The following is a 59,607-nucleotide window of genomic DNA, read 5'->3' as shown; positions in this document are numbered from 1 at the left end:
GAGAGGAGCAGGAACCCAGAGATTCCCTCCGCAGTGACAACAGTGGACTAATTGCCCTAAATTTCCCACTGTTGAGAGGAGCAGGAACCCAGAGATTCCTCCGCAGTGACAACAGTGGACTAATTGCCCTAAATTTCCCACTGTTGAGAGAAGCAGGAACACAGAGATTCCCTCCGCAGTGACAACAGTGGACTAATTGCCCTAAATTTCCCACTGTTGAGAGGAGCAGGAGCCCAGAGATTCCCTCCGCAGTGACAACAGTGAACTAATTGCCCTAAATTTGCCCACTGTTGAGAGGAGCAGGAACCCAGAGATTCCCTCCGCAGTGACAACAGTGGACTAATTGCCCTAAATTTCCCACTGTTGAGAGGAGCAGGAACCCAGAGATTCCCTCGGCAGTGACAACAGTGAACTAATTGCCCTAAATTTCCCACTGTTGAGAGGAGCACGAACCCAGAGATTCCCTCCACAGTGACAACAGTGGACTAATTGCCCTAAATTTCCCACTGTTGAGAGGAGCAGGAACCTAGAGATTCCATCCGCAGTGACAACAGTGTACTAATTGCCGTAAGTTTTCCACTGTTGAGAGGAGCAGGAACCCAGGGATTCCCTCCGCAGTGACAACAGTGCACTAATTGCCCTAAATTTCCCACTGTTGAGAGGAGCAGGAACACAGAGATTCCCTCCGCAGTGACAACAGTGGACTAATTGCCCTAAATTTCCCACTGTTGAGAGGAGCAGGAACCCAGAGATTCCCTCCGCAGTGACAACAGTGGACTAATTGCCCTAAATTTCCCACTGTTGAGAGGAGCAGGAACCCAGAGATTCCCTCAGCAGTGACAACAGGGGACTAATTTGCCCTAGATTTCCCACTGTTGAGAGGAGCAGGAACCCAGAGATTCCCTCCGCAGTGACAACAGTGGAGTAATTGCCCTAAATTTCCCACTGTTGAGAGGACCAGGAACCCAGAGATTCCCTGCACAGTGACAACAGTGGACTAATTGCCCTAAATTTCCCACTGTTGAGAGGAGCAGGAGCCCAGAGATTCCCTCCGCAGTGTCAACAGTGGACTAATTGCCCTAAATTTCCCACTGTTGAGAGGAGCAGGAACCCAGAGATTCCCTCCGCAGTGACAACAGGGGACTAATTTGCCGTAGATTTCCCACTGTTGAGAGGAGCAGGAACCCAGAGATTCCCTCCGCAGTGACAACAGTGTACTAATTGCCGTAAATTTTCCACTGTTGAGAGGAGCAGGAACCCAGGGATTCCCTCCGCAGTGACAACAGTGCACTAATTGCCCTAAATTTCCCACTGTTGAGAGGAGCAGGAACACAGAGATTCCCTCCGCAGTGACAACAGTGGACTAATTGCCCTAAATATTCCACTGTTGAGACGAGCAGGAACCCAGAGATTCCCTCCGTAGTGACAACATTGGACTAATTGCCCTAAATTTCCCACTGTTGAGAGGAGCAGGAAACCAGAGATTCCCTCCGCAGTGACAACAGTGGACTAATTGCCCTAAATTTCCCACTGTTGAGAGGAGCAGGAACCCAGAGATTCCCTCCGCAGTGACAACAGTGTACTAATTGCCGTAAATTTTCCACTGTTGAGAGGAGCAGGAACCCAGAGATTCCCTCCGCAGTGTCAACAGTGGACTAATTGCCCTAAATTTCCCACTGTTGAGAGGAGCAGGAACCCAGAGATTCCCTCCGCAGTGACAAAAGGGGACTAGTTTGCCGTAGATTTCCCTCTGTTGAGAGGAGCAGGAACCCAGAGATTCCCTCGGGAGTGACAACAGTGAACTAATTGCCCTAAATTTCCCACTGTTGAGAGGAGCAGGAACCCAGAGATTCCCTCCGCAGTGACAGCAGTGGACTAATTGCCTTAACTTTCCCACTGTTGAGAGGAGCATGAACCCATACATTCCCTCCGCAGTGTCAACAGTGGACTAATTGCCCTAAATTTCCCACTGTTGAGAGGAGCAGGAACCCAGAGATTCCCTCCGCAGTGACAACAGGGGACTAATTTGCCGTAGATTTCCCACTGTTGAGAGGAGCAGGAACCCAGAGATTCCTCCGCAGTGACAACAGTGGACTAATTGCCCTAAATTTCCCACTGTTGAGAGAAGCAGGAACACAGAGATTCCCTCCGCAGTGACAACAGTGGACTAATTGCCCTAAATTTCCCACTGTTGAGAGGAGCAGGAGCCCAGAGATTCCCTCCGCAGTGACAACAGTGAACTAATTGCCCTAAATTTGCCCACTGTTGAGAGGAGCAGGAACCCAGAGATTCCCTCCGCAGTGACAACAGTGGACTAATTGCCCTAAATTTCCCACTGTTGAGAGGAGCAGGAACCCAGAGATTCCCTCGGCAGTGACAACAGTGAACTAATTGCCCTAAATTTCCCACTGTTGAGAGGAGCACGAACCCAGAGATTCCCTCCACAGTGACAACAGTGGACTAATTGCCCTAAATTTTCCACTGTTGAGAGGAGCAGGAACCTAGAGATTCCATCCGCAGTGACAACAGTGTACTAATTGCCGTAAGTTTTCCACTGTTGAGAGGAGCAGGAACCCAGGGATTCCCTCCGCAGTGACAACAGTGCACTAATTGCCCTAAATTTCCCACTGTTGAGAGGAGCAGGAACACAGAGATTCCCTCCGCAGTGACAACAGTGGACTAATTGCCCTAAATTTCCCACTGTTGAGAGGAGCAAGAACCCAGAGATTCCCTCCGCAGTGACAACAGTGGACTAATTGCCCTAAATTTCCCACTGTTGAGAGGAGCAGGAACCCAGAGATTCCCTCAGCAGTGACAACAGGGGACTAATTTGCCCTAGATTTCCCACTGTTGAGAGGAGCAGGAACCCAGAGATTCCCTCCGCAGTGACAACAGTGGAGTAATTGCCCTAAATTTCCCACTGTTGAGAGGACCAGGAACCCAGAGATTCCCTGCACAGTGACAACAGTGGACTAATTGCCCTAAATTTCCCACTGTTGAGAGGAGCAGGAGCCCAGAGATTCCCTCCGCAGTGTCAACAGTGGACTAATTGCCCTAAATTTCCCACTGTTGAGAGGAGCAGGAACCCAGAGATTCCCTCCGCAGTGACAACAGGGGACTAATTTGCCGTAGATTTCCCACTGTTGAGAGGAGCAGGAACCCAGAGATTCCCTCCGCAGTGACAACAGTGTACTAATTGCCGTAAATTTTCCACTGTTGAGAGGAGCAGGAACCCAGGGATTCCCTCCGCAGTGACAACAGTGCACTAATTGCCCTAAATTTCCCACTGTTGAGAGGAGCAGGAACACAGAGATTCCCTCCGCAGTGACAACAGTGGACTAATTGCCCTAAATATTCCACTGTTGAGACGAGCAGGAACCCAGAGATTCCCTCCGTAGTGACAACATTGGACTAATTGCCCTAAATTTCCCACTGTTGAGAGGAGCAGGAAACCAGAGATTCCCTCCGCAGTGACAACAGTGGACTAATTGCCCTAAATTTCCCACTGTTGAGAGGAGCAGGAACCCAGAGATTCCCTCCGCAGTGACAACAGTGTACTAATTGCCGTAAATTTTCCACTGTTGAGAGGAGCAGGAACCCAGGGATTCCCTCCGCAGTGACAACAGTGCACTAATTGCCCTAAATTTCCCACTGTTGAGAGGAGCAGGAACACAGAGATTCCCTCCGCAGTGACAACAGTGGACTAATTGCCCTAAATATTCCACTGTTGAGACGAGCAGGAACCCAGAGATTCCCTCCGTAGTGACAACATTGGACTAATTGCCCTAAATTTCCCACTGTTGAGAGGAGCAGGAACCCAGAGATTCCCTCCGCAGTGACAACAGTGGACTAATTGCCCTAAATTTCCCACTGTTGAGAGGAGCAGGAACCCAGAGATTCCCTGCACAGTGACAACAGTGGACTAATTGCCCTAAATTTCCCACTGTTGAGAGGAGCAGGAACCCAGAGATTCCCTCCGCAGTGTCAACAGTGGACTAATTGCCCTAAATTTCCCACTGTTGAGAGGAGCAGGAACCCAGAGATTCCCTCCGCAGTGACAAAAGGGGACTAGTTTGCCGTAGATTTCCCTCTGTTGAGAGGAGCAGGAACCCAGAGATTCCCTCGGGAGTGACAACAGTGAACTAATTGCCCTAAATTTCCCACTGTTGAGAGGAGCAGGAACCCAGAGATTCCCTCCGCAGTGACAGCAGTGGACTAATTGCCCTAAATTTCCCATTGTTGAGAGGAGCATGAACCCATACATTCCCTCCGCAGTGTCAACAGTGGACTAATTGCCCTAAATTTCCCACTGTTGAGAGGAGCAGGAACCCAGAGATTCCCTCCGCAGTGACAACAGGGGACTAATTTGCCGTAGATTTCCCACTGTTGAGAGGAGCAGGAAACCAGAGATTCCCTCCGCAGTAACAACAGTGGAGTAATTGCCCTAAATTTCCCACTGTTGAGAGGAGCAGGAACCCAGAGATTCCGTCCGCAGTGACAACAGTGGACTAATTTCCCCTAGATTTCCCACTGTTGATAGGAGCAGGAACCCAGAGATTCCCTTCACAGTGACAACAGTGGCCTAATTGCCCTAAATTTCCCACTGTTGAGAGGAGCAAGAACCCAGAGATTCCCTCCGCAGTGACAACAATGCACTAATTGCCCTAAATTTCCCACTGTTGAGAGGAGCAGGAACCCAGAGATTCCCTCCGCAGTGACAACAGTGGACTAATTGGCCTAAATTTCCCACTGTTGAGAGGAGCAGGAACCCAGAGATTCCCTCCGCAGTGACAACAGTGGAGTAATTGCCCTAAATTTCCCACTGTTGAGAGGAGCAGGAACCCAGAGATTCCCTCCGCAGTGACAACAGGGGACTAATTTGCCCTAGATTTCCCACTGTTGAGAGGAGCAGGAACCCAGAGATTCCCTCCGCAGTGACAACAGTGGAGTAATTGCCCTAAATTTCCCACCGTTGAGAGGAGCAGGAACCCAGAGATTCCCTCCGCAGTGACAACAGTGGACTAATTGCCTTAAATTTCCCACTGTTGAGAGGAGCAGGAACTCAGAGATTCCCTCCGCAGTGACAACAGTGGACTAATTGCCTTAAATTTCCCACTGTTGAGAGGAGCAGGAACCCAGAGATTCCCTCCGCAGTGACAACAGTGGACTAATTGCCCTAAATTTCCCACTGTTGAGAGGAGCAGGAGCCCAGAGATTCCCTCCGCAGTGACAACAGTGAACTAATTGCCCTAAATTTGCCCACTGTTGAGAGGAGCAGGAACCCAGAGATTCCCTCCGCAGTGACAACAGTGGACTAATTGCCCTAAATTTCCCACTGTTGAGAGGAGCAGGAACCCAGAGATTCCCTCGGCAGTGACAACGGTGAACTAATTGCCCTAAATTTCCCACTGTTGAGAGGAGCACGAACCCAGAGATTCCCTCCACAGTGACAACAGTGGACTAATTGCCCTAAATTTCCCACTGTTGAGAGGAGCAGGAACCTAGAGATTCCATCCGCAGTGACAACAGTGTACTAATTGCCGTAAGTTTTCCACTGTTGAGAGGAGCAGGAACCCAGGGATTCCCTCCGCAGTGACAACAGTGCACTAATTGCCCTAAATTTCCCACTGTTGAGAGGAGCAGGAACACAGAGATTCCCTCCGCAGTGACAACAGTGGACTAATTGCCCTAAATTTCCCACTGTTGAGAGGAGCAGGAACCCAGAGATTCCCTCCGCAGTGACAACAGTGGACTAATTGCCCTAAATTTCCCACTGTTGAGAGGAGCAGGAACCCAGAGATTCCCTCAGCAGTGACAACAGGGGACTAATTTGCCCTAGATTTCCCACTGTTGAGAGGAGCAGGAACCCAGAGATTCCCTCCGCAGTGACAACAGTGGAGTAATTGCCCTAAATTTCCCACTGTTGAGAGGACCAGGAACCCAGAGATTCCCTGCACAGTGACAACAGTGGACTAATTGCCCTAAATTTCCCACTGTTGAGAGGAGCAGGAGCCCAGAGATTCCCTCCGCAGTGTCAACAGTGGACTAATTGCCCTAAATTTCCCACTGTTGAGAGGAGCAGGAACCCAGAGATTCCCTCCGCAGTGACAACAGGGGACTAATTTGCCGTAGATTTCCCACTGTTGAGAGGAGCAGGAACCCAGAGATTCCCTCCGCAGTGACAACAGTGTACTAATTGCCGTAAATTTTCCACTGTTGAGAGGAGCAGGAACCCAGGGATTCCCTCCGCAGTGACAACAGTGCACTAATTGCCCTAAATTTCCCACTGTTGAGAGGAGCAGGAACACAGAGATTCCCTCCGCAGTGACAACAGTGGACTAATTGCCCTAAATATTCCACTGTTGAGACGAGCAGGAACACAGATATTCCCTCCGTAGTGACAACATTGGACTAATTGCCCTAAATTTCCCACTGTTGAGAGGAGCAGGAACCCAGAGATTCCCTCCGCAGTGACAACAGTGGACTAATTGCCCTAAATTTCCCACTGTTGAGAGGAGCAGGAACCCAGAGATTCCCTGCACAGTGACAACAGTGGACTAATTGCTCTAAATTTCCCACTGTTGAGAGGAGCAGGAACCCAGAGATTCCCTCCGCAGTGTCAACAGTGGACTAATTGCCCTAAATTTCCCACTGTTGAGAGGAGCAGGAACCCAGAGATTCCCTCCGCAGTGACAAAAGGGGACTAATTTGCCGTAGATTTCCCTCTGTTGAGAGGAGCAGGAACCCAGAGATTCCCTCCGCAGTGACAACAGTGGAGTAATTGCCCTAAATTTCCCACTGTTGAGAGGAGCAAGAACCCAGAGATTCCCTCCGCAGTGTCAACAGTGGACTAATAGCCCTAAATTTCCCACTGTTGAGAGGAGCAGGAACCCAGAGATTCCCTGCACAGTGACAACAGTGGACTAATTGCCCTAAATTTCCCACTGTTGAGAGGAGCAGGAACCCAGAGATTCCCTCCGCAGTGTCAACAGTGGACTAATTGCCGTAAATTTCCCACTGTTGAGAGGAGCAGGAACCCAGAGATTCCCTCCGCAGTGACAACAGGGGACTAATTTGCCGTAGATTTCCCTCTGTTGAGAGGAGCAGGAACCCAGAGATTCCCTCCGCAGTGACAACAGTGGAGTAATTGCCCTAAATTTCCCACTGTTGAGAGGAGCAGGAACCCAGAGATTCCCTCCGCGGTGACAACAGTGGACTAATTTGCCCTAGATATCCCACTGTTGAGAGGAGCAGGAACCCAGAGATTCCCTCCGCAGTGACAACAGTGGACTAATTGCCTTAAATTTCCCACTGTTGAGAGGAGCAAGAACCCAGAGATTCCCTCCGCGGTGACAACAGTGCACTAATTGCCCCAGATTTCCCACTGTTGAGAGGAGCAGGAACCCAGAGATTCCCTCCGCAGTGACAACAGGGGACTAATTTGCCGTAGATTTCCCACTGTTGAGAGGAGCAGGAACCCAGAGATTCCCTCCGCAGTGACAACAGTGGAGTAATTGCCCTAAATTTCCCATTGTTGAGAGGAGCAGGAACCCAGAGATTCCCTCTGCAGTGACAACAGGGGACTAATTTGCCGTAGATTTCCCACTGTTGAGAGGAGCAGGAACCCAGAGATTCCCTCCGCAGTGACAACAGTGGCCTAATTGCCCTAAATTTTCCACTGTTGAGAGGAGCAGGAACCCAGAGATTCCCTCCGCAGTGACAACAGTGGACTAATTGCCCTAAATTTCCCACTGTTGAGACGAGCAGGAACCCAGAGATTCCCTCCGCAGTGACAACATTGGACTAATTGCCCTAAATTTCCCTCTGTTGAGAGGAGCAGGAACCCAGAGATTCCCTCCGCAATGACAACAGCGGACTAATTGCCCTAAATTTCCCACTGTTGAGAGGAGCAGGAACCCAGAGATTCCCTCCGCAGTGACAACAGGGGACTAATTTGCCCTAGATTTCCCACTGTTGAGAGGAGCAGGAACCCAGAGGTTCCCTCCGCAGTGACAACAGTGGACTAATTGCCCTAAATTTTCCACTGTTGAGAGGAGCAGGAACCCAGAGATTCTCTGCACAGTGACAACAGTGGAGTAATTGCCCCAAATTTCCCACTGTTGAGAGGAGCAAGAACCCAGAGATTCCCTCCGCAGTGACAACAGTGCACTAATTGCCCTAGATTTCCTACTGTTGAGAGGAGCAGGAACCCAGAGATTCCCTGCACAGTGACAACAGTGCACTAATTGCCCTAAATTTCCCACTGTTGAGAGGAGCAGGAACCCAGAGATTCCCTCCGCAGTGATAACAGTGGACTAATTGCCCTAAATTTCCCACTCTTGAGAGGAGCAGGAACACAGAGATTCCCTCCGCAGTGACAACAGTAGACTAATTGCCCTAAATTTCCCACTGTTGAGACGAGCAGGAACCCAGAGATTCCCTCCGCAGTGACCACAGTGGACTAATTGCCCTAAATTTCCCACCGTTGAGAGGAGCAGGAACCCAGAGATTCCCTCCGCAGTGACAACAGTGGACTAATTGCCCTAAATTTCCCACTGTTGAGAGGAGCAGGAACCCAGAGATTCCCTCCGCAGTGACAACAGTGCACTAACTGCCCTAAATTTCCCACTGTTGAGAGGAGCAGGAACCCAGAGATTCCCTCCGCAGTGACAACAGTGCACTAATTGCCCTAAATTTCCCGCTGTTGAGAGGAGCAGGAACCCAGAGATTCCCTCCGCAGTGACAACAGTGGACTAATTGCCCTAAATTTCCCACTGTTGAGAGGAGCAGGAACACACAGATTCCCTCGGCAGTGACAACAGTGGACTAATTGCCCTAAATTTCCCACTGTTGAGAGGAGCAGGAACCCAGAGGTCCCCTCCGCAGTCGCAAGAGCGCAGTAGCATAGCGGTATGGCATGCAGCTGGTAAGGCATATACATTAAGGCATGTAGCTGTGAGACGTGTGGCGGTAAGGCATGCCGCTGTGAGGCATGTAGCTGTAAGACCTTTCTTAAGGCAGTAAGTCTCCATGTCCTCATTGTAAGTCGGCATGTCCTTATCGTAAGTCCCCACGTCCTCAGTGTAAGTCTCCATGTCCTTACTGTAATCCTCTACGTCCTTACTATGCCAGTCTGCCACTAACATCTCCCTAACTATTTTGCCCTAGATTTCCCACTGTTGAGAGGAGCAGGAACCCAGAGATTCCCTCCGCAGTGACAACAGTGGACTAACTGCCCTAAATTTCCCACTGTTGAGAGGAGCAGGAACCCAGAGATTCCCTCCGCAGTGACAACAGTGGACTAATTGCCCTAAATTTCCCACTGTTGAGAGGAGCAGGAACCCAGAGATTCCCTCCGCAGTGACAACAGTGGACTAATTGCCCTAAATTTCCCACTGTTGAGAGAAGCAGGAACACAGAGATTCCCTCCGCAGTGACAACAGTGGACTAATTGCCCTAAATTTCCCACTGTTGAGAGGAGCAGGAGCCCAGAGATTCCCTCCGCAGTGACAACAGTGAACTAATTGCCCTAAATTTGCCCACTGTTGAGAGGAGCAGGAACCCAGAGATTCCCTCCGCAGTGACAACAGTGGACTAATTGCCCTAAATTTCCCACTGTTGAGAGGAGCAGGAACCCAGAGATTCCCTCGGCAGTGACAACAGTGAACTAATTGCCCTAAATTTTCCACTGTTGAGAGGAGCACGAACCCAGAGATTCCCTCCACAGTGACAACAGTGGACTAATTGCCCTAAATTTCCCACTGTTGAGAGGAGCAGGAACCTAGAGATTCCATCCGCAGTGACAACAGTGTACTAATTGCCGTAAGTTTTCCACTGTTGAGAGGAGCAGGAACCCAGGGATTCCCTCCGCAGTGACAACAGTGCACTAATTGCCCTAAATTTCCCACTGTTGAGAGGAGCAGGAACACAGAGATTCCCTCCGCAGTGACAACAGTGGACTAATTGCCCTAAATTTCCCACTGTTGAGAGGAGCAGGAACCCAGAGATTCCCTCCGCAGTGACAACAGTGGACTAATTGCCCTAAATTTCCCACTGTTGAGAGGAGCAGGAACCCAGAGATTCCCTCAGCAGTGACAACAGGGGACTAATTTGCCCTAGATTTCCCACTGTTGAGAGGAGCAGGAACCCAGAGATTCCCTCCGCAGTGACAACAGTGGAGTAATTGCCCTAAATTTCCCACTGTTGAGAGGACCAGGAACCCAGAGATTCCCTGCACAGTGACAACAGTGGACTAATTGCCCTAAATTTCCCACTGTTGAGAGGAGCAGGAGCCCAGAGATTCCCTCCGCAGTGTCAACAGTGGACTAATTGCCCTAAATTTCCCACTGTTGAGAGGAGCAGGAACCCAGAGATTCCCTCCGCAGTGACAACAGGGGACTAATTTGCCGTAGATTTCCCACTGTTGAGAGGAGCAGGAACCCAGAGATTCCCTCCGCAGTGACAACAGTGTACTAATTGCCGTAAATTTTCCACTGTTGAGAGGAGCAGGAACCCAGGGATTCCCTCCGCAGTGACAACAGTGCACTAATTGCCCTAAATTTCCCACTGTTGAGAGGAGCAGGAACACAGAGATTCCCTCCGCAGTGACAACAGTGGACTAATTGCCCTAAATATTCCACTGTTGAGACGAGCAGGAACCCAGAGATTCCCTCCGTAGTGACAACATTGGACTAATTGCCCTAAATTTCCCACTGTTGAGAGGAGCAGGAAACCAGAGATTCCCTCCGCAGTGACAACAGTGGACTAATTGCCCTAAATTTCCCACTGTTGAGAGGAGCAGGAACCCAGAGATTCCCTGCACAGTGACAACAGTGGACTAATTGCCCTAAATTTCCCACTGTTGAGAGGAGCAGGAACCCAGAGATTCCCTCCGCAGTGTCAACAGTGGACTAATTGCCCTAAATTTCCCACTGTTGAGAGGAGCAGGAACCCAGAGATTCCCTCCGCAGTGACAACAGGGGACTAATTTGCCGTAGATTTCCCTCTGTTGAGAGGAGCAGGAACCCAGAGATTCCCTCCGCAGTGACAACAGTGGAGTAATTGCCCTAAATTTCCCACTGCTGAGAGGAGCAAGAACCCAGAGATTCCCTCCGCAGTGACAACAGTGGACTAATTTGCCCTAGATTTCCCACTGTTGAGAGGAGCAGGAACCCAGAGATTCCCTGCACAGCGACAACAGTGGACTAATTGCCCTAAATTTCCCACTGTTGAGAGGAGCAGGAACCCAGAGATTCCCTCCGCACTGACAACAGTGGACTAATTGCCCTAAATTTCCCACTGTTGAGAGGAGCAGGAACCCAGAGATTCCCTGCACAGTGACAACAGTGGACTAATTGCCCTAAATTTCCCACTGTTGAGAGGAGCAGGAACCCAGAGATTCCCTCCGCAGTGTCAACAGTGGACTAATTGCCCTAAATTTCCCACTGTTGAGAGGAGCAGGAACCCAGAGATTCCCTCCGCAGTGACAACAGTGGACTAATTGCCCTAAATTTCCCACTGTTGAGAGGAGCAGGAACCCAGAGATTCCCTCCGCAGTGACAACAGTGGACTAATTGCCCTAAATTTCCCACTGTTGAGAGGAGCAGGAACCCAGAGATTCCCTCCGCAGTGACAACAGTGGACTAATATCCCTAAATTTCCCACTGTTGAGAGGAGCAGGAACCCAGAGATTCCCTCCGCAGTGACAACAGGGGACTAATTTGCCCTAGATTTCCCACTGTTGAGAGGAGCAGGAACCCAGAGATGCCCTCCGCAGTGACAACAGTGGACTAATTGCCCTAAATTTCCCACTGTTGAGAGGAGCAGGAACCCAGAGATTCCCTGCACAGTGACAACAGTGGAGTAATTGCCCCAAATTTCCCACTGTTGAGAGGAGCAAGAACCCAGAGATTCCCTCCGCAGTGACAACAGTGCACTAATTGCCCTGGATTTCCTACTGTTGAGAGGAGCAGGAACCCAGAGATTCCCTGCACAGTGACAACAGTGCACTAATTGTCCTAAATTTCCCACTGTTGAGAGGAGCAGGAACCCAGAGATTCCCTCCGCAGTGATAACAGTGGACTAATTGCCCTAAATTTCCCACTCTTGAGAGGAGCAGGAACACAGAGATTCCCTCCGCAGTGACAACAGTAGACTAATTGCCCTAAATTTCCCACTGTTGAGACGAGCAGGAACCCAGAGATTCCCTCCGCAGTGACCACAGTGGACTAATTGCCCTAAATTTCCGACCGTTGAGAGGAGCAGGAACCCAGAGATTCCCTCCGCAGTGACAACAGTGGACTAATTGCCCTAAATTTCCCACTGTTGAGAGGAGCAGGAACCCAGAGATTCCCTCCGCAGTGACAACAGTGCACTAACTGCCCTAAATTTCCCACTGTTGAGAGGAGCAGGAACCCAGAGATTCCCTCCGCAGTGACAACAGTGGACTAATTGCCCTAAATTTCCCGCTGTTGAGAGGAGCAGGAACCCAGAGATTCCCTCCGCAGTGACAACAGTGGACTAATTGCCCTAAATTTCCCACTGTTGAGAGGAGCAGGAACACAGAGATTCCCTCGGCAGTGACAACAGTGGACTAATTGCCCTAAATTTCCCACTGTTGAGAGGAGCAGGAACCCAGAGGTCCCCTCCGCAGTCGCAAGAGCGCAGTAGCATAGCGGTATGGCATGCAGCTGGTAAGGCATATACATTAAGGCATGTAGCTGTGAGACGTGTGGCGGTAAGGCATGCCGCTGTGAGGCATGTAGCTGTAAGACCTTTCTTAAGGCAGTAAGTCTCCATGTCCTCATTGTAAGTCGGCATGTCCTTATCGTAAGTCCCCACGTCCTCAGTGTAAGTCTCCATGTCCTTACTGTAATCCTCTACGTCCTTACTATGCCAGTCTGCCACTAACATCTCCCTAACTATTTTGCCCTAGATTTCCCACTGTTGAGAGGAGCAGGAACCCAGAGATTCCCTCCGCAGTGACAACAGTGGACTAATTGCCCTAAATTTCCCACTGTTGAGAGGAGCAGGAACCCAGAGATTCCCTCCGCAGTGACAACAGTGGACTAATTGCCCTAAATTTCCCACTGTTGAGAGGAGCAGGAACCCAGAGATTCCCTCCGCAGTGACAACAGTGGACTAATTGCCCTAAATTTCCCACTGTTGAGAGGAGCAGGAACCCAGAGATTCCCTCCGCAGTGACAACAGTGGACAATTTGCCCTAGATTTTTCATTGTTGAGAGGAGCAGGAACGCAGAGATTCCCTGCACAGTGACAACAGTGGACTAATTGCCCTAAATTTCCCACTGTTGAGAGGAGCAGGAACCCAGAGATTCCCTCCGCAGTGACAACAGTGGATGCGCGCGCGCTCCTAGCGCCCTCTGCGCCGCCCGCCCGCCCGCGGGTGTTTTCGGTTTCGGCTCTCCGCTGCGCGCGCGCTCCTAGCGGCGACGGGTGGCTTCTGAGTTTCGGTTTCGCTCTCCTTTCTTTGCGCGCGCGCGTTTATCTGTATAAAGGCAGCGCGCACCGCGCTCGCGTCATCACTACGTGAAGATGTTCAGCTACCACTCTTTACAAAATTGTTCCCACACCCACGCTTCTTGGGAAGAAGTGGAGAAGGAATGTTTCAGCAGCGAAAGTCCCCGTAACGAGGTCGTCATCACTGCTTTTCGCTACGTGATAGACATGGTAGGCTTTGGCAATGTAGGAGAGATCTCGCCGGGGCCGCTGCAGGAGATGGTGCGTCAGATTTACGCCCGTTACAAGAACGTCTGCATAACGGTTCCAGACGGACCCCTGGGACTGATGAGCGAATTTGTGAGTCTGGCCAACGCAGAATTCAACTTCATCGCTGCAGACATCGTGGACCTTCTCGCTCGTGCCATCGCTCATATTAAGCACGCCCTGCAGAAGCAGCGACATTTGCAAGCAGTCTACATCACCAATTTTGTCATTGATTTATTGAAATACCGATTGGTTATTGACATGCAACGTATTAAACAGTCCGAATAACTTTGACGAGACTCTGTGTTTTCTTCCACTGAAACATCTTTATTGAATGCATACAAAAGACTTGGTCGATAGATGACTGCACCCTCCCTGTCTTGTCTGATCTCACGAACGGAGCATTACGAGATGATCAGACGTGCCAGAAAATGAACAGGGAATCTTCATCGCAGCGTCGTCATTGCACCAGCACGATGACGGAATGGTCATTCTTTTCTTACACCCATTCCGCTACCACACTGCCACAACAACCCGTGACTCTCCTGTCTGCGAGAGAGAGAGAGAGAAGCGTGTCTCGACTAGAACTTTTATTCTCGATTATATGCGCGTGCAGCTCTTTGTTCCACGGTTACTCGATGCCTGACGTCGACGGTCTCGGACTCTCTTCCGGGTTTTCCATTGCTGTACAAAGAGGGAGTACTATCGTAAGGCGATACGCGTCAAAACACCAACAAAGCTTACCGTATTCGCAGCTTCCATAAGGGAAGGAGTGTACGGCATCCACGAGATAGCGCTTGTCGTCGTATGGGACCAAGCTCTTCTTGAGTCTCGAAATGGTGTACATCATTTGCTTTATACTCTGGATGGTTCACTGCTTCTGAGAGACTGTCTTTTCATTGAACAGAGAATCTCGGTACACTTCGTGCAATAAATGTTTCCTCACCACGTCTTTCTTAACTCCTTTCGCTCTCGCGATCTGTTTGTGTGTCCCAGCCAAGAGAATGCTGTACATTTTGGCTCGGATGGCTACGACTTCCTGAATAACACCACCTCCCGTCTCGTCTTTGAAGTACCCCATCTGGTTCGCATGCTCGTCGTTGAAAAGCGGGTGGTCCGACGGATAGGAAGACAGATCTAACTCACTCTCAATCTTCATCAGCTGCTCTTCCAGGCTTTCACACGTGAGAGAAAAAATTATGCTGTCCGTATCGCTATAGATCAATTGCACTGGACACGTCAAGCGAGAAAAGAGCGACTCGTAGATGAAGCTGTACATTCGAACTTTGGATATTTCTAGAATGGCAAAGCCCACGTAAAGGGGGTGCGTGCATTTGATGCGACGCTGTTTCATCTCGTATAAACTGCACTTGTCACTCAGAATGAGGAAATGCTGACTGTCGACGGAGCTAGCTTTTCGGAGCGCGCTTTCTTTGTCGTAGGCTATAACGTACCTTTTCATGTGTCTCACATTTTGTATCGACTTACCGAACGTACTGTTCGACATGGTTTTGTACAGAAGTCGCTCGAATTTCGTGGTCACAGCATTCCTCAACGCGACGTTCCTCTGCACGAAGGTTCGCAAAAAGTTATCTTGGCGGAACGACAGGATGCTGTGAACACGTTTTATTTTCATGCCCAACCTCACGTACAGTGCGAGCAATGCATAATGAACGACGTAGCGTTCTTTGTCGTAGCACGTCAGCAAGAGTTTCTTTGTGGGAGAGGCGTTCAGCGACAACGCATCTTTCAGGTGTCGCTGGTAGGGGGAGAGTTCGTTGTCGTCCACGCACCTGTGTTCGGGTGCAAGGGGAAAATCTCTGGTGAGCGCGTGCAGTTCTTCGGGATACGACAAGTCTACCACGTACACGTAACCCACTTCCGAATCTTGAGGAATGCTGAGAAAATCGATCTCGCTCCACCTCGAAGGATCGACCCACTCAAAACCACCTGTCGGGAGATGGAAAGTCATCGCGTACGGGTACAAATTGTTCACGTCGAGGTACTGGATAAAAGTCTTTTCTTGCTGGGAATCGTAATCGTCGCACCCCTAGTGATTAGCCCGACAGTACCTATGGAAGCTGTTACAAATACCTCCCCTGATCCCCTTCTCGATCATTTCGTACATCTCGGGATCGCTCATGAGCTCGAGTTTGACTTCGGTGAGCTTCAGAGCGCTGCTCCACGCGTAACTGGCGAGGGACACGGTACGTAGGATATCTAACCTATCCGTCTCTAGCGCTATCTTCCTGAAATAAGCACGACATCACAGAGCTGACAAGCGTCGAGTGTGACGTAGAGACGCGTGTAACCGCCGAGGTTCTTGCATTCGAACAATTCGAAAATCTCGGGGGCGTACTGATAGTCCTCGTCCGTGATCTCTTGGTCGTTCAGGTCACTTTTGAAAGCTTCCTTTGGCGGTAGTGCGGACAAATTGTACGCTTCAAAACTGTCGACGAAGGTGTACGGATAAATGCCCTTCCTGAGGAGGCGCCGGAAACAGTCACCATACATTTGACGGGTACAGTGAAACGCGCTCTCACCACCGCTTGCGAGCAGGGTTTCCACCAGGTTCGACAAGGACAGGTTGAAAAACTGCGTGGTATCGCCGAATTGGAGATCACCAATGTTGAACCCTCTTATCTTTTCTGAACTCGAAGCTAAAATCCACGGTTCGCCCAGATTTAGAACGTGCATGTGGCGGAGAAGGGAGCTCAAATCGTATTGCAGGTTGTGCACGCGCACGACGAGTTCTTTGGTGTTACGACACGTAAGGTTACACGTATCACACAGCGTCGCAACGAAATTCGAAGAACCGGGCTCTACGAAGCGAGTGTGGTCGTGATGCGACACCTTCCGCGTGTGACGATTAAATTCGATTCCACAAAATTCGCAGTGCGTCGCGCTCTCGTGTCGAAAGTGGTCTTCCATACTCATGCCCAACGGCGCGGGACAACGGTTCAACCTTTCGATTTCATCGCTAAATCGCTTGAGCGAGAGCAAGCATTTCTCTGCCGTGTTGGGTCCCAAATAGCCATCTAGGCCTAGTATTTTTCCGTCCCAACTTCTCACTACAACGATGCAGTAGAGCTCATCCTGTGCACACTCACGGCGTCCTTAACGAGTGCATCCTTTTCCAAGACACTCTCCGTGTCTAATACCGCGAAATAAGGGTAGGGATGCATGTACCGTATCTTGTTGAAAGAGACGCTCTCCCCTGCTTTTGGCATTTCGAGAATCACTTCGTTTACGTCTCGACACAGACGTTCGTGCTGCTCCAACGCCTCTCGCGTCCCGTAACCGCTCGTGCATTTCTCGCAATAAAAGTAGTCACTTCGTCCCATGAAAGTGCTAAATTTTCTGATTCCATAGAAATGCTCCTTAACCTCGAGCAAGTAGACTTTATCTTTATGGAGCGTACAGGGAACCCGTCCTGTTGTTATCGAACTCGTCTGCTCGTCGAACACGTAGATGTACACGGAGATTTTGTTTTTTCTCTCCCAGAGGGAGATGTCCTCTAAGTGACTGGGAAGCAGGGCGGCCAGTACGTTACGCGCGTCTCCGAACTCGAAGGATTCATGTACTTGCGGTATCTAACATAATCGTTTGGGTTGTTTCTCAACGGATGCAAGAGTGCCAGCACGCTATACTTGAAACACTCGTTTTCGTGATTCGGTGGAAGTTTGACGTTTGTGAGAGTCTTTCGTTTTCTTTTTAGCAGCTCGGGAATCTCGATCGCGTACCCAATCCGCTTCGGTTTCAAACGCGTTAGTTTTAAGTCGACACATTGGACGTCGTTCGAGGTGAAGCCAGACCCTTCTCTCGCATAGTTTTCTACGCGTTGCGAGGACTCTGCGATGACAGCATTTATCGCACCTTCGATTTCTTGACGGTTATGAACCACTCTCGTGTGAAGGTTCACGTGAAGGAGATGAGAAGTCAACCCGTCGGCTCCGTCCTTAATCATGAGCGCTTTCGAGCACAGACAAAATTTGAAAGGCATGGGATATGCTTCGAGGACGCGCGTGATTACTGGAGCTATGCTCGGTAGATAGAGTCGCAAATCGTCGACGTTGTCGTCGTGCGGGGAACAGAGAAGCGTGTACCTAGTAGCCGTTCCGTCAAATGCCTCATCTGTGACAAAGAAAGGAAGGAATCGTCTCTCCGTCACGGAGGGATGATTCTCTACGACGTGTTCTCGTAATTCAACGACTCTACGACCCTGGACAGGCTCAGCTTCGTTTCGAAATTCTGGGCTTGCATCTGGTGGTTCATCCCTAGCCCTACCAGACAGAGGAATGAAATCTGCATACGATCCCCCTTGCCACATGAGCAATTCGTCTGCATTGTCGTGCCCATCTAGGGGTTCGTCGTTGTCGTCGTCCGTTTCAGGTATTACGAAAGCCGGACTACTCACTCTGTCGTCGTCGTCATCTGAAAGGACGACTGGGCTGTTACCGAGATTCTCTATTCTAGCTTCGTGCTCTCTTTCTACGGCCACGAGCACGGCATCAATGGGGTCGTACTGACATACGAGACAGCGTGGCATTGCGGTCAAACAAAATCAGTACGAGAATCCCCCTCACGAAACGATGCTCACTTTTCCCTTCAGTTGAGGAACGCTTGAGATTGATGATGATGAGAGAGGATGGGATGAGTCCCTGTGTGTGTTCAGTATCATGCGGTGACAGCGGCTATTGGCAGCTCTCACCAACTCCCCATAGAGCCCATAGTATAGCTAAATTCACACAACACTGGGCACACGACCAATGAGAGTGCAGCGATTGCTCCCTCAATCCTCCAATCAGAAGTCTTTCCGTCCGGCTCGCAGCCCGACCGGTTCTGGCTGTTGCTGGCTTCTGCTTTCCATACTGGCCTACTGGCTACCCCTCACCTCTAAGTCTACTAGCTTTCATGCACGTCGTAAAGTTATTCCGTGATTCCCAAACAACTGTGAAAAGTGTCGTAATGAACAGAAATTTATTTGAGTCATTATACTGACACAATCGGCAGGTTGACACATATACATGCACTGAGTGTACTGAGTCCATTGCGTAGCGCTTCCTAGCACACTGGAACAAAGTTCAAACTTGCAAAACACGCATATCGACACAGCTTATTCCCAGCAACGAACAACTGTCACATACTTGCGCACAATCGCTTGATCATCATGTCCTTGCCTGCTACACGTCAAGCATAAAATGCTGCTTCATGAATCGTATTTTCTTGTCACCGCTATGCAGATCTGACGGCGCTCGAACATGTTCATCGAGCCAGAATTCACGACAACCAGGGTGTCGGAGCGAACCGAAAACCGGAACCGAAAACCGAAAAAAACCGCTATTTTGGTGCGAACCGGAACGGAATCGAAACCGTATACGTTTTTTTCGCTCAGGAGGGAAACCGAAAAGTATATTTAACGGTTTTCGGTCCAAGAAAAAACTTCGCCGGTTTGGACTACGGATAGGCGAATGAAACAGACGTCGTGTGCTCTGAAGTCATGTCATGGATACTGTACGAGGGTTACGGTTACGGTGGAATGTATGTCGGTATACTATGACCCTTAGGCTCCCTTTGTAATGGTTTATCGTTCGCGCACGCACACAGACTTAGAGGTACATGTGACTCTCTAGCAATGTGTCGTAGTGTTCGTTTTAATTTGATCCCCCCAAACTCTCCAACTAAACAGCGACCCAAGGGGGCTGCATAACGGCTTCTTTATCGGTAATGTCGCGCAACGCGTCGCTTGTTTGAGAGCAGCTAAGTTGAATACATTTACGTATACGCGAGGGCAAGCCCATGCGAAGTGGCAACTCTTTTGTGGACAGGACACGAAGAAAACAAAACGGAGCCGTCGAGCGCGTTTGCGAGTGAAGGTGTTCCTCGATTTGCGTCGTACTCGTGAGGTGGTGCTTGCTGGCTAGACAGTAGCAACAGACATTCGGATGGGAGGCCATCGCTCCAACCCAGCAAGAAAGTACTTTACGTATGACATCACGACAAACAAGTCCGTTTGTAGCATGCGCTTCAAGAAGGAAGAAAGCCCATTTGAACAGACAGTAACCTAAAGGAACCAGGAGCTACCAATTTCACAGCTGTTTATTAATGTTAAATAGCATGTATGCGGAATAAATGGGTTTACATTTTGTAACATTCATTTTTTTTTTGTGTGTGGGGATGAATATTCCCAGCAGAAGCAGAACCGGCTAAAAACCGGTATGAACCGTTATTTTCTTGCTCCGGAGCAGAACCGGTACCGGATCGTTTATGATGCAACCGGAACGAAAACCGGAACGAAAAACGTTTCGGTTCGACACCCTGACGACAACACACCAGTTTGAAATCCGATTGGCTGTTCGTAGACCGATGCTTTTGGCGAGAAACAGTACAACACGATCAAAGACACCATAATACACGGATAAAACGGCGATCGGCGAACGCGCTTGCCTCCCAACAAAGGACACCGCCGACGCGGCGTCCACCGTTCAGAGGTTCAGATTTCAAATGAAAGCGCCGAAGGAGGACGCAGCACGCAGGCGAGGAAGCGCGAAGTGCCGTTTTCAAATTCCGGCAACCAATCCGGACACGCTTGTGGCGTCCGACCAATAGAGAGGCACGGATTGCTCCGTGCGCAGTAACACGCAGTTTGATACAGATTTTGCGAGAGCTGTGGGAGGCTGCTATTGGTTCCTGAAAAACAATGTCATACATAGAATACATTCTCACAGCAGAGACGGTCAACTTACATTTTGCTCCACGAAACGACTCACGTCGTGGATGGATGAATGGATGCCCCTCGTGGCTTTCGATCAATCGTCGTAGAACCAGCGCACCTTTTATAGTGGCTACGGCGCTCTCCTCCTCCTCGCATTGCGACGGTGTCGTCTGTACTTCGACCACCCCGCCTTCCGTCTTTCGCGCCTTTTTGCGATGTCGCATATGGCAATGATACCATCGACGTTGAATAAAACACTAATTTCTAGCTAACACTCTAGTCCAACTTGTATATGACGAAGAGAAGACCCAGTGTGGGATTCGAACCCAGGATCCTTCTACACTGGGTGCGACACACTAACCACCAGTCTACTTCGTACTGCCTGACGTTTTTCGTATTGCGGGGTTCGTGTCTACACACGTCACAACATGTTCAAACATGTCCAGACATGTTCAAACATGATCAAAGACGTCATAGAGAGTGAGAGAGGAACTAGTGTGTCCAGGGGCGACTTCGACGGTTTGCCGCCCGTGTCTGAACACGTCCGAACATGTTCAAACACGTCTTAACATGTCCAAACACGTTCAATGACGTCATAGAGAGTGAGAGGAAAAGCTTTACTATAAATGTCGAAGGGAACGTTCGATCGTCAGTCTCGTGCCATCATGATCAGCTTGGTAGATCCTCGTAAGTAATACCCATGACGTCATCATCGTCGAAATGTTTGAAGAGTTTCGTTTCCAGTTTACAACACTTTTGCTGCGCGTGAAGTCGGTTTTTTCCCGCCTCACATATTTTGGGAGATTGGCAGCGCCCGCTTCTTCTGCACCAATTGCGGTGGATTGTGGTCCAAAGGTACGCTTCCTCGTTCTTTTTTAATACGTTCTATAACCGTTCACATTTTTTCAGAGCAAAAGCATTGGACGGACCGATTGATTCGACCGTTTCTCGGCTGTCGGACGGTACCGTTCGACATACGTTGCGAAGGACTTCGACTATTGAAGGAAGATGGAGAAGATGGACCATCAGTGACTGAAGAAGATTGTACATGTGTGTGTTTGAGATAAAAAAACATTGTTTCTCACGCTCCTTTCGTTGCAGATTACGAATGGCTACTTACGGGAGATCTACCCCTGGTCCTAGCCTTCAAGCCTCCTCCGAAGACCTTCTTTTTGCGAATCGGCGATCAGCTGACCACTTGTCGCTGCGGTGGACTCTGGTCGAGAAACCCCAGCCATTGGTTAGACTCGACCCTTCGTCTGTATTTGGGCTGTCTTCCCGGCTACGAAACCAAAGCTGGAGCCTAATTCATGTATAACCTCTCACGAGAAATAAAAAAGGTTGTCTACTCTCATTCCGTCTCAGTCATGACGCCCGAGCAGAGGTTTGCAACCTTTGTGCAAACGCGAATGTATCGGGACTTGCTGCGATTACGCGATTATATTCATGGCGATAGCTGCGAGGGAGACTTTCGCTCGATTCTCAAGACGATACCCTTACGTCTGTTCACCGTCAGTGGGAAGATTGCAAAGAAAATGAAGCGTTCCGTAGATTACAAGCTCGAGCTGTTGGAAAAGTATAGACGAGGAGAGACAGTCGACCCGTGTCTCATCAACGCGGGCTACCAACCGTCGCTACTGGCTTCTCCACACATCCCTCGACGTCATGGTGCAGACCGGCGACGACGAGCGTCGGGTCAGCACGTTGGAAGATCGTCTCGCAATCGTCTTGTGTATGTAGTGAAAAAAATAAATAGACTATTTTACGAAACGAGTTCGCTCACGAGGAGACGTTTTATTGTTTCGTCATTCTCTTCGAGGTTACAGGAAAACATGGATACACAATTTTTCAAGCTGTAGCGTTTCGACATGCGCGTGGCTACGTAGATACAAAAAAGCCCGCAGTAAGGCGAAAAAGGTGATTGAATACACTTGTCGTTATGCTCGTCCACTGCAGGTAAAGTCCTTCGAAGGTTTGCTTCGATGGGGGGAAGTCCGTAGCTGTCGAAAAACACGGCAGACCCGTCGTAGTTTTTCAGGTAGAGCACCCAGTGCTGCCCGCGCTTTCTTCGCTCTTCCGTATTGATGATTAAATAGCCGGGCTTGTGTAAAACGAAGGCTTCGTCGGAAGCGCAAATGTCTCTCAGCATGGAGGAAGCAAGTGGGTTCAGGGACACGAGTTCCAAGATATCGCTCTCATACATCTTTTCTATGGGAAGGTGACCGTACGGTCCTTGTCGCCGCACATGAGCTTGGGACACTCGGAAATCAAGAGGACGGTGACCGCGTGTGGAAGGGCGTTAGCGAAGCGTAATTGCAGGCGAACGTTTCCTTTTCGCCACTCGTTCAAATGCGAAGGAGAAGAACACTTGTCCACGTCCAAGTTGAAGTAAAGAAGGAACCCGTTCGTTTTAAATCGCTCGTAGCTATACTTGAAATGTTTCTCACCCAGTTCTTGCAAGAAGTTAAAGTAGGGAATTTTGACGAGGTTGTTCTTAAAGTCGTACTCGGCTCGCACTTGCTGGCAGTCCAGGGAGAGCATCGAATGAGACAGGTCGTAATGGCGGAATTTGTAGGGGTTCGATTGGATGTCGCCGAGAAAGTCGGACGTGGCGAGCAGGGCGACGCATAATTTGGAAGGTACCCTTTCGGAGTAAACGTTTTCAAAGTGAGCGTCCAAGCTCCCGGCACTCAGCTCCGCACCTTAGTTTCCAATCCGCGTAACACGTAGATGGCCGGCGTGGTCTGAAGCCGCCGCTCGTATTCCAAAAACAGGGAAGGTGCCAGCGTCACCTTTTTCAAGTGTAACGTCATTTCTTTAATGTCCACCTCGTAATTGTACGTTTTCTTGTCGTTGGGGACCGATATGAGTTTAAATTCGTCGTTGTTTAACAGGAAAACGACGCGAATTGCGACGGCAGGTACCATCAGGCGCGGCTGTTGAAACAGGTCGGTATTGATCTGGCCGACCAGGTTAAAGTATTTTCCACCCTTCGTCGCTTCGTAACGTTGTTTCGGACCGCGAGACGAGATGTCGTAATTGACATAGAGTCCAGCCGCGTGCCTGTTTCTTGAGCCATGGGCGTGGAATGAAGCACGACGTCCAAAATACTCCTGTAGGCGTATAACTCGTTGCAACTTCGATTCGAAGCCCGAAAATACGGCCAGGTACTCGGAAAGTCTTAGGGTGGAGGTGCCCTCGGAAAACCGAATTTTACATTTCTGTTCGGTTCCGTCAAAGCTGAAGCGCGCGTTCGCCTACGCGCTGGTTAATCGCATCCAGAAGTGCTTGCGGCGTCGCATAATAGCCGGGAGGCAGATGTACTTGCAAAGATCGAGGAATTTTCGTCTTGATCGTCAAAGAAAATTGGCGTGCTACGGGGAGAGAGACGCGTAGCGTTTCTCCGTGTCCCTCGACGGCTGTGAGATGTAGCAGCTTGACAAAGGGTTCCGGTACGTGCAACCCTTTCGGCGTTTTCAGAGAGTAGACGTTATCCGCGAATTCTAGCGAGGCGTCCAGCTTGTGCGTCTGGAAATACTTGTTGAGTGTGTTCCGTAGGGACGTGATTTCCGAATTCAGAGTGACGTCGCCGAAAGCGACGGGTGCGGCGTGCTCGAATAAGATGGAGGTGGCTTCGCGTTCGCTCAATTTGGGAGGTTTCACCGCACGACCTGCTTCGCGGGACGCTAGCGAGGCGTCGAGCGCCTGTACGAGCCGAGGGTCCAATTCCACGGCTTTCACGTCCACGGGTAAGACGAAGTCGTATCGCGATTTATTGTACGCGAAAGAAACGTTAAATTCCGAAAGGGCTTTTCCCAAATCCCTCTCGAGATCCGAGGTGACACGAAAAGTTCTGCCGGCTTCCACCGTGTCCTCGACGAACCTCCTCGGTGTCCTCGAAAGAAACCTCGATTTTCGCATCTTGCCTTTCGTACCCGATATTTAAAAAACCGTTACTTATGCTGAGATCCACCAGACCGACTTTATACCGATTCGAGAGCTGAAGCGGACTATCGAAAGCTACCATGAAGGCGTTGAGTTTATTCGAGGGAAACTTATCCATGCTGGCGTTGGAGAGCAGGTGGACGTAAATGTCTGACGTCATTTCTAAATCTTGACCACGTCGCTGCTCGGAACCCAACTGTCGTGTTCTTTGTCGAACCAGCGAACCAAGGAGAAGCTCTGACCATTCACTTGCTTCTTTCTCAGCACTTTCGTTACTGGCCAAGGCTGATTGGCGTCTCGGGTTACGACGAGTACCCCCTCCGGGTAGAAAGATCCGGCCACTTCCTTACCCTGGTAATCTTCCAGGTGCACGACGGGAGGGGAGGTGTCTCTCAGGCGGGAGACGGTGAAAATCTGAGGCGACCAACTCCCTTCCGAGCTCTTATGAAAACCTTTTCTGTGTAGTAGGACACTCACTTTATCCCCCACATTAAGCTTCTTTTTCACGGAGGGTACGACGGGCTTCCCATTTATCTTATTGAACAGCTCCAATTCGTTTCCGGGTGTGACTTCGGACGGGCTGATGCCCAAAGTCCTGTGTTTGGTGTTGTTGTAGTCGCTCACGATCTTGGGAAGCGCAGAAACGAAGTGGTATTTTCCGGTTACTCAAAAATAGCGGAATATTCTGTCGCGCAAAGTGCGTATCACGCGTTCAGCCTGCGATGCTTTGATTACTGGAGAGAAGGTGGAGTACATGTGTACCTTCTTTCGTGAGAGATACTCCTTGACGGTCTTGTTGTAGAATTCCCCTCCTCGGTCGCAAAAGATGCGTGTAGGTACGTTACCTCCTCGAAAAAGTCTTATCATTTTCAAGCCCTCATCAAGCCCTTTTCATTTCGGCGCGGCGCTTCGTCTTTAGCGGGAGGGTGCGCAGAAAGCGGGAGAGGGAATCGATTGCCACGAGAATGTAGCAGTAGCCACCGTTGCATCTCTCGTATTTTGAAAAGTCGGCGAGGTCCATTTGCCACACGTCGTTGATCTTGAGCGCGATGATGCGTCTCCTATTAAACTTTCTTCTGACCGGATGGTGGAGCGTGTAGGCATCCAGCTTTCTGAGAATGGCGAGAGCCTTCTTTTTGCTCAAGTGACGCGCTTTTCTATAGGGTCATTCCACGCCAAATGATCCAAAGGTCCTGATCGACCCCCCGCACTTCTGGACCAAAAAATTATCGTGGATACACTATGATGTTAATAGACATTTCCCAAAGTTTTACTGGGGAATGTTGAGCCCCTGTCATTTAACGTGGGGTCAAAGTTTTCGGTAAGCACCAAAACCATAGTACGCTTGAAATAATTGGACGGGTGCATCGCTCGCGTTACACGCATAATTATGGTGCTGAAACAGACGACTGGGTTCGGAAAATGCGCTGAAGGAGGAATTTGGGGGAAATTTCAACTTTTAGTACCCTAAAACGCCCCGACTATCGGCGCTTTTTCTTGCGACTTTGCGATTTTTCAAATATACTTCCCATACCAGCTGGAATTCTTGAAAACCTTGTGGCCGTTCAAGAGGACCCATTCTACAAGCCTGCTGGTTTTCAAAGCCGTCAATGCAGTAGTTTTTGCCATAGTACACCTTAAACCTTTTTTATTTACTCTTTCTGAGTTTCAATGAATTACAAATGGGACTGTGAGGGCGTGCCCTGTGTAACAGTCCCAGCAGTAGATACACAGACGTACATGAATATATAACAAGCCTTGTGGGAAAGAAAGAAGGAAAAAAAAAGACATTGGACAAACAATTGACAAAAATGCATTGACAAGGAAAGTGAAACATTATGGTGCAACCTATAGTAAGCAAAGAGCATTACCGACATAGATAAAACAATATTATAAGTCATATCCTGGCGTCATATCATAAACCTGGCGGTTTTCGCAAAGTTTAACGTGTCTATGGCCAATTTTGAAAAGGAAGCGGTCGTCATACAACAGTCATTTGGTATATATTAGGTAAAGGAAACCCTCGGCCAAAACATATAAAAAAAACTGAAGAGGTACTTTTTGATAAGCGCGAGAAAATATTTTTTTTCGCTGAACATACTACGCGGAGGCGCACGCGCTCTCCGGTGGAGGGAGAGCGTTGGTGTGCATCCCGGGCCAGGCGCGCTACAACGCGACAGCTCAGATACGCCGCTGCTTGTCGCACGGTGCCAAAAACGATAATTTGGACTTGTGGGCACCGGTCTAGTGCATGCACAAGCTACTGCCAATGTCGCAACAGGGAAGGAAACTGCCTCCACCAGTATAGCAACGCGAGATGGATACTTACATTACAAACCCGGCCGAAGCATATAGCCGCGTGAAAGCATTTTTGCTTTCACCTTTATCTTATGATTTTCATGCGAGTTGTACAAAAGCAAAACGTCTGCAACGCAAATAAATGGCCCTGCTCAGTACCCCAGTATGCGCAAGAAACCCAATATGATGTCACATAGTTGCGTGCACCATATACGTAGTGTACAAAGTTGAAAATTTATCAGTGGCAAGGGTTGGCAAGGGGGAACCAGGAAGGTTTCTTTCCCGTCTTACGTTGCAACAAATAATTGACGAGTTTGTAAACGGAGGAGTGCCTGGTGGGCTTGCCCGACACGGAGACACAACTCTCGCGATCCCAGGAAAGAACCTTCTTTAATTCCGAGACGACCCTTTCCGCTTCCTCTTCGTCCACCTCTGGGGAGAGGAGCGAATAGTCAAAGTCATTTGTAGCGTCGGACACCTTGTTTTTATTGTCGTAGGGATCAAATCCGTACTGCTTGAGTATGCGATACAGTGCTTGCAGTATGAGTTTCACTTTGACGTCGTCACTCTCCTTCGAGGAAAGAATGTTTCCGATGGAGGAGGAAGAGGTGGTCACTTCAATTTTCTTGGCCATTGGCGAAAAGGTTCAACACGGCGGAAAGCAGGAGAGGAACCACCGACGAAAGACCGCCCGGTCCTCGCTGCTGAGACAGATAGCGCTTCAAACGTTGCGGATTCTTGTGAATCTTTTTGTAGGCGAGCCGTCGTAAAAAGCGTTTGTGCTTCTTCAAACGCGCGAACGTATCTGGAGCTAGAGCCACCTTTCCGTTCAATACATTGAGGCAAATTTCGGAGAGGTGTTTCATGTCAGACGAGGACGAACGTCTCAAGACGTCGCGACGGCGCGGAGGGGGTAGAGTGGAGAGTACTTTGAGTAAAGTGAGGTGAGGACGGAGATTCATTTCGGAGCGTAGATATATTGACGTTCTCCAGGAAAGATATTGCTACGCAACCTGTGATCCTCGTGCGTATAGTTGTGAAGATCCACGAGTAAATATGTGTGGGGCGACGACATCACTTGTTTATATGCGTCCAGAAAGTACTCCAATCTTTTTCTGCCAAATAGCTGTTGGCCGAAATGTTCCATCTGGTGCACGCTGCGCACGCTGCGCCCCAGGACGACGTAACTGGCGTTGTAGGATATAGTTCTAAAATGGCTACTGTCGAAAAAGATGTTTTGAACGAGTAAGAAGATCGACGCGTTGGCGGGGTGAGAACCCCGAATGAAAAGATCGGTCACCTCCTTCAAGGAACCGGCGTCGGTCATGTGATCGTCGACGACGACCAGCGTAGCGCGCGACGTGTCCCACTCTCGCGGTAGCTCCTTGGTAAATTTTACGGAGTCCCCGAATTCGTCCTGCATGCTCGGCGAAGCATATTTCTGCACGTAGAATATTTCTGACGGAGGCTTGTCCACCACGTCGTTCAGGTTCCTCAGCACGTTAGCAACGAAAGTAGATTTGCCGCACATGGAGGGGCCGCTTAAGATACAGCGAAAAGGATGACGGAAACGAAAAGGTACGGGGGAAGACATGTTGCGTGCATACACGTTGCACGAAGAAAAATAAGAGACTGAGACTCGAAGAGAAATGCATCGCTTTTATTTACACATCGTCGTTGTCGTCCTCTACATCGGAACTGCGTTCCCAATACAGATTATCCACTCTAAAGTTGGACTTCTTTTTCGCCAGTCTGTCCGCCGCTAAGATGCGATCGAGCGTCTTCATCTTGTCCTGACACATTTCTTGACGGGCTTGCAACCATTCCAGGCGGTGGACTTGAAAGGTTTCCTCCACGATGCTGCGAATAAATACACAAAGTTCTTCGTTTTTTGTCTTTTCCTTGCGACGACGAGAAACGCAGGAGAATAAACCAGACATGGCGTTTTCCACGTATCGGTCAGAATGATGACGCGAGCACGGTGCGCGCTGCCTTTATACAGATAAACGCGCGCGCGCAAAGAAAGGAGAGCGAAACCGAAACTCAGAAGCCACCCGTCGCCGCAAGGAGCGCGTGCGCAGTGGAGAGCCGAAACCGAAAACACCCGCGGGCGGGCGGGTGGCGCAGAGGGCGCTGGCAGCGCGCGCGCGAATGTGCGGTCGGAACATGCTACGAATTTGTAGGTACGTGGACGATTACCTTCTGGTTTCGGTGGGGGAAGTGGTTACACGTGCAATGCCTTGATACGCAATGCAATATGCGAATACTGCTCGGGGACATCCCCACGACACGGTTCGTTCAGTGAACACCAGGGGGCGTCACGCAAACTTCTCGGCGCCAATATGCGGCGCTCAGGTTTGGAAGAAGAGGGGGAGGGTATGGATGATAGTCTTGTATTTTGGTCTCATTCTAGTAAACTGGTTGAAAGTTGCGACCTGGTCTTTCCTATAGGCCTGTTCGGCTGCCCAGGGGGCGCCTCCGTTTGTTGCATGCCAGCGCCGCCTGTAGCAGCTACGTAAATCTTCTCGCGCACGGAGTGCAGGCTCCCACTTGTCAGCTGCACGGCCGGCGGGATGTTGAAGCTATATTACGCGTTCAGGAAAGTTAGGAACTTAGAGAATTTCTTTTCCGAAGCTAACCTGACGAAGGGAATGCGTCTTCGGTCCCATGTTTACGGAGTTGAACAGGAGATATCATCGGATAGGTTGGCGGTTCAGGGCAAATGCGTGTCGCTGGTGAAAGACAGCGTGGTGTACGACATACGCATACTAGTAAGTGGCAGATTTTCCTTGCACTATATTTTATAGGTTTGTGTGTAATCTGTAAATTAGTACACTGTATGCACTTTTTGTAGCCTGCTAATGACCTGTTTCTTCCTTTTTTTTCTGTTTGTAGCTGGATACCGCGACACAGGCGATCGCGTCTGCTAACTGCACTTGCAAAGCGGGTACCGCTGGCAAATGTAAACACGTGGCCGCGCTCTGCGTATACGTGAACACTGCAGAAGACATATCGTCCACAGCCCAACCGCAACGATGGGGAAAAGCGTCGGGAAAGCCCCAGCGGCCGCTGGATAGGTCCATCGGCGATCTTTCCCCAGGTAGGCACCCCGCTTCTTGATCGGAACGCTTCTCAAGTTGCATTGATGATCATTAGTGAGGCTACCTGTTTCATTAACTTCAAGGATGCCGTTGTTGCTTCTTAACGCATACTGTTTTCGCTTGCAGCTGGTCCTAGCGCAGGCAACTGCCCGCGACCAAAGCCACTGCAGGTTGTCCTCCGAGGTTATCCCGATTTCAACTGCACAATAGCAGGTGTTCTAAAATCAATGCAGAAGTCGGAAGTGGAGCGAGCTTGCAAGACAGTGCTGACTAATATAGTCAACCAGATACATGAAGGCATTGAAGAGGAGGTCCTGTCTCAAGCCCTGAGTAGAATGGAAACTAGAGCAACTGTGTGGAGGTTCATGAAGAGAAAGGAATTGGCTGGTCCACTGCATACTGTGCTGGTTCACGAAAACTTTGTCGGTGAACTGGATCAGCAGCAGCTGCAATTTTACAACAAAGCAGTTGAACTCCAGGTTTAATCATGCCAGCTGGCACTGGCTACTCGAGGACAGGCACAGAATCCACGGTAAAATTTCGAGCTAATTGCCTTAATTGCTGATCGAATGATGGTGCTTCAAGGCACTAATTGACGAGTACAATATTCTATGTTGCCCCTGATTCTGTGACTTCAGGTGGCACGAGGAACGAAAGCCCAGGGTCTCCAGCACCAGTGATCACCAGATAAAGACAAGACAAGGAAACTTCATGGCACTGGCACTCAGAATGGCACAGAACAAAAAAATTAGCACAGAAGCAACGCGCTATGGTAAGTTCATGTGTGGGCACTACGTTTTCTTGTCCTCTTGTAGCTGTTAATACAGGCATCAAGATGTGTGATAAATCTTAGGTGGTGCAACATAGTGTTTGTTCAGCATTATTCTACTGTGTATAAATAACGCTATCGTCAATAAGGGATCGCCAATGAGGACTGTGCCCGAGAAGCCTTTCAGAGTGAGTATGGTACAACAATTCTTCAGGTGCGTTTCAGAGGTTGCCTGCTTTGGAGGATGCAAGGCCAGTGCTTTGAGGATGTCATGTGCATTTGTGTAGCATAATTTATTTGAGGTGACCTGCTTTCCAGACAGGTCTCGTTGTCATGGGAGAGCAGCCGTGGCTGTGCTGCAGTCCGGATGGTCTGCTGAACCTTGATGGAGACAGCCTCCTCATCGAGATCAAGTGCCCATACCGATGTACAAAGATGCCAATCGTGGACGACGAGACAGGAATGTGCTTCGTGGACTACCTCCATTTCGTAAACGGACAACTTTGTCTTAAGACTACGCACCCCTACTACACACAGCTGCAATTACAACTTTACGTCCTCAATTTGACGAGGGCAATTTTCTTTGTATATAGCTCAAAACAAACTAAGTCAATTCTTGTAACCCGGAACGACGCATTTTTAGCAGAGGTGATCCCAAAGTTGGAGTTTTTCTATTTCACCTACTTCCTTGAGGTACTCTCTGAAATTAGGAAGTGAGATAAGAGAGGCGTCACATTTCAACGTCTGTGATTATTTATTTAAGAGTCGTGCAAGTGCAATAAAATATTTGTGAGAGACTAACAAGCAACTTTTCTATTTTCACATTACTAAGAGAGCCAGTGTGAAATACTGCCACAAAAGAGGTACTTCTATACCATAAATGTAACGTCAAATGTGCAGTGCACAACCCATTCGCTATCCTCCATAAGATAGTTACGAGTTTATAATTGGAGCTTGGAAATTCACCAGGCAGGCACACATATGCATCACCTTTCCCATATGCGGTATAAGTGTGAGTGGCACACGATTGTTGAGAATGTTGAACAATTTCAATCTCTGTATGGTGCGTTCAACATGTACTCCGACCTGAACAATAACAAAAGTGGTCTCCATATCTTCTACTGAACGTTGTCGCCCTCCCGTGTTAAACGGTGACATGACAAGCACGGCACCTTTGTCATCAAATGTGGTCTTAATGGCCGGGAATCCCTTGTCACTAAGTACGACGTCTCCCGGCAGCACATGCGCCAGAAACCCAGAGTCGCGTGTGAAGAAAGAATCAGAATTTCTTCCCCCATACGGCTTAGAAAGAAATGCAACTGCCCCATTTGGTATGATCCCTACAAGCCACTTCAACGTGTAGCCCCCCTTATAGTGCGAATAGAGGTAATGTTGTTGTTCAGGGCCACACTGTAAAAAAGTACTGTGATTTCTACGGGCGTTTAATAGTATCTGACAACGGTGTGTTACCGTAATCACAAATACGGCGAAAACTACGTAAAACGGTGGCGCCATCATGACGCGCCAGACAAAAACTTCAATGCGGAGGCAAGGCTAAGCGAAGTACGGGGCATTGCCGTCATCCGCAACATCGTGCGTGGTCTGTCGTTGAAGGAGGCGGATGATGTTGTTGTAAATCTCGTGAACGCACGTAGTCAGGTAAGCACATTTCTGTTTGCTCATTCTGTTGTGTGCGATTTGAGCGTGGTGCATCGTGCTTTGTTTTTGTTCAACGTATGCGACCCCAGTGAATCGTGGCTCGCGTTTGCTGTGAGGTGTCTCCCTAGTTTCCGATATCCGTGTGTCATGCGTCCCTGCTCGTAGGTTGATAAAGGCGCTCTAATTGTCATGTATCGTTGCGGAAGGTGCCCTTGTGTTTTTAACACTCTGATAGGCTATGTTGACCACTGCAGACATGTACATGAAGCGAGCAGAATACCGTGCTGCCATGCATTATGTGTGTACACGGCGGCGAACTACGCAACACTCAGATGTCACATTTTGAGACGTCACAAGAACACGCCAGGACTGTCGCCTCGAATCGATTTGCTCTCCGAAACTACGAAAGTGTGTCACGTCCTTTCGTGCTCTCGTCAGTTCACTACGACTATAGAGATAGTGTCACATATGAAGCAGCATATACGAGAGGGTCATGAGATCAAATGTCCTTATGAACGCTGCCAGAAGAAGTTCCGTGCCGTCTCTGCGTTTTGTGTGCACCTTAGTAGGCATCATAGGTCAGTGCAAGTGGTCAGAAATTTGGATTCAGCAGACGCAGTCACTGTTGAGAACGTTGAGGACCATAGCATTGGCCATCAAGAGGAAGCATCATCAAGTGAACAACGCTGCCCACCTCAGAGGTGCCCTGCTGATGACATAACTGACCTTAAGAGCAATGTTGAGCACAGCCTTGCACGGTTTTACTTGATGCTGCAGGCCAAGCTTCTGGTACCAGCTTCCACTATACAGTGCATTGCTGAAGAACTAAAGAATGTGCATCAGTTGAATTTGGCCTGCATGTCTGCTACCATCATGCAAACCATTCAGCGCAACGAGGTTGGATTTGAACAGCAGGCTCTCTTGGAAGCAATGAAAAGTGGTGATGTCTTCGGTGATTTACACTCAACGCGGCTTGGCACAATGCACACCCGCACACTATATCTGAAAGAACAGTTTCCTGTAGTCGAACCAGTGGACATTTTCCTTGGCCGTGATAACAGGCAGAAACAGTGCTTTGCACAGTACATCCCCATAAAGTCTACTCTTTGTCACTTGCTTTCAAATCTTACAGTTTTTGAACTTGTCACTCGACCAGCGCACGTATCTCATAACGATCAACTGTTCGACTTAACAGATGGAGCAATCTACCAGGGCAATCCATTTTTTTCCAACAATGAATCGAGGAAGCTCGAAATACTGCTCTATCAAGATGCTTTTGAATTGACCAATCCCCTGGGACCAGAAAAAGAAGCACAAGCTGGTTGGTGTGTATTTCACTCTTGGTAACTTCACAAAGCATCACAGATCCACACGTGATCATCTGCAGCTGGCACTTCTATTCAAAGAAAATCACATGAAGGCCTTTGGACCAGATAAGGTATTTGGCAAGCTTGTGGCTGACATAAAGGATCTCGAAGAAAATGGTATCACTGTTGGAGACACACACCTTAAAGGCACACTCTTCTGTATAATTGGTGATAACTTGGGACAGCACTGCATTGGTGGCTTTGTTGAAAGTTTCAGCAGATCAACACACTTCTGTCGTTTCTGTACTGTTACACGTGAACAGTTCCAGGATCATTCAGAGAAACTTGGTATTCTGCGTACAGTGGATAGCTACAAAAATGCACTTGAGGAAGCAGGTCCTAGCGGCTGCATAGTGGACGGCATCAAGGGTAACAGCTGCTTCAACGATCTGCGCTTCTTTCATGTGTGTGGGCCTGGGCTGCCTCCATGTCTGGGGCATGACCTGTTTGAAGGCATAGTTCCGTGTGATCTTGCACTTTATTTAAAGTATTTTACGAGGTCGAAAAACTGGATTTCCTATGGCAAGCTGAATTACATTATCGAGAATTTCAAGTACAAGGCTTCCGATGCAAACAGCAAACCGTATGAACTGTCTCAGCATGGGAAAAGAATTGGGGGAACGGCTGCATCAACCTGGACATTACTTCGGCTGCTGCCTATCTTCATCGCCCAATACGTGCAGGATTTTGAGGATCCTGTCTGGTGCACACTTCTGAACTTGCGGAGAGTAGTGGACATTGTCTGTTCCCCTTGCATTAACAAGGGTACAGTGGCCTACCTGCAGGTTCTCATCGAAGAGTACCTCTCTGACAGGAAGGAGCTTTTCGAGTCATGTCCGCTTCTACCAAAGCACCACTATTTGGTTCACTATCCCCGTCTCATCCTTCAGTTTGGGCCACTAATCAACATGTGGACCATGCGCTTCGAAAGCAAGCACTCCTATTTCAAGCACTGTGTTCGCAAACTGAAGAATTTCAAATCTGTGTGCAAGACACTGGCGCAGCGACACCAGATGCTGCAGGCGTACCTGTTATCAGACGAATTTTTCCAGCCTAAGCTTGCCACTACAGCTGTAGCACCGCTAACTCTGTTGGCCTATACCGAAGATATCAGATCATCCATCATGTGTTGTGGCATCAACGAACTCAACAGTGTCGTCACAAATGAGATCACTTATAAAGGAACTGCTTACAGCGAAGGGTTGTTTGTTGCGATCCGAGAAAATGAGAGTCTCGCCTTCGGAAGAATACTTCTTCTAATTGTCCAAAACAGCCAGGATATATTCTTAGTATTGGAAGTCCACACTGCAGCATTCCAATCTCATTTGGGCATTTATATGTTGGAGAAATCATCACGTCATTGCTGTGCAAATGTCGAATCTCTCGTTGATTTCTACCCTCTGGCATCATACGATTTGTTGGGGAGCAAATACATTTCCCAGAAGCACTTCCTCACAACAGAATAAGTGGTTCCTTAAAGGCACTTTTGTTGACTATCGTTAGCTCGAGTTCAAATTCTTTGTGCATCCCTCTAAAGAACAGCAATGAAACCGAAAGGATTGTTTCTTTTTATCAACTCTTCAACAAACGCGTGCAATGGCGTGTTTCTATATAAAGTTTGACCACTTACACGTGAGCCATGGAGCTTCAGCTGTGTTAAACAGTGAACTCTCACGAAATGAACTTTGCACTGTGGTGGTTTTTGTGGACATTTTTCTGCCGTCGTTGTGACCGCACCGCTCGGGCATTACCTGAGGTATGTGTCCTGCTGTTTCCCTGTTATGTTATATACGGGCTGAAACGGTGATATCTCAGTGGATATCAGTGTTACTTCATTGCTTGCAGATGGACATTATTGAGCTCCATGTTTCGGTTCGTCTGCCAGGGCTCCCGGAAAGTGAGATTCGTGCTGTAGCCACAAGGCTGCTTGACCTTGGTGTGGAAACACCTGAAGATTTCAAGTTCGTACATGAGCAGGACCTGCAGGGAGTATTACGACCAATACAAGCGCGAAGGTTTTTGTCTGCAGTTAAAACATCAGGTATAGCAGTTATATTTTTTGTAGAAAGCATGCCATTCATTTTACCTTGCAGGACATGCAGGAGTAAGTTTTTCAATTTTTTCATTTCACCTTCGTTGCTTTTCGTTCCTTCTCCCAGTTTTTACGCCGTTTTTGTGTTGAGAAATGCATGATTTGCTCAATGCACCAGCTGACTTCTTTGTCTATTCTGTTCTTTATGGGGAAGGGGAGGTTAGCTATCCTGGAGGAGGCTTGCTATCCAAAATTTACTTCTGGCGGCTTTGGTAATGTTGAAAGTATCGTGGCTATGAAGGCATATTACATAGGATGTAGAACAATGGGATCGACTGTTGTGGAGAGTTACCTGATCATTTTCCTCTCTTGTGCAGATGACAACTCTGTGCATCAGCACGAATCTCCTACCAACAGTACACAGTCATCTCTATCATCGTCTGCTCCTCTTGTTGAGGAGGAGCGACCGCATGTCTTCTCAGTTCCTCCCCAAAGAAGCGAGTCAACGGCTTCATCTTCCAACACTGACCCCAACTGGGCATCCAAATTCCAAGTACCTTGGAAAAGCATGCCTCCAGCTCTGACAAAAGCGTTGAGCAAGAAGGAACGACCCACTAGCAAGCTGAGGCGAGAAATGGTCCGCATAATAATTGACCACGCAATGAAGACCTGTGACCGTCCTTTGCGAAAGCATTTAGCAATAATTTCTCGAGAGATTGTGTCTCAGTACCCGTCCTCCTTCCAAGACTCTTTTGAGGGCACAGTGGTGGGCACCGGGTATGATTCTCTTTTGAATCAACTTGTCTTCAGAACAGAAAACTGTATCCGTTCAAGTCGGAACTGTGGCACTTTTCGAGCAGGAGGACTTCATAGGGATTCCAGTAGGTATGGTTGCACCAGTCGACAGTCAGATGACATCGACGAAGAAGTCATGACAGAGAAGAAAGAATCTTTGAAATCTTTGTTTGTATCAAAAGAAGGCCAACGAGACATTGTAGTTGAGGAAATGAAACTGACCTACCCGTTGCAAAGGAAAATGGTCAATTCCAGTATGACAACACGTGAACTACTGAAAGAGTGGCCATATCTTTTTGAGTCTGATGGGCTGTTCGTTCACTTCAAAGAACTCGTTGGGGTTGATGTCGCCCAAGTCCTCCCAACGGCGTTCAGGGAAAAAGGGAACAACGTTATAAAGTTTGCAAAGCAAGACAGCGAAATAACGGACACAGTCACCGAAATTTTTGAAGCGTTGGAAAAAGCACCAGGATCAGAGCCACAAAATGAGGCAGTTGCAGTGACACTTCTTCTCCTGCACTTCCTGAAAGAACCTCAAGATGCTGTCATTCTGGCTCGTGAGGTAGGCCTTTATACGTTCGGTAGAGGGCCATGATGCAGAGTATAACTTAAGCACTATGACTTTCCAATGCTTGCTGCATAATGTATATAATCGCGGAAAACCAGATTTTATGTTACGTAGCAGCATGTTGTTCACTGATCGGAACATGTAGTACATGTTTTGTGGTACATTCCAGGAATTCTCCACAGTACGTGATATTGAGAACTCGTTGCTTCCAGTCACGCCTCGGATTATTGCGCTCGGTGAGTTGAAACTTTTATGACTTTAGTCACAGCTTGTTGCACTTTTTCTTTTATTTAGTTTCAGGTTTAAAAAAAGGTATAACTGTCTCATAGGCTGGCAGATAGGATCTTTTTTTTTTCTTTTTTTGTGCTTGTGGGGTGGTATGGTATTACACAAGCGCATGTCTGTAGACATTTGCGAGTTGTATACTTGGTTACTTTTTTTCAGCACTGGTCTCTCTTACTAGTAGGAGTGGAGAGAGATTGTGCTCTTGGGGTTTGAAGGGGTGGTCACATCCCCTCCCCACCACCCCTAGATCTGCCTCTAGATCCTCCCTCAGGATAAATTCCTCTTCTTGGAAAGTGGTCATCTGGGTTCGAACATGTGATAAGCTGTAGTGGTCTCAACTATGTGACTGGCTTTCTGACACTGATTTTCTTAGTGGCAGTATCCTGATTGAGTAAACATAGAACGCATACTGCTTTGAGGTAAACAGAATAGCGCAGTGCGTGCAGCCGTTAAAACTACCAGTTTGATGGATCCCATAGTGTTCCCTCATTAAGATGTACTATGGTGTTACAGGTGATTCGCCATGGGCAGACTCCTTCATGATAACTGTAGACCACACAGTTGTTGTAGACCACGTGCCACATTTTATAACTGCAGTTGGTGTCTGGTTCTCACTGCACTATGTTCTTAACCTGGTATATGCTGAGGAGAGCCAAGCATTTGCTGAATTCCTCCAAAGGTATGTCGCAAGTTCTCACAAAGACTGTGTTTGTTTTCTACACTCCCTTTGCTTTTGCTTTGCAGGACATTTCTTGGCATAAATCCCGATAGAGGCTCTAGGGCACAAAAGCGTCAAAAAACACCCGTCAACAAAAAAGTGCTCCGTCTAGTAGACAAGCTTTCAACCTTCGAATGGAACGTATAGGGTTCCAAGATGTACGTGAACTACTACAGCCGACCTTACGTCAACAAGTCATGGGTGCACATGTTCCTTGTTATGATGTTCATTTGGCAAACGAAACAAAACAAAAACGGTGAGCATATTTGCATGGCAATTGCCCTGCTTCCTGTAACAGTTCCTCTCTCTTTGCAGTGTTTTAATGTCAGAGCTTGACTGATGGTTGCACATGGCACCTTCTTACGTTCTTTTGAAAAATAAAACTGTGAGTATAATTACATGTCAATTGCCGTGATCCTGTAACAGTTCCTCTCTCTTTGCAGTGTTTGGATGTCAGAGCTTGACTGATGGTTGCACATGGCACCTTCTTATCTTCTTCTTTTGAAAAATAAAACTGTGAGTATAATTACATGTCAATTGCTCTGGTCCTGTAACAGTTCCTCTCTCTTTGCAGTGTTTGGATGTCAGAGCTTGACTGATGGTTGCACATGGCACCTTCTTATGTTCTTCTTTTGAAAAATAAAACTGTGAGTATAATTACATGTCAATTGCTCTGGTCCTGTAACAGTTCCTCTCTCTTTGCAGTGTTTAGATGTCAGAGCTTGATTGATGGGTGAACATGGCTCCTTCTTGTGCTCTTCTTTTGAAAAATAAAACTGTGAGTATAATTACATGTCAATTGCTCTGGTCCTGTAACAGTTCCTCTCTCTTTGCAGTGTTTAGATGTCAGAGCTTGATTGATGGGTGAACATGGCTCCTCCTTGTGCTCTTCTTTTGAAACATAAAATGGTGAGTATAATTGCATGTCAGTTGCCCTGCTCCCTATAACAGTTCCTCTCTCTTTGCAGGGTTTTGATGCCACAGGTGATTGGCCAGGATTTTGACCACTATGTCCATAGAAAATAAATCTCAATGTGATAAACACCACAATGTGTTGTGCATGGTCATTGCTTAAACTGCGTTCACTGCTACGACTATATGTAGAAAAGAAAAAAAAAAAAAAGAAAACTGGGGCTCCAAGGATGGGTACAGCATGATAAGGGTACACAGCATAGTTGAGATAAAATTACTGGCAAATTCAGTTTTTAACGACCACACTGTAAAAAATTCCACCGTAAAAAAAACGGGCAAATGCAAGGAAAGTTAGCTGCCAAACATTGGCCGTTCTTTGTACGATGGCCCCGTATAAGCTGTGGCCGTGAAAAAATACTGCATTGGCCAGTGATTTTAACAGACATACGCCGTGTAGCATTACTGTGCTGTGCTCGTTAAAAAAACTGCACTGGCCCTTAATTTTAACTGCAGAGCAATGTAACGGTACACGGCATATGCCCGTTAAAATTACTGGCCAGTGCAGTTTTTTTAACGACCACAGCACAGTAATGCTACACAGCGTATGCCTGTTAAAATTACTGGCAAACACAGTATTTTTTCACGGGCACAACTTATACGGGGCCACCGTAAAAAAAACTGCCAATGTTTGGCAGCCAACTTTCCTTGCATTTGCCCGTTTTTTTTACGGTGAAATTTTTTACAGTGCAGAAGGAGTCTCTGTCCTGACCTCTGTACAATCAATTATAAATGTACAGTCTGGATAGTGGCGTTGAAAGCATGGTGGCAGTGTCTCTTTGATTGTCTCACGCGGTGGCACGAAGACCCCCTCTCTGGTCACTGCGCTGAGCTGGTCCAATGTTGTGTGGAAGGCGCGGCATGCTGTCGATTTAGTCACACCAAAGAGTGCTGCTATTGCCGTTAAGCTTACTCCAAGCTTCAGTTTCATGAGAAGTATAGCCAGTCTGTCTTCGCGAGAGACATCAGAGGCCCTCTGGCGTTGTTCGGGAAGGAGGTTCAGAAGAATGGAAAACACTGTCATGGTGACACCGCAGAGATCCTGCAGGACCTTCTCTCAACTGGTGAGCGTTCGAAAGCCTTCAAAGCCGCACTTCCTTTTCCATGATCCAACTGGTGTCACCTTAAAGAAGAAAAATAGGAACATTTTGTATGGCAGTAATTACACAGGTCGCAGAGAAGCACATCTCAGGGCCTGGTCCTTAGCAGAGAGCCGAGGCATGACCTGCAGGCGTAAATTCACTCTGTCACAAACCTGTTCAGCTCCACAGGGATCATTTTCCTCAGTATCACAACGGTCGTGGCTTTCTGAAGTATGTGTGCTTGAAGTTCTGGCAGTATGCTCATCAGCGTGCTCAACCTGGGTTTCACCATGCTGACCGTCACATATCGAGAGAAACAGCTGCAGGACTCCAGGCGTCTCTGTTTCTTTCAACGCTTCTGTCTGTGTTGCCTGCAATTTAAAAAAAAATGCATTAGTCGTCCTTGCCAGAGCTAGTTAGCACTATATTTACGCACTGCACCAGCATGTGTTGGTATATAGCTTTGAAGCCCCAGCTGCAAGGCCAGCAAGGAGAGCAAGTTCAAAATCGTCTTCAGGCATGGGCTGCTCAGTAACATCATCTGCCATTCCCGAGGCACAACTGCTTCTAACACAAGATACACTATCTGGCACTTTGTTCTCCACCGTCATGTTTTCTTTCATCGCCTGGCGCTTTGCCACCTGCGTTGAACGTACAATATTTTAAGTTCCATAAAAAAGTCACGAACAGCAACTCGATCTTGCCACTCATCAATGTAGTACATATGGTATTTACGTATATCAAAACATTGTAGTGGTGGTGGCTAAAGAAAACAAAGAAAAAATTTGAGACTTATATCAAAACGAGCGCTGCCTGTTACCTTAAGTTTCTCGTAGAATCTGGTGTTTCCTTCCTGTACACTTCAGGAAAGATAGTTGGCGTGTACGAGGGGCTCGACTGGACGTTGCTCACATGATTTCCAGCGAAGTGGCGACTGCAAATGAAGGTCCTCTTGGTTCGTTGCCATGGGGTACCGTCCGGACTTGAAAACAAACAAGGAAAATTGACGACGAAAAAATGGCTAGGAAGCAAGCGAGCTGGTGAAGATGATGCATAATGTAAAACCCCGAGACTAGGGAACACGAAAGGACAGACACAGACACGACTGTCTGTCCTTTCGTGTTCCCTAGTCTCGGGGTTTTACATTATGCAATGAAATTGGCAAGTTGTTCACAGTTGTCAAAGCAGTGATGTCTGCTTTCGCAGCCGTACTTACTTTACACGACGAACCACGACTATCCACGCTTGCCTCCTGTCCTTCTCGTACCATTTGCCAGGAAAGGAATGGAATGTCACTGGAGGGCTCAGTCTTACCGTATACTTCAGACTGTTGCTACAGTTTACGACACAGCAGTAAGCCGATCCGGGCCTATGCTGTGATTTCTGAGCTTTCGACATAGGCCAGCGCGTTTGCACATACACGAACAGCCGTAAACGATACGTACCGTCCCGCCAATGTGCTCCAGGGAGGTTTGGACGCCCACCGCCAGGGGAGAAACACGGCGCTGGTATCGCCCCGACAAACTCCAGCCAAACAGGCCTATTCTGTGTCTAACCGAGTGTCCCTATTTTTCGTCGCTAAAAAATGGAACAGGTCTGTTTCATGACAGTAACTGATCGCAGTTGTCTCGCGTCGAAAAGCCTCGAATTATTATTGTGTTTGCGCTTAGGTATGGCTGAAATCTTCTATGCTGATTTTTTTTTTGCTTGCATGAGTTGACACACTAATAATAGTAATTGGGAAATTTACACGTAAGGGGGGTCTGCAGCATGGCTAGCTGCATGCTGCACGTGTAGCCAGGTATAGGGCTGCGGACAATTTTGAGCATCTGGGGTGCTCAGCAAAAGCCTACACGCTACTACCTGAGCCACCGAGACCGGCATTGTACGAAATGGAAAAATCCATATCATGCAGTGTTCCGCATATTGGGCATCTGTCATACTAACAACTCCTATTCCCTACACTAAAATACTGAACAAAAATATTGCTTTGGCACAAGGCTAAGCAAAATGATCAGCACGGAACACATGTGGAATATGTCGCATATGTAGGGCACAAGTGTGACCAGAATTCGGGTATTCCGTATATTTACGTGTATTTACGTATTTTTACATGTCGCATGTGCCGCTTATAGGAGGGAGCGTCACTTGTTGGCAAACGACTTTGCGCGGATTGAGAGCCGACCCCTTGACTTCAGACTCATTTTGGGACCATGGGACACACGAAAGCAGATGCCCGTCCGTTCCTCACACGTCCGACCCTTCATCAAATTCCTGCACACTACCGGCCTGATCGACTCTCTCTAAAACCCTGTCAGCGCCGTCAGCATCATCCTCATCACCATCCTCTCCAATAGCAATGGGGTAGCATTCTGCCCAATGAGCGGAAGTCATCCCCATATCATCGTCATCATGTATATTTCTCTCTCTCTCTCTCTCTCTCTCTCTCTCTCTCTACGTATTTTTATTTATATACGTATTATTACTTGTGATATATGGCACGCCAGGTTCATGTTATCTTCACTAAATTGAGGTGCCCCACTAAGAAGGGTGGCATGACTAACACAGCGTTCATTGAGAGGAGGATGATCGATTCCATGTCTGCCAAAAAAAGAAGCGTGCGCCTACCCCGCCAAGTATAACGGGTTCACGCCATCCGCCTACCAACAGCCCTGCCCCCGAGAAGCATCCCTCGTGGGCGGGAAGCGACTACCCTCCTCTCCCGCCGCGCGATCCTCGAGCTGCCGCTTCAAAGCGCACAGCGGTTAAGCATATCCTGCCTAGACCGAACACGCGGCGATGACGTCGCATCGGTCATATTAAAACTGCTGTTCGCGGCACTTAAGGCCATAGTTACTGCGTGCCCTAACTGTACCGTTCTCCCACATGTTCAATCAATCCTAGGCCTTGAAAACCTCATCGCCCCCATTCTCCTGGCAGATCAGAGCAGGAACTGAGCTCATCCAGCCTCGGTCTCACCGATCAGAACATAACATCGGAATGACAACGCACTTCCAAGAGACAACGGTCTTCCAATGGAATGCGAGAAGACTCCTGTCCAAAGTGTCCGACTTCCATCAGTTCACCTGGCGACACAAGTTTCCTCTTATGTGTATATCGGAATGCGGAATTCCGGTAGAGTTTCGTTTATCGAACTACGTGACATTCACCTCCAATCCCCGTGGCGGGCGATGCCGCTCCGCATTGTTTATTCGGTCCGACATTCGAGCCATCAAGAAGGATATTATTACGGGCGGACAGGGCGAATAACGAATGTTGCATCGTGCGCATAGCCGACCTCGTCCTTACTGTGGTATCACCTTACCTTCCTCCGGCGGTTGCTTACGATACTGGTGACCTGGCCGCAGTACTGGACAACGTCCCGCCTCCATATCTTCTTTGTGGTGACTGCAACACCCACAATGTCATTTGGGGCAGCGCGCTCTCGGACACGCGAGGGGAGCGACTGGCAGCCCTGTTCGAGGAGCGAAACCTCTTAATCCTCCCCTACGTTCCTGAAGACAACGTACCATTCCTCCTGCTTGGACCTCTCTGTTGTGTCAGCTCCTATTGTACATCGCTTCAGATGGCAGGTGGGCGCTGATACCTTTGGAAGTGATCATCTTCCTGTCCTGATCAGCATGCAAGGTGCGCGAGTACAAGCCCACTCCCACACCGCTAAAAGAACGGATTGGCAGTCCTTCAGATGCATGCTCGAATCTTCTCTTTTAGACTGGAGGCCCCAAAATGCCCCTGACCTCTGCGACGTGGTTGCTAATGCGGCACGCGTTGCGACCCAGGTGCACCGCATACCCGCCAAGTTCACGTCCGTCGACGCGGAGTATGAGAGGCTGCGCGCTATCCGCCGCCGCGCCGACCAACGCGCCCGCCGCACACATCTCCCAGTCGACAAAAGTGAAGCGAGGCGACTACAGAAGGTGATTCATAGGCATCTGTGCAAGCTGACACGCGACCGCTGGAGAAGCTTCGCGACATCACTATCTCCAAGAACACCCATGTCTCGAAATTGGTCGGTGCTCAAAGGGCTCGCCACTCCCGTTTTCCAAAGGCATCCTTTCCGCTCACTATCGCTTGCCACTGGGTGCTCTGAAGTCGAGGTTGCAGAGCAGTACTGTGCCCGCTTGACATCGACACCTGCCGCTCCTCTCGCGTCTTCCCTTGACATCCCTGTAGCCCTTGAGTCATCCGCAGATCCGTCATTGGATGTCCCATTTTCGCCTACCGAGCTCGAATCTGCCATAGGGCTCTCGCCTGTGCACACGTCGCCGGGTCCTGACGGAGTCACCTACAAAGCAGTGCGGTATCTCCTGCTCTGTGACCACCAACTCCTTCTGGGCCGCTTCAACGCAACTTGGCAGGCCAGCTCCATCCCGCCGCACTGGAAGTCCGCGATGATCGTGCCTATCCTTAAACCTGGCAAGCCCCCTCACAATACCGACTTTTTCGGCCAATCGCACCTACAAGCTGCACAGGGAAAGTCATGAAGCGGATGGTCCAATCTCGCCTGAACTGGTTTTTCGAAGCCTCGAACTTCTTCCCTGAAGTCATGGCCGGCTTCCGTCAAGGCAGGTCGGCGATAGACAACGTCATCGACATTGTCTCTATAGTGTACAACAAGCGCGATCGGAAGGGAAGCTCACAGCAGCGGTCTTCCTCGACGTAAAAAGAGCATATGACAGCGTGGTACACAGCACTGTCATTGCGACGCTCCGAGAGGCTGGTATTGGGGGCCGCCCACTAGCATGGATTTGGGACATCCTCGTTGATCGCACCTTGTTTGTGCGCACCTCTGAAGGGGACACCGCACACTACAGAGTTCTGCGAGGTGTCCCGCAAGGGAGTGTGCTCAGCCCATTGCTGTTCGACGTCATCATGGCCGCTTTACCTGCCCAATTAAGTGAACATGTCAACATCACAATATACGCCGACGACCTCTGCATCTGGGCCTCCTCCACCCGTCGGGATGTAATCTAGCGTCGCTTGCAAGGTGCTCTGGACACTATCCTATCTTACCTCTCCGACCGTGGTCTTTCTATCTCACCCAGCAAGACTGTTGCCATGGCATTCATCCGCCGATCCTTCCGCAAATTCCCCCTCCGCGTTGACGGCCAACAGCTCGCCTTCGTACGTCATCACAAATGCCTGGGCATAACCATTGACAGGGGGCTGACTTGGTCCAAGCCCGTCAAGGCCCTGTCTACCGCGGCGACTACCATCGTGAACGTCCTCCGCCGCATCTCTGGTTCGTCCTGGGGCCCATCATACCCTGACCTTCGCCAGGTGCATACTTCACTCGTCGTAGGGCTCCTGCGTTACAGCTTACCGGTATTGCACGGTCTAAGTTCTACAACAGAGCGCGAACTTTTCAACATCCAGGCGCGAAGCCTTCGAGTGTGCCTTGGTGTCCCCAAAACGACCGACACCTTCCTGGTCTTAGCTGAGGCGAAGGAGACGCCAGCCCACGTCCTACGCGACATGGAGACCCTGCGCTCTTGTGCGCGGTACCGCACACGACATGCTGCCCACTACCTACGGGACATTCACCTACTGTATGAAAACTCAGCTTTCGGGGCTGCTTTTTGCAGACTGGCACAGTCTCTTCCGCCCCTTCCGTCGCGCCTGCTGTCGCGCCGCCCCGCCTTTGTGGACCCTCGTGCTAGAGCACTGCACGGGCCCGGGCCCCCGACCCGGCCCGGGCCCGACCCGGCCCGCGGGCCGGGCTGGGCTTGTTATTGGCTGTGTGCTCCGGGCCGGGCCGAGCCCGGGCCGACAAAATACGCCAGCACCGCGGGCCGGGCCGGGCCCGGGCCGTTAAAATACGCCACCACCGCGGGCCGGGCCGGGCCCGGGCCGACAAATATGTTCCCGAGAGTCAGGCCCGGCCGGGCCACGCAGCTAATTCCACACATTGGAGATGCATTAGTTCATATCATCATGCGCTTGCGTCATTCCTGTGCATATTTTGCAAAGACAAGCAAAGGGTACTGCATTATGCATATGATTCGACCCTCTAGAACATTCTCCAAGCCACTTTACATTGCTCCTCACTCCTCACATATTTCACAATCACTTTGGCAAAGCTTGGTGAGAGGGATAGGGACTGGGAGAAGCAGTTTGTCGACAGCATGCTCTATCTCCGCAAAATCTTGACAGTGTAACGATAACGCCCCGTGCGTTCTGGATTTAATTTGGTCTCGTGCGGTTACGGTGTTAAACCGCCATCACTTGTATGTTTGTCTTCTCTCCTTATAAATTTGTTTGATAAGCGCCAGAAACGCGTACGTCGCGGCTGGAAATACTAGGCCGGGATCTACTCGCCGGGTCACCGGGCCGGGCCGGGCTCTATTTGCTTAGACGCCGGGCCGGGCCGGGCTCTAGTCACTGGGTCACCGGGCCGGGCCGGACCGGGCCGCATAAAAATATGAAGGTCCGGACCCGGGTCGGGCCGGGCCATTTTTCGATGCGCCCGGGCCGGGTCGGGCCCGGAAAAGTCGGCCCGTGCAGTGCTCTACCTCGTGCTGCCTCCGACGGACCTGCATATTCCCGACATGTCCCGCAAAAACGATACTCCTGTCCTCGCTTCGCGCCAGTTTGCTCTTGACCATTTGAACTCGCTCCACGGTTAGCGTAAAGCAATTTTCACGGATGGCTCGGTTATGTACGGCGCGTCGTCTGCAGCTTTCTACATGCCTCACAGCGACACTGCGCAGGCTTTCAAGCTGCCGCATGAAACTTCATCCACTGAAGCGGAACTGACAGCCATCTATGAAGCGCTCAACGTCATATCCGGTTCACAGGCCCACTCGTGGTCCATCTTCACGGACAGCAAGTCAGCATTGGAGACCTTGGCGTCGTACTGGTGCAGTGCTGTTTGCGATCTCTGCACGCTTGTAATCGCCAGATACAACGAGCTCCTGGCTTCCGGCTACAGCGTACGGCTCCAGTGGGTACCCAGTCACGTCGGGCTGCCCGGAAATACCCGTGCCGACATTGCTGCGAAACGTGCCCATACCACGGCTGCCTTGAGTCTCAGCATCCCGCTTTCAATGTCAACCTGCCTGCTCCAAATACGTCGCTTGCGCTCTCGCTGTGTCCAAGGTTTCATAGAACGTGCTATCTCGCCCAATACATTTCTGCACTCCATCGACCCAAAAATGCAATACGTCCCTCCCCCAAACATCACGAGGAGGGAGGCGTCTGTTATCCACCGTCTGCGGTTAAGCGTGCCTCGAACGCCAACACGGCTCTTCCAACTCAGCACGCTTGACACCCCTACATGTGCAGACTGTTCTACCGAGGGCAACAGTTCCCACCTACTCCTCCACTGTCGCCTGTTCGCCGCTCCCCGTGCCACTCTGATGGAGCGACTAGCTGCCCTAGGGCTGAGGGGGGTCTCGCTGGCAACGCTACTGGGCCCTCTGCAACGCCCCATTCAGTGGCGCGTCGGAAGGGAATTCGTACGCTTCCTTACTGACACAGGGCTCGCGCTGAGCCTGTGACTGCGCCTCTTTTCTTTCGCTCTTTTCGTTTTTCTTTCTTTTCCTTCTTTTTATTTTTCCTTTTTTTGTAAGCGGGAATAGCAAGTCGGCTACTGGAGCCAGGCTAACCTTTCCCCTCTTTCTTCTTTTTTTGCAATAAATCTATATCCCCCCCCCCCCCCCTGTCTGCACGTGTCCCCGAAAATCTTCGTCACTGAGAATTACATCGCCTTTTTTGCACATGCTTCAGGAAGCCAGAGTTCACAATGATTTAGAAATATGTAGCCCAGCCACCGTACGTTTTCGAAATGAATAGTAGCATGCCTCCTGTCAGCCGCGTCCACGTTGTGGTGTGCTTGGCAGTATGCATCAGGAGAGGCCGTGGATATATAAAAAGCGCTATTTGCAAAACCGCTCGTCTTGTTACCGACACACTGCATACGACAGTTCTCTTTGTTGGTACCTACTTTTAACTCGGCTGCAACACGCGTTTAAAAGTTTGCACTCTCCTCACCGTGAAATAAAATGTGTCACACATTGTAAATTTCTAGGCGTAGATGAACTTATTCAATTCAATGAACTGTTGTGATCCAACGTTCTCTCCTATCCTTCCCGTGTGGCTTTCCGAGAAACGGGTTACACGAGGCCGACCATCGATTAGGATTTTCGTTTTCCATGGCACAGCATACGAATAATTCGATAAACAGAGAATGTGATAGCTAACGAGCCAGCGAAACAGACTGAGAGCTATCGCCGCCGCGACAGCAGATATATTCGCTCTTGTCGCAGCGTGGCGCTCGCGTCGCTCCAAAGCTGTAGCGCAGCTCGCCAAAATCAACGCGTTTGGCCACCATGGTGGGGGTCGAGATTTTCTAGCATTTGCTCGAAAACGAAGCCTTGAATGGTGTTTTGATATCCGGTTGCGTCCGTACCCTTCTTTTATCCCGAAGACACTTCATCATTGTCGCTCTCACATTCTCTTTTATGAAAACCATGGCTTTCGCATTGAAAAATAGCGCAGTTTGTCATGTTTCAATGTCGCTAGCACCGGTGCATGGACATTTCGGTGCACGGACGTTTCGGTGCACGGACATTTCGGTGCAAAGCGTTACAGCGGCGGGGATCACTGACATCCTAGCATCCCTACATCCCCCTAACACTCCCCCAAATGTTCAGTGCTACCCCCCTAACTTTTTCACCTGTGTACCCTCTACAGGGGGTGCCCTTGCGATTTCAGCTTTAGACACATGTTGGTAATGATATGTTAAGCTGTAATGCAGTAACTATAATAATGACCCCCCTCCCATTTTTTTCCAACACCCCTCTGTACTTGGGATTCTGGATAAACCACTGAATGTGGGTTCCGGGAAAAATAGTCCCGGGAATGGCTATCACGATGTCGACATATCGTAATAAACAAAAGGAAGAGGGCGGGTCTTGGCGTCAAAGGTATTGTCAGAAAGTTTGATTTACATAGACAACGTGCTTTATGTATTCTTTGTGCACTATCATAGATTTAATACATGATCTGCATGCGTTCGTGGTCTGTCGTGGCCTTTAAGCTTTTGGGGCATTCTCTTCTTTAATATTTTGCGCCCCACGTTCTAGTCGGTGCTGTACAGATATTCATTTCTTTATTTCTTTTTTCGACGGTAGGTGAAGAATTGCTTTGTCATTTTGTAGTGAGTATTATCTCGAAGAGGGTATCCTCAAGGTACGGATATTATGCAATTTTAATTCCATTTGTTGATGACGTGACGGTTACATCTTTGGCGGAAGCATATGATTAGACGTCATTCCCCTTGTATTCCAAAAAGTTACCAGGTTACCATGTCCCGGTGATCAGTAGGGAATATAGTAGTTCCTGTGTTCCCGTTTGGATAAAAACTCTGCACCTTCCCGTACATAAATGGAACAAAAGTCTTCAAGCATGAAAGAAGCCGTTTTATCGCATTATGGCCATCCCATGAGTGATTCATTGTGATGAAATATGTTAAAAATAAACGAGCAAGGAATTGTTATTAAAATTAAATTTATGACTATCGCATCTTACTTTAGCAGTACTTTCCACAACCGCCTCTTCGACATACCTATGAAGCATAAATGCATAACCCGTGAAAGCATTGGTAACATAACATCTCATTACGACCAAAGTCTCATTACGGCAGAAAATCCTTTAATCCCCAAGCGTCTCGTTACGGCCAAATCTCATTACGGCCGAAGGTGTTTCATTACAGCCAAAGAAGAAAAAAGAAGCATCCACCATATTAGCAATCGCTGTGTTTTATGCTTCCCAAAGTGTGTCCGAGGCGGTGTGTCCCCACGGCTTATGTCACACACAATATTGCGACAGTGTTTCATGCATCCCTTGTGAAAAATGTTTTTATTGTCATACTGTGTCACATGATATTTGTATGTGTTACTCCATTTTGTCTCAGTATTCGAGCAACATCCTACTTGTTGGTTCTGTGAGCAACCTGTGTGTGTGTGTGTTCTGAAAAGTTACTCCACTGGGAGCTCCAGGAGCCACATGACCTATGACCACGGTCTTTTCCCCCACTAGCTGCCTTCTTCAATTTACGTCCACCTGAAATTAAAAAAAAAAGTACATAAGGTGCTGAACAAAACGACATATGCTCTTGTTTGATGATGACCACAAGACGTATGCTGTCAAGCAGACTTTTTTTTCATATATTCAAAGCATATTCAAGAATTATGGACAACAATGACTATTACGTCATAATGATGCAGCTGCATAGCCAGGAAAATATTTCAGGAGGTGTTTTATGAGGCTTTACATGGGGTGGAGGAGTCCCCCTCGTCAGTGCTTTATCCAGACCCTCTACACCCCCAAATGTTCAGTGACAGCCCCTAACTTTTTTGACTGTGCGCCCCCTACAGGGGCTGCCCTTGCAATTTCAGCTTCAGACATGTCTGTAATGATATGTTAAGCTGTAATGACGTAACTATAATGATGACCCCCCTCCCCAATTTTTTCCAACACCCCTCTCGTGCTTGGGATTCTGGATAAACCACTGCCCCTTGTTCATTTTCGTGGGGCAGTACATTAGTACTTATGCCACTGCGCTGATGTCACAATGTTATAAGTGTGTGTCACTCTGGGCATTCGGAATTCCTCTAAGCTACAATATGTAAATTCAGAATCAGTATATCCGAAGGGTAAGCATCAGATGTTACCTGCAGGCTTCATGCTGAAACGCGTGTGCGCAAACCACTTCCGCCATGGAGGGCGACGTCGTTAGTGTAATCATACACGCAGGACAATTGCGGGCACATGGAGTAGTGGCAGCAACCTGAAAACGATACATTTTCTCGTTATATATGAGTAATCAAAAATATACCTTCCCACATGTTTTGTTTTGTCGTTTGCAGGGAGCGCTAGTAAGGGAACAGCACTTGGTTGGTCACATGCAAGCCACAACGCGAGATGTGCCGATATTCCGATCACGCGATCAAAAATTAAAATTCTAGAACCATGCACACTTCCCATGCAACTACTTCCCCAGCATCGTGAGACACGACACGCATATATTCAATGTCACAGTGTAATGTGAAATGATACGCAGAAATCAAAAAGATGCCAACATACCTGTAATCCATTGTCTCATAACTTTGCTTCGTTTCTGGCAGCTACCATGAAGTGCAATACACGATTTACAAGTTTCATTTCGCCATGCTGCACATTGCTGCACATGCCGCAAGGACTATTCTCTAGAGGACTGGCCTCACATTTTCCCTCTCCCTCGCGCGCCCCGCCCACCCGGAGCGCGCCAATGGCAGGACGCGTGCGTGGCGTCGGCTGAGTGCCATCTGGGGGCAGAGGTTCGAACGTAGACGGGGACGTGCTTTTAGCGATGCTACATCCACTGGGTCGTTCCATCCACCACGGCCCTGAGTTTGCCCGTGAGATGGCGCTGCTCGATTTGTGAACCCAGTGCCTGTATGCCAAAGGGAGTCTGGCCATTAATGGGACCTGCCTATACCTGGAGCTCCACCCACTTTTTGAGCTCTCTGGCCAATCACGAGGCAAAATGCAATTCGCTATTAATCCCAGGCTATCCAAGTTATAAATTATCTGTATACACTGGGTGCCCACATTTTCGAGAAACTGGATTGGATTGGATTGAATAGGATATTCCCTGACGACCAAGCAACATTATGGATTTTGCGTCCACTTTTAACGGCGCCATCTGCATGGAGAGGAGCATGTCGGGAAGACGCAGAATTGCAGAAGTAGCAGAAGTGCATGCTAGCAGAACTGATTGGTCGGTAGAACCGCTAGTTGTAACAGACTGCCTGTATTATACGTATTTTAGCTATAAAACACAATATGATTGAATCGAGAATGGGCAAAGGTGCGTACATGAATAAAACTATGTCATAAAACGCAAATTTTTGGCAATCCATAGCGTTTTTCTCGCTATTTGCCTATGATTGCTGTCGTTACTAGGCCTAACAAGGACGACGAAACATGTTCTTTTCAGGCAAACATCGACACTGGAGCGCAATTTAAAGGTGATTTGCAAGATAATTGCAACAAAATCTACACTTAGGGAATACAATTCATGTAATTTGTGAAAAAAAAATGGTCATGAAATCCTCGCTTCGCCGTTCCAAGCTACGCCCCCATTTTCGGGAAAATTTTGGTGTCATGGCGGCCCACATAAAAAACAGCAGCCAATGACAAACGCTGAATTTGATTGACAGGTCGAGCCTCTTTTTTAGGCTCCTCCTAATGGCCAGACTCCCTTTGGCATACACGGCACTGTGTGAACCTAGGGACGCGCGTTCCTTGGGACCGCGAAAATGGTCGCCGATAAGTGCTGAGTCATGATCCCATTTCTGTCTCTCTTATTTTTCTTCTTCTTCTTCTTCTTTTTCTGTTTTCGTGGAATGAATTGACGTTCCCTGTGTTCGCTTGTTTTTGCTTTTAATAAACGTTTCATGACCGGCGTCCTTGAGCGATGCCCGCGTTTGTTTGTTTGTTTGTTTGTTTTTGCTTTTAAAACCCTCTAATGCCCAGGAGCCAAAAACCATGCAAAAAAATGATGTTGTTGTGTTTTTCTATTGATAATGTTACCGGAGGCCCTACACAACGAATTTCAGTTGTAAGAAATAAATCAATCATTTATTAGGAAGCGTATCACAAGTGCTACAATGGATATTACTGCCTGTGGTAGCGAATAAAAAACTTCCTGTTTTTTGTGAAGCACAAGGTCACTTTACATGACATCGAGTTATAAGTTCTGGTGGGCAGGACTTTCACTTCAGGCGCTTCTCACCCCAAAACGGCAAATGGTCTACCCCATCATATCTCACATCATCTAGCATAGCAGCCTGCTTGGCTCTCCTCTTTGGTGGTGGTGTTGAAGAGCTTGAAGGACGTCGAACACTTTTCTTTCCCGCACCAATTAGTGATGCTGCCAGCTCAGATTGAAACTTTCTCAGGCCCTCCCACCTTACTTTGTAGCTGTTCACAGTGTCGGTGGTATAGGAACCAGGAGTTGACAACTGCTGCCATGATGGAATGGTAAAACAAATAGAGATACCATCTGCGTGACTTGAGATGGAACTTGTAGAGCTCCACAAGGTAGTTGTGGTGATCTATCCCCCCCCCCCCATGTATTTATTATATTCAGCCACGGCTCTCGGCTGGGGAACTTGGATGAACTTTTTGACTTTCGATCCCATCTACGTGCACTGCCAACGGGCTCTGCTGAAACATAGTTTGACACTATTGTCACTGCTCTGTTGTCAAACCATCGTACAACAGCAACCTTGCGTCTGATATCTACAGCACTATCATACGAGCCTCGGCCTTCTTTTTTCAAGTCTGCTTCTGGCTTGATCCTGCAGTCTGTTTTTTCGGACTGTGCCTACAAAGCCTGTTCCTTTAGTGACAATGTTGCTCGCTAGATCCAGTGAAGTGAATAAATTATCCGCTGCAACCTTGTATCCCTTCATTTCTGAAAGCTGGGAACACATTGACATCACAACATGGCCCCCTAAGCCAAATCTGTAATCCCGATTTGCTTGACCTTGATAGACATCGAATTGGTACAAAATACCAGAAGACCCAGCTCGACCCCATAGTTTTATACCCCATGGGTGGGGATTTCCTGGCATTTATTGCTTCACACTACACCTGCCAGTAAAGCTAACCATGATTTCACCAACGCTGTTGTATTCTTCTGGCTCGATTTTTGCAAAGCTTTCCTGAAGTGCTGACAACCACTGTCGTACCTTCCATGCTTTGTCTTTCTTTGTTTCCTCTGTTGCTGCCAGGTTGTCCACAAAGTGGAGAAAACGCATAATGCTCTCAAAGCGGCTTCTCGACATAACGTTGGCAATGGGTTCATATCTTGAAGCCGTTTCGAAATAACAGCGAACACTAGGCATTTATACAAAGCCCATCATAATGTATAGGCCGATAAATTGCTCCACTTCGGCTGTAGTCACGTTCAGGGACTTCCCAGTAGTCTGTACACTGTAGTAGTTTGTTTCTTTCACAACATTGTCAATCATGTCAGGGGTGATAGACATCCTGAAGTAGGAAAGTGGAGACGCTACCGCTGTGGGCTCTGAGAAAGCATCGCTGAAGGTAGGCATACTCGCGTCGAAGAGTTGTTTCTTCCAGAGTCACCTCTCAACAGACCCCACATTATAAGCGCCATCACCACTAGCGAACGCATCGCTGTCGTCGTCAGTCTCCTCACATGAGTCCTCAGGAGACACAGAGGTGTCGTTTCTCGCAGTTCCAGCTTGGGAATTTCCACTTGGAATGTAGTCATCATCATCATCGCTGATGTCACTAATCTCGCTGAGACATCCATCATCGATGCGTTGCAGAACATCACGATACCGTGGAGCTTGAAAGAGAATGCAAACAAACCGTCAGGCGCATGAAAACACGTCAGTAAAAACCTAGCACACATGCTACGTGAAAAAAGTTCATGACAAATGCCCATTGTAGCATGTGTGATACGCTAGAAAATCATTAGCAATAATAAAGGTTAGACAAGTTCTTCAGTCTTCAAAATTCATAAGAAGATGCATAATTGTCCTTATTATTGATTTAGGAAGAAACCGATAAGTACTTACCATGTATTTTTGATGAACGACCGTAAAAAGTTCGGGAGACCGTTTCCGGCACCGATTCCAGGTACAGAGAGGGTGAGTAGGCGAGGGGCAGTAGAGACCACTGATCTCTATGTATAAAGGCTGGATCGCGCATTGGAGAGGGTCTCGTGGGAGAGAGGTGCGGCAACCGGCCGCCATGTTGGAGGGCCCAATGGCGCCGGCTGCTCCCATAGGAAACAATGGGAAGCGATTCGATTTGGAGCATTTGTTACTCTTTAAACGCTCCTCATTGTTGATTAGCACGCATCTTTCTTAGGAATCAGTGTGCTGGTGTATTCCTATCGTGCTTCGGCGGTGTGTCTGTAGTTTTCATGGTAATTACGTTCTTTTTCTTCTCCGCTTCCTGTACTCCGAATATGGTGTCGTTAGTTACGTGCACGGGAAGCATAAAAATAGAGGAATTTGGTGAATGACAACTTATAAATTTAATTCCTTTTGCTTAGAAAGGGTTTGCACTGTTTGTTATTGTAAGGTAGTTTCGTTTGTGTGTGGTTTCCGTTTGTTATTGTGTGGTTCGTTAGGCGCTGTATATGGTTCTCGTTTGGCCTTTTCCATAATCCATTGGCATTCGTATTGCGTTCTATGAGTGTGTTGCAGTTGTTCAGCTGTCGGCGCAGTTCGTTACAGAAATTCGAAGCGCTGTGCACGAAGAGCGCATGACGTAACAAGTGCTGCAAGAGTGATTGCACTTGCGAGGTTAAGAGGCCATACCAGTCGGGGAGCAACTGCGATTCACGATTTTCCCGATTCTAGATGGCGCCACGCTCGCCGTCCTTATCACGCCGTTCGCCTCCGACTCCCGAAATAATCCCCATTGTGCATGGTTGACCTCGCAAGTTTAAGGCGGCCCGCGCCCTCTGCGTTGTTTGTCGAGTGGTAAAGTGTCGGACTTTGCCACGAAAGGTCCGCAGTTCGATTCGAGACATTCACGTCTTTTTGCTTGTCTCCTATTGCTACACGAGTACTTTATTTTTATTTTTTTGTTCTTATATATTTATGCTACGATTATTGTTTTCGCAAGTCACTACCGCCTGTACTGACTGATTATGGAATGTTTAGTTGCTCTTCGTATTGTTTTACTAGTGCATACTTACTGTATGCCGAGTTGCCGACGTACAAGTGTGATCGGATAGTACGGATGCCGGTATCTCGGAGGCTCTCAATTGGATCTACCAGCGGCTATAAATTACGCTATAAACATTGCTTACACACAGCGCTTACAATGCCAGTCTGGAGAATCTAGTGCTCGAAACGGTATTCCTTTTTTTTTTTTTTGCACTCGTTTACATAAAAATAATAATAATAATAATTTTACTCAAGAAAGCAAACTACAAATATAATAAAACAGGCCTGTCTAAGCCGAAAGGCTTGTGGGACTCGCCCTGAAGCAGTCAGCGGCATATACAGTTTGACAGTATATGAACATATAGAGGTACTACATCCTATGATAAAGTTGCCGCAGCGCTTTTTTTAGTTTGTACTTCGATTCCAAAGAAAAACTGTCGAAGGGGAGCTCATTAAAGTTACGAGGTACATAGCATTGCCTGCGACAAAGTCCATATTTTGTGTGTGAGAAATGCACAGCAAAGTTAACCCGCCTGCGTCTAGAAGAGCAGCATTCGCTAACCGGGGTCCTATATGAGGGGTCCCAAAATTGTTTTTACAACATGTAATTTACCTTGATAATAACCCTATTATTCATGCAAAAATGACATTTTGATATGTATATTTCTGGAAATTTCTATGCAAAAATTTCTATGCAAACCAACCAAAAAAGATATGGGAAGGTCGAGCGGCAAGGCCTCGCAGTGGGAGTCGCGATATTCCCTACACAGTTTTTGTTCCTGAACGCCAAGAGGAACGATTCGACAAAAAATAAAAAGAAAACATTGCAGAAAAATAATAACTATGGTCCCTGACAACATAGCAGGTTCTTGTTTGAGTGTGGCAAAAAAGTACAGTTCGGCCTCCTTATTATGTGGGACAGGATAATATATGCATTCCTTTCTTTTTTTAGAAGAATTTCTGAAGCGTAAATTTTTACTTCAGATTTCGTTGTGTTGAATGCTGAGGTCTCAGTTAATTCAGTCTAAACTTGAAAACGTGAAATTCGGTTGTGGAAAAGCTGAAGAACTGGACACCATGTGAGCCAAATTTATGCGTATTTTAGGAAAATCACTATTCTTGAAGGGCAACACAGATGCAATTACAAAATTGGGGTTTCCAGAGATGAATATGAGCGCTAGTTGCCAAATGAAGGAATGATCACGGAGAAGTCGTTTCATATAATCAAAGCTCGCCCGAGATGCCAGATTTTCTTGGGAACCGGAAAAAATGTTCCCAGAAAAAATGTCCCCGGAAGAAATGTCCCCGGAAAAAATGTTCCCGCTAGAAATATCCCCTGGAAAATATGTCCCCCGGAAAAAATGTCCCCTCGAGAAACATCCACTCTTGGTACGCGTGGAATTTTTGCGAAATCCCCGGTTGTGATATTGCAGGTCTTGAAGTCCTCCGGCTCAAAATAGATACTAAAATTCCTAACCACTTACTAAGGGTTTTTACTTTGAAAGCTCGACCTACTTTCACTTACGATTTTTCGTAGGGAATACATCGCAATCAATTTCACGTTCGTTGATACAACGTGACACGGGTTCGAATCCTGTCACCAGGTGTGCTCTCTGCTCGTTGAACGTGGATACCGTCGGACGTAGTTCCCAACTCAACCGGAATACTAGTATTTTTATATATAGTTCTGTTGTGTTATTGGTGGCGGCCAGACAATGATGTTGTAGTTGTTGTCTCATACTTTCTATGTTGATGAACCGTATTTTCAATGCAATGAAACCGCAATGAAATACCTGAATAAGTGGGTGTGGAGCTTTTATAAGCCATAAACATCGGCCCAGAAAAAGATGTAAGGACAACTGTAACACCTGTGTCTGACCGACAGTAGAGAAATACTAGCATCCAGCGAACGATATCGCTAGCGAACTAATGCAGCGAACTATATCCATTTTATGTTGCTTGTTGAATGGAATGTAGATTTAACTACTCATTATTAACACATAAAAAAAAAAGAAAAAGCACCCTATGTCTCCCAATTTCAACAAATCCGCAAAGCGAACGATGACATTCGGTCGGCTGTGATGTGCTTCATCGGCTGTCTAGATTTCAGTTCTTACTTGCATCTATATTTCAGGGGCTTTCAATACACAATTATCCTCACTTTACCGACCACACACTTTCTTTTCGTAGTAAACATATTGTAGATTATTGTTTTTCATCTTCGCTGGCTAGTCTATTTGCGAGCACCAAATGCTATGCATTCCAGTTATTTGATTTCTAATACAATAGCCACAAAACTTTTTCAGAATCTACACCATCCCATTCAGTGGTCATTCACTGGAGTGCTCACCCTGTGTCTCTTGGCCTTTCCATTTTCAGCCTTCTGACAGTTCGGCGTTATGATTTTTTGGTCTTTTGGCTGTCGGCCTTCTGATAGTTCCGCGTCATGATTTTCGGCCTTTTGATAGGCTCAATCAGCCTAAATAAATGCATTGCATTTAGCAACAGCTATTCAAAAAAAATGGAAAAAGAAAAAAGGAGAAGGAGGAAGCACCTGAACCCCCCTTGAACTCCATCTTTATGTATAAATGAGCAAGATAAAATCAAAGGAACTTGCCGCGCGACGAGGTCTCGAAGCACGATTTCCGCCTCATAATTGCGCGGATTATTACGCGGAAAATTCAGTACTATATTTTTAGACACTCCTTGGTTTTCACAGGGTACTTCACATTACACCAGACCTTTCGTTCAGCGTAGACACTAGTTCAGCGGAGAGTCCCCAGTGACCCGGAGCTTTTCCTTATCTTCCTCAGAAGGCCTCGCTTTGATCGCCGTGCAAAGACAGACAAGACAGACGGGTACAGGTTTTGGGTCATCCAACGTGCAACTAGCAAGGATTGTCGAAAGATGGAAAATCCAGGGAACCGGTCTCGAAAAATTGGCCGTATCTCAAAATAACGTGATCGAAGTCCCAGTTGAAAAATAAACTACTGTAAATAAATGTTATCTGGCTGTTTCTGCGCGGAAAATGCCAAAGCCCACTTAGACTAACCTGAACATGAAAATGCAAACACCGAACTTTTACTAACCTTATAATCAACTAACTAACATGCTGATCCGTCGCGTCCGTTTCATTTATCTCCTATTTCTTAATTTTATTTATTTATTTATGTATTTCCGGAATAGCAAGCCGACGTCCCGTTTGGCTGACCTTTAGCCTGTTTTTTTTTTTTTCCTTTTCGTCTAATAAATATATCCCCCCTCCCCCGTCGCTGTCGTTGGTTGTCGTTGGTTTTCCTTGCTTCGCGAACGTGAATTTGGGTTCCGGAAAAGACTGTTGCTCATTGCGTGGGCGGAAATAATTGTGCGTCGGCCGCTTGATCGATTTTTCTTATTGGTTCACGTGGAGCGTTCATGAAAAAAAAAGAGAAACTAGTAAACATAAAAATAAAAATAAATCGATCAATAAAAGAAAGAAAGAGAAACAACAAATAATGCTGCAGTTCTAAGTACCGTTATCCTAAGAAACATTTATCTGTGTGTAATCCGCTTGCTGGCTGTTTCAACATTACGAACATTACAGGGCAGTCCTGTTGAACGTTACTGGAATGTTTCTGAAGTCGGCCTTCCACTAACCGTAAATACGAGAGATTCTCGTTAGCCTTATGAGACAGTTGACTGAGTAAGCACAAACCCGAAACGGCAAAATCGAGCAAATTGACGTTTCATGTCAAGCTAATAAACTCATCTCACCGAAAAAAGAAGAGGTTTATTGGTCTCGGTGGTCTCTTACACGGGCCGCGACAATGCTGGCTCGTCTACCCAACGTTCCCCCCCCCCCCCCGACAATGCTG

The 59,607-nt window shown here is 48.2% G+C and overlaps 1 protein-coding gene and 1 pseudogene across 2 annotated transcripts; one reads left to right on the top strand and one right to left on the bottom strand.

The window, feature by feature from the left end:
* Window positions 1–31,486: 31,486 nt before the first annotated feature.
* LOC135389554 (uncharacterized) lies at window positions 31,487–43,420 on the bottom strand (annotated as a pseudogene).
* On the top strand, window positions 32,126–38,971 carry LOC135387195 (uncharacterized). 2 transcript variants are annotated; one of them, XM_064616526.1, is made up of 12 exons: window positions 32,126–32,212; window positions 35,425–35,620; window positions 35,673–36,968; window positions 37,144–37,210; window positions 37,773–37,938; window positions 38,004–38,233; window positions 38,293–38,362; window positions 38,421–38,493; window positions 38,552–38,624; window positions 38,683–38,755; window positions 38,814–38,886; window positions 38,946–38,971. In XM_064616526.1, exons 3-6 carry the CDS (start codon window positions 35,769–35,771, stop codon window positions 38,122–38,124), a joined length of 1,554 nt encoding a protein of 517 aa, XP_064472596.1. In that variant the 5' UTR covers window positions 32,126–32,212; window positions 35,425–35,620; window positions 35,673–35,768; the 3' UTR covers window positions 38,125–38,233; window positions 38,293–38,362; window positions 38,421–38,493; window positions 38,552–38,624; window positions 38,683–38,755; window positions 38,814–38,886; window positions 38,946–38,971. The 2 variants fall into 2 exon arrangements, with proteins under 2 accessions (XP_064472596.1, XP_064472595.1); XM_064616525.1 differs by lacking the exon at window positions 32,126–32,212 and adding an exon at window positions 35,107–35,335.
* Window positions 43,421–59,607: the final 16,187 nt, after the last annotated feature.

This window comes from Ornithodoros turicata, chromosome 3 (genome assembly GCF_037126465.1).
Source record: "Ornithodoros turicata isolate Travis chromosome 3, ASM3712646v1, whole genome shotgun sequence".
NCBI lineage: Eukaryota > Metazoa > Arthropoda > Arachnida > Ixodida > Argasidae > Ornithodoros > Ornithodoros turicata.
This window is presented reverse-complemented; position numbering and strand designations above follow the sequence as displayed.

Bases quoted from the DNA above. Each gene is read 5' to 3' on its own strand.
- LOC135387195 (XM_064616526.1), top strand. From the start codon at position 35,769: ATGATTTGCTCAATGCACCAGCTGACTTCTTTGTCTATTCTGTTCTTT. The intron at 37,211-37,772 runs GTGAGTTGAAAC...ATGGTGTTACAG, and splicing joins GCCTCGGATTATTGCGCTCG to GTGATTCGCCATGGGCAGAC. The intron at 37,939-38,003 runs GTATGTCGCAAG...TTTGCTTTGCAG, and splicing joins TTTGCTGAATTCCTCCAAAG to GACATTTCTTGGCATAAATC.